This window comes from Vicia villosa, linkage group LG1 (genome assembly GCF_029867415.1).
Source record: "Vicia villosa cultivar HV-30 ecotype Madison, WI linkage group LG1, Vvil1.0, whole genome shotgun sequence".
NCBI classification, from domain to species: Eukaryota; Viridiplantae; Streptophyta; class Magnoliopsida; order Fabales; family Fabaceae; genus Vicia; species Vicia villosa.
The window spans coordinates 115,583,464-115,655,552 of NC_081180.1; the positions used below are offsets into that span (position 1 = coordinate 115,583,464).

Below are 72,089 nucleotides of genomic sequence, written 5' to 3' on the forward strand. Positions count from 1 at the left end.
GTATTATTTTTTACTTTAATGATAGGCAACTGTTTTTTTGTTTGTTTGTTGCAGTGGTTTGGTGAAGGAGAAAAATATGTCAAAGCAGTCTTTTCTCTTGCCAGCAAAATTGCTCCAAGCGTTATTTTTGTTGATGAGGTTGGTTTAACTTGTTATTTATACCTGATTTTTTTCTATCCTTACATTTTTATTTCCTTACTTTTTGACCATTTTTCCAGATGAATTATTTTTAATCTCGTTAGTTTTTTTTTTTTTTATATCAGTTTAATCATTCAGTGGTAGTGTATGCTTATGTAACTAGTGGTTATTAACATGGCATACTTATGTCGCATGTGACACGGAAGCATTCAATAGCTGAGGTGGATCAGGATGTACATGATACCATTTTCACAATTTTCCTTAATTTGATTATCTTCTTTGTGCCTCTAAAAAGGGTATATTACCATACAATATCTTATTTTTACTACAGAAATCGATCTTGAGTTCCTGATCAAGAACTCGCAACCAAGAATATTAGCGATGTTGGTTAACAAATATAACTGCTTGAAGTTCATACTTGTTTAAAAAATATTTTACCAAAATCCAGTGAAGTTCAACTGTTTTTTGCATGATTTACAAATACCTCAATTTCTCGAAATCACGTGTAGTTTCCTTGACCATCCAAAAGTAATAACTGTTTTAAGGGCTATTAGACTAGGCTGAATTCACACAAGAGTTTCCACTTCTCTCATCTACCTCACCTACAAGATCTGTTCATTAGTTTCAGTTATCTGTTTTTCATTGTTGTGGTACTTGTGGCAGGTTGATAGTATGTTAGGGAGACGTGAAAATCCTAGTGAGCATGAGGCTATGCGTAAAATGAAGAATGAGTTTATGGTAAATTGGGATGGTCTGCGTACAAAAGATAGAGAGCGTGTGCTTGTTCTTGCTGCCACAAACAGACCTTTTGATCTAGATGAGGCTGTTATTAGGAGGCTTCCACGAAGGTAAACAACATGATATGTTTGATTTCTATTTCATGCATTTTATATTTTATATGAGATTTATTCTAACTCATGGTCTTGCTGCTTAATTTCTTTTTGTAGATTGATGGTTAATTTGCCAGATGCAACAAACAGAGCGAAAATTATGAGAGTCATTTTAGCAAAAGAAGATTTGGCGCCCGATGTTGATTTAGAGGCATTAGCAAGTATGACTGATGGATACTCCGGAAGTGACCTAAAGGTTGTATTTCAATATATCTTAATCATCCATTCTTGCTTGTTTGAGAAGGTTGCATATGATTCTAAATAAAATATTGTTATATTTTGGTTGCAGAATCTGTGTGTCACAGCAGCACACTGTCCGATAAGAGAGATCTTGGTGAAGGAAAAGAAGGTTAGTTCATTTATTACTTTTTTGCTTGAAGTCAATGATTTCTCGTCATTATTGTTCAGTTTCATACATGTACGACCCGTCTCTTTAAATCTTTCAAAATAGCCTGTGCTTGAGGTTGGAAACCTTAGTTAGTTAAAAGGTGATCAAATCATTATGTAAGATGCAATGAAAGTTAACATTACATCTCTTTAATTGCAAGTGAAGTGTTGTTTTTTTGGAGTGATTTGTTCTTCCTAGCAAATGTATACCCAATTATCCACGAATGGCATTGATATATGAATCTGTGCACTTTGATGCGTTTGCATGATAGTTCAGGGCTCAGTGATCTCTTCCTCACCATTACATGAAATTTTTTCAGGATAGAAGCTTTGCATTGGCTGAGAACAAACCTTTACCTGGTCTGTGTAGCAGTGCCGACATTCGTCCCTTGAAGATGGAAGATTTTAAATATGCACACGAGCAGGTATGTTTGTTTTATGTTGTTGTTTGTCTTTATGTATTACACGATTGAGTCCTTTTTGTAGCATGTAAAGAATAACATGTAATGTTTCCATGTATATACACAGGTGTGTGCAAGCGTGTCATCAGATTCGTCAAATATGAACGAACTACTCCAATGGAATGACCTCTACGGAGAAGGTGGATCAAGGAAAAAGACATCTTTGAGCTATTTCATGTAAAGCTAGCTATGTAGAATATATAGCTTAGGCTGTTATTCTACCACCTAAACTGTGCTGCCTTCATTGTATCATACCATCGGTGTCCCTTTTTTCCCCTTCCCCCAACCATCATCTTTCTCTCTTATGCCTCCAAAAAATGTCCAGAAGAGAGAAAAGATGAGTGAATGACTGAGATTAGTACAGTACGAAAGAAAACATGAGAGAATGAACAAATGAATGAGGATTAGTGCAGTGCGAAGCAGTACGAACAAAACATTGGAGAATGAACAAGAGAGGATTTAAATCCTAAATTTAGTTACCCTTATCCAACTCTTTCCTTCTCCCCTGGCATTGTGGGATGTCCTATTATGAGTTTCCTCCTTGTAAATACTAAATTAGTGCATGTCCTTTTTTTCGTAAACAGAATAAGATATTTCTTTTCTTGATGGAAAATAAAATATTTACTGTTTTTCTAGTTTCATACATATATTATATGGTATTGTATTTGTGATTTGCATTGATTGTAGCATCTTACCATGCATGCATTTATTTTTTTATTAACTGTCCATTACAGAAATTAATTATACTGATATGTCATTGTTCAATAACTTATGCAACTATATTGTGGAGTGTTTGTGGTCTAGTACTGGCTTTTTATTTGTCACAAGTTTGTATTTGTCTAATCTGTCCCTGAGATTGTTTCTTAAATTGAATTTCTTTGCCCTGTTGAGATGTGTGTTGAGGTTTTTTTTGGTGTGAATTTGAACTTCATGATGTTGCTAGACATTTGATTCTTGTGTGCGTGGGTTTTGGGTGGCTGAATTGGAATTTAGCTTACATGTTGTCATGTAATGAAACAAATATGAGAAATATTTTAGAATTAAAAAAAGATGTTTCCTAAGATGGATCGTAGTGGTGAAGTTGTTAACTTAAATTTTGACATGGTGATTTTGTTTATGATGGAAGAAAGTATTTAATTGCCTTGAGTTGTGAACAATGTGGTGAGTAAAACAAGAGAATTTTTTAATGCATCTTTATAGGGGTGAAATAAATGTCTGAAAATTTTAAAATGTTCTTTGGAAATGCATATTTGAATACATTCAAAATCAATTTTTAATGTGTTTTCGTAATACATCTTTGAAACATTATTTGAAAATGCATATTCGAATACATTCAAAATCAATTTTTAATGTGTTTCCGTAATGCATCTTTGAAACATTATTTGAACCTTGGATTTAATTCAAAATCAATTTTTAATGTGTTTCCGTAATGCATCTTTGAAACAACTTTGGATTTAAATATTTTGTGGTATTTTTTAATATGTATTTCTAAAAATATTGTTGCTATATTAGTTTGCTGCATGATCACCTCTACCACTATTTCATTCTCTCTTCTCCTATAACCAAACCTACCAAAAAAGTTCAACCATTCTCAATCAATTTTACGTCTCCAAACTAAGTTTCAAGTGTTTTATTATGTCAAATGGAGCATAAAAAGTTGCAATTTAAGGTAAACTTTTCTTAAATCATCACTAATTTCCTTGCAATGATGTTGAGTTTTGGATGAAAAAATGGCGTCACTTCGAATATGCATATCCGAAACAAATCTACTATATTTTGGATGTGCATATTCGAAACATATGCCCTGTTGCAAAAATAGAATTTACCAGATTTTTTTTGTTTTTTTCCGTTTTAGATATGGTGCACCCCGACATGTTTTTCAAAGTTGTTGTAAGGGTTTCAGACAAGGTGAATGACGATGCTAAGCTGGATGAGGTGAAGGACGGCGTTAAAACGATAGATGTTCGGTAATAATTTACAAATGACCAAATTTTTTGTGCTTGTCAACATATGCTTGAATGAGTCCGAGTAGTAGCTAGCAAACTCGGGTTTGGTGTTGTGATTAGAAGGTCTGACAATGATACTAGTTGAAGGTAAGCATTTGTAACAATGAGATGCAAGAGAAGTGGAAAATATGTTCTAAAAATTCGGAAGCTAAAACATGATGACACTGGATCGAGAAAATGTGAGTGTCCGTTTAAATTTCGTGGATACTGTAGGATGGATGATTTTAATGTCATTTATGGTATACATAATAATGCGTTGGAATCCAAGCGACAAGGTCATCCAATTGTATGACAACTTAAGCCGAATGGGAAGGAAATTATTTTGAAAATATCGATAATCAAAGTTATGCCGAAAAACATACTTGTCAATTTGAAATAAAAAAGACCCCAAAGTGTTTCAAATATCATGCAGGTTTACAATGAATGTTATCAACAAAATATGGTGAATAGATGTACGAGATCTGAAATGCAATAAATTTTAAAATTTTTGGACGATAACCACTATGTTTCAAGGTAGAGAGTGTGTGAGAATAAAGTCAATGTCCGAGAAATTTTTTGGACTCACCTAGAAAGTATCAAGTTGTTCAGTACATTTTCAATCGTCCTTATAATTGATTCAACGTACAAGACCAATACATATAAGTTTTCGCTTTTAGAATTTGTTGATGTCACTTCGAAGGAGAAGACATTTTCGGTGGAATTTGCATTTTTGGAATATGAGAAAGAAGATAACGTCACATGGGCGTTGGATATATGCAAGAGTTTGTTGAAGGATCTACAAAATATGCTTAGTGTCATTATAACTAGCCGAGATAACGCCCTTATGAATGCGACTGGAAGTGTGTTTCCTACATCATATGCATTACTTTGTCGGTATCATATAACAAAAAATGCGAATGTTCGGCTCAAACCTGTGGTTGGCACAAAAAAATCAATGATGGAGACGAAAATATGGTCAAATCTAGTGTCATGTTCGAGAAGATAATGGATGCATAGACGAATATATTAAATTCTTCTACATAAGAGTTATATGCTGAGAATGTGGTACATTTCAGGAGTATGTGTGCAAATATCCAGATTTTCTAAAATACGTTGAATATACTATTCTTGATCAGGTGAAAGAGAAAGTTGTGTGTGCATGAACGGACCAAATTAGACATTTGGGAAACACAAAAACTAATAGATTCGAATATGCTCATTCAGTGTTGAAGAAATGGTTGGGTGATAGCAAGGGAGATCTTTGTAGGGAATGAAATACATTGAACCAAATGCTCTTAAAATAACATAATGAAATTCAAACAACTTTTGGTCGGGACATTATTGTGCTAGAATACCGATTCAAAGACAACACTCTCTACTCGCAGTTGGTTCTCAACATATCCCGGACGGGATTGAATTTCATTTTTCATGAAGCGAATCGAGCATATACGACGGGGCCGGATAGTTTGAAGTGCGGATGTACAATTAGGAAAACTTACGGGCTTCCATGTGCTTGTCTCATTTCAAAAAAGATGAAGCTAAATTCACCCATACGTATGGACAAGGTCTACACTCGGAAAAGATTCCATTTTGATGACTACGGTGCAGCGAAGGACGGTACATCGCAAATAACCATCGCAACCGACTTGGAAGTGATCATGGATAAAATTTCTAAAGCGGGTGACACTATGAAATTGCATATTAAAGAGCAGTTGAGGAAAATCGCCTATCCAGAAACCACTGATTTGAAACCTCCTTCACAATCGGTAAAAAACCAAAGGTGCCCCAAAAAAGGTGAAAAGTACACAAGATGACAATTCAACAAATTGGATACCATCTTACCATGAAGTTGTTGATTCACATTTTCCAGATTCTATAACCCCAGAATCACAAAAATGTATTTTCAAGGGAGCTCGCATTTTCAAACCACCTCGTACACCGCCTATTAAAAAATAACCACTTATTATACACATTGATGAGATGTCGCTTTTTATGCACAAACATATTGAAGGAACTGTAAATGTGGGGTGATGATAATGGTGGGTTTTAGGCCATGTCCGATTTACTTGGTAAAGGAGAGAAGAATCACACTCTTGGTAATGGTGAGTTAGGATAGCTAGGGAGTGTGGAGGCGGTGACCAGTATGACCAACCTGATTGTCCTCGTTAGTGTTAATTTTATTTTTCGTATGTAAAAGTAAATTAAATATTAATATTTATTATTTAATTTTTATATAATTTATTTTTTATAAAAGAAAAGCACAATACAAACTAGTGCCAATTAGATTGGCTCCACCATTTAAAGCTTTTGCACATTGGCGCAAATTGGACTGACAACACCATACGCAAGCGCCAATCCAATAGGCGCCACCATTCGAAAAACTAAGTGCAGTCGCCAATTCGCCTGAGCCACCATTGCGTTTCAATTTTTTTTGTTTGAAAGTGGGGTAGATTTGAGAATTTATTTGAAAGGTGGGTTATTTTGAGAATGTTTTTGAAAAACTAGGTTATTTGGATAAAAAAACTCACTTCCATTATGCAAACAATTTCAAACTTGCAACTTCTTTTATCGATGATCAAATTAATTATCAAATCCGTCTCAAACTAGTCTGAGTATCCCCTGTCTCGTTCCACCCAGCATCATAATCAATTTTTTAAATATTGAAATAGTTATTTTTTTCAATCTAATAATTTGTCTCGAACTCTAACAAACATTATAAATAATAAATTAAATAATCGTGAAAATTTTCTAATATACATTATAAATATTTCAATATCTATATTCTAGTAATCGTGAAAATATCGATATTCTAGTAAAATAATTAGGATTATAAATTATCAAAATTGGGGAAAATTCAAAATCAGTCAAAGTTAATTTTTCCTCTTAAACTCTGATGTTGAACATATCATTGAGAAGAGATTTAATTGAATCATTTATTCTTTACATTTTTTCGTCCCTTAGGTAATGTAAAACTTAGTCACAAGAAAATTTACTCACAAGAAAAGGCAATTTAGATAATTTATTTGTATGTTTTTGTATTAGTTAACTTATATAGTAAAAGGCGAAAGAATAGTTCGCTATGTCACCATCACACGACTCCGTTAGTGGAGGACGTTGTCATAGATCGCTTGGTGTGGAAGGAAGAAAAAGATGGTCAATATAGTGTTCATTCAGATTATCGTGTTTGGAAGAGTAATCAAAAGCTTTATATTCAGGAGTCTATCGAGGATAACTGGATTGGATTGTGGTCTATTCTTGCTCCCCCACGAGTGAAACACCTTTTTTGGCGGATTTGCTCGGGTTGTTTGCCTTCCCGGGTTCGGCTAAGACAACACCATGTCCCTTGTCCTATTACGTGTCAGTTTTGCGGGGATGTGGAGGAGGTTGATTGTCATGTTTTTTTGGATGTCCGGAGACTAACGCGTGCTGGAGGGCAGCAGGTTTGTACGATATTGTAGCACCTCTCCTTCTTCTTTCTAATGACATTCGATCTCTTATTTTGAACTTGTGTAGTAGGGAGGATGGGAAGGTGGCGGGGCGCTTTGCTATGATGATTGAGATGATATGGCACAACAGGAATAATTTTATTTGGAACAATGAGAAGGAGGAGGCGTCAAGGCTTGGGTGGTTAGCTTTTCACAAATGGCAAGAGTGGTGGTTGGCTCAAACTTCTCGGGATAGCGAGGCTGCCCCACTCTCCACTCATTCTTGGATCCCCCCTCTGGTTGGGTCAAGTATAATGTTGATGCGGTTTTAATCGTCACCAAGGAATTACTAATAGAGGTTGGTGTATTCGGGATAATTTGGGGAACTTTGTTAAAGTCGGTGTTGTTTGGGATGTTGGTTCGTTTTCTATCCTAGAAGCGGAGGCGTTGGCTTTGAAGGAAGCTATCCAAGGTGCTTTAGCCCTTCATCTTGATCATGTTATTTTCGAGAGTGACTCACAACAAGTGGTTCTAGCTTTTCATTCCAATACCATATGAGGCTCTGAATTTAATTTTATTATTCGTTCTATTAACTTTTACTTTGTGATTTTCCGAACTTTGAGGTAGAGTTTGTTAAGCGTCAAACGAATATGATTGTTCATTGTCTTACAAAGGCGGTCAATTTTTGACCTCGACGTAGATATGTTAACAGTATACCTCGTTGTATTGATTCTATTGTAATGAATGAAAGAAGTTAAATTTGTTTTGGTAAAAAAAAAACTTATATAGTTGAAAGGATTAATTTAAAAAATCTTTTTTTTACCATTAGTAAAACTATACGGGATATGATAAAGAGCTAAACACTCTTTAATTCCCTTTTTTTTTTTTTTTCTTCACACTCTAGTTTCGTTCCCGCTCCTGTTTTGGCGGCAAAATTTTGCAGGTTTTCTTCATAATTCGTATGAACAGTAACTGACTCGGTTAATCGAGTGAGAGAAGCAGCAATGCCGACCGAATCGAAAATCATCAAACCCATCGCTAAGGGAATCGTCCACAGAATATGTTCCGGTCAAGTCATCCTTGACCTATCCTCCGCGGTTAAAGAACTCGTCGAAAATAGCTTAGACGCCGGCGCCACCAGCATCGAAATCTCTCTCAAAGACTTCGGCGAAGAATGGTTTCAAGTCATCGATAACGGTTTCGGCATTTCACCAAACAGTTTCAAGGTACTATTATACGATCATCATCATTATTATCATCATTTCGCTGAAACGTTAAAACCTAGTTTTAGGGTTTTGAGGCTATTATCGTTATTGCAGGTTCTTGCACTCAAGCATCATACTTCAAAATTATCGGAATTTCATGATCTTCAGTCTCTTACTACTTTTGGCTTTAGAGGAGAGGCACTGAGTTCTCTTTGTGCTCTTGGAAACTTGACAATTGAAACCAGAACTGCGAACGAACAGGTTGCTACGCTCTTGACATTTAACCATTCTGGTGCTCTGGCGGCTGAAAAGAAAACAGCGCGGCAAGTTGGAACGACTGTCACTGTTAAAAAGCTCTTCTCCAATCTTCCGGTGCGAAGCAAAGAGTTTAAGCGGAATATTCGTAAGGAATATGGGAAGTTGGTTTCTCTATTGAATGTGAGTGATTGTATGCTTTTGGAGTTTCTCTATTGTCTCTATTGCTGCAATTTTTTTTCCTGTTTTAACGAGTTTGTTAATGTGATATATTGTTTCTGTTGAGTGTTCTTTAGGCATATGCCGTTATTGCAAAAGGTGTTCGATTCGGCTGTACTAATACTACTGGCAAAAATGCAAAGTCTGTGGTACTTAAAACACAAGGAAATGATTCTCTAAAAGATAACATCATAACAGTGCTTGGCATGAACACGTTCAACTGCTTGGAACCGATGACATTATGTATATCTGAGAGTTGCAAAGTTGATGGTTTTCTTTCCAAGCCTGGACTGGGTAATGGAAGGAACTTGGGGGATAGGCAGTATTTTTTTGTAAATGGTAGACCCGTGGATATGCCAAAAGTTGGTAAACTTGTGAATGAGTTGTATAGAAGTGCAAACTCGAAACAGTATCCCATTGCCATCTTGAATTTTTCAGTTCCGACAAAAGTGTATGATGTCAATGTGACTCCTGATAAGAGGAAAATATTTTTTTCTGAAGAAACTTCTTTGTTGCAAGCCCTTAGAGAGGGCTTACAACAGATATATTCTCCCGATAACGCCTCTTATGCCGTCAATGAATTTATGCAGCCTGTAGTAAAAGAAAACTGCTTTGAATCGTGTTCCTCTCAAAAGAAGTCTCCTGTTGTAACAAAACCATCATCCCTAAATGACACTATTCCTTGCGAAGAGCGTTCTACTGAGTGCGAAACTGGTAGTATTTCTCGGGATAAAAATAATGCTGACTGCAACGATGATAGTAAATCTCACTACGAGCAAAAGGAGAAACACATCACTGATTCTAAAGATGCTTCTGAATCTGATGACGACGATCTATTCTCAGAAGAAAGATTGATTCGAGAGAATGTTGGGGGTTCAATAGGCCAGGAGTTCACACTCAGAGTGCACAAATCTTTAAAGGGTGATACCAGTGGAAGAAAGCCAGCATCTGCGCACAGTGCTTGGCGCAATCAAGCTACCCGGGTCTCAAAGACTTATGAGAGTGGGGGCTCTATCAGTCAATATTCATCTGATTCATCAAGACATGTTCAGTCAACTCTTAACAATTTTGTTTCTGTGAGTAAAAGAAAACATGGTGACATCATTACAGCCTTATCTGAAGTGCCTGTCCTTAGAAATCAAGCTCCACATCATCAGTTGAAGACTGCGGATACTGAAACTAATGACTTGATAACAAGATCATATCTTCATTTGGACCAAATCAATGAAACTTCTAAGCCGAGTCAGACTGAAATTTCGCAGCAACTTAATCCTGATAGCATCAACCACAAAAGTGTGAATTCTCCATCTTTTAGAGATGGTTCTACTGACGGAGAAACCGGCATGGTATGTTTGTTTGCAGTAAGCATTCCACAGCTTGGTTTGAGTTGCTAAAGTTTCATATATCTACACTTATAGTTCTCAAAGCATGGTTTTAAATGGTACTATGCATTGATTTATAAAATTATTTGACATTCTATCCTTAAAATTGTTTTTTTTTTTTTTTTAATTTGTGTTTGAGATAATTTAAATTGAAATTCCTGAGTAGCAAGAGCAGAAAATGATATTAATGTCTTGACCTTGTATTCATTGAGCATTTTTATAATGCTTTGTCAAAAATAAGAGACTCATCCTCCTTTCCTTTATACTGCCTCTTTCTTTCCAACAAAGTTTATTCCTTATCCAAAAAAAAAAAGGACTAAAAAGTAGAAGTAAAAATTGCCACTGTCTTAGTTTCATATTTACATATTATGTTTTGCAGAAACTGTATCAAGAGAATACAACACAGCTAGCTGATACAGCAACAATTACACCATCTAGCAACGATCTGATCAGTACTAAAGAGCATGTTTTGGTCTCAGACTCTCCAATTCGTCCATCGCCTCTACGATTAGATTCTCCCAAGTCTTCTGGTCAGAAGATATTCTCGAACATGCAATTTTCTTTTCAGGACCTTAAGAGTAGGAGAGAGAAGACTTTTTCTTTGATGCAACCCAGAAATAACAGAAACGGAAAATATAATGGCATAAGGTTTTTATTGCAGTAGTCTCTTTATAAAATTGGAAAATCATACATATATGCTTACTCTTTCTCATAATTATATTTAGTCACTATACGGCTGCAACTCTGGAGCTTTCACAGCCAGAAATTGAACAGCAGAAAGAAAGGTATTTGGCAGCAGCAGCTACCGAACTGGAAAGATTGTTCAAGAAGGAAGACTTCAGCAGAATGAAGGTTGTTAGTATGATTCATGTTGTTTATTATTTATAATAAAATTGGATGTCACTGTGCTGATTAGTTGTCCAAATATCAATACTCAATGCTATTTAATTACTAGTTAAGTGCAACTAAATTGTTAGGCTTTTCTAAGTTTTTTTTATCCACTGTAAAGCCTAATCAATTTTTTGGAATACAAAATCTGCATATTTAATCTATCATACTAAAATCATATTTGAATCTTTAACTGGTCCATTATTCCTACATTTTCAGAGTAAATGTATAATTTATTTATTTGCTATTGCTTTAATATTAAGTTTTAACAGGTGATTGGACAATTCAATCTTGGATTTATCATTGGTAAATTGGATCAAGATTTATTCATTGTGGATCAGGTAACTTCCACTATGTTTTCGGAATTACATATTCTGCAGTTTCTTACATCAACCTGCTGAATGATTCCATATTAATGCATTATTTTGCTTAATTTCATATCCCTTTCTATGAAAACATAAATTGTGATAGAGAGTAATCTATTTTCAGCATGCTGCTGACGAGAAATACAATTTTGAGTGTCTGTCCCAATCAACCATATTGAACCAACAGCCTCTACTTAGGTGAGGAATTTACATTATTATTCTGTTACAATCATTATAAGTAAGTAGTATTCGTTTTTCCCACTCTGAACTTGAGGGGACTGTCATTAAAAACATGGTAAAGCTGTAAAAGGAAATAACTTATTATGCTGCAAATATATGGCGAAGATAAAGGACTTGTCGGGTTCAAGTTACAAAGGATGCTTAGAGTATAAGTTTTGACTGTAAAAGCACAATCATTTGATGCAAACAGACACTATATTTAGATGACACTTAAAGTAATTTTTTTCTCCTCTATTTGTTCATGATCTAAATTTTACTAATAAAAATTCCATATGTAGGCCAATAAAATTAGAGTTATCCCCTGAGGAAGAAATAGTTGCTTCGATTCACATGGACATAATCAGGTATAACTAGAGCCGTATTTATTCAGTGGTGATATGTTGATTTTCCTTTTATGGATTATTGTCAGAAACTAGATTTCATTAACAGGAATCCAATATCAATCCTGCATCATCAGTCAGACTGTTTGTATTTCTTGTATACTATAGCCAGTAACAGAAATGATGTTGCGCCATGTTCTCTTATTCACTTTCTTGTTTAATTAGAATGATTGTCATAATGAGTTGTTTCAGATGATCAGCTTTGACCTGTGCTGCCTTAATTGATAATGAATAGATAATTTTAATAATAATTCAAAGATATACTGAATTAAAATATAATCAGACATGTGTATATTGGATTTATTATATATTTGATATCATTACTCAGATCCTTAATCATGTGAAGATGCAGATACAAAATTTTATATATTTAAACCATCAAATAACTTATTGAATTTGACTTCGTATGACATATTTGGAAAGTATGATGCCCGGTAATCTTAAGATGCACTTGTGATGTGCTAACTGCTGAGAAAAGAGAATGTCTTTCCAAAACTTCTCAAGTTGGCAAAGTTTTCCGACTGGCATGTAGAAACAAAGATCAGAGCTGTGGACTTTGAACTTGAGAACCCCCAAATGGTTCAACTAGTAGTTGTTTGCTGTAAGCAAATGTCTTTAAAAATGGTTGTGTGGTGTGTCACCTATAAATGCCACACGTTAGAAATTAAAACTTTTGCACAATTTGTGAAAGGTTGTTGGAAATGCTATTAAATTTGATTCAGTATCTCTTACAGTAAGATGTGTATTTTCTGTCGAGGGTATACATGAAATTGAGTTCAATTTTCTAGATGCAATATTTTATGCTTTACTTTTGTCTTCTTTTTTGCATCTTTAAGGGTCTATATAGCTAATAACATGTATTTGCATTATATCTGTTTTTCAGGAAGAATGGGTTTACTCTGGAAGAGGATCTAAATGAACCACCTGGATGCCGTTATAAATTAAAATCTGTCCCCTACAGTAAAAACACTATGTTTGGAGTTGAAGGTAGAATCTTTAAATTTTGTAGATTTTATCTTTGATTAATTTAAGGATTCTGTCAGTTAAGGATTCTCCATGCATGATACTCTTATTAGTTTTAAAACTTTGCATTAATTTTGGATGATGGTCCAGGCCAAGCTGAAAAGTCTAGCTGACTTACTAGAGGATGATAGAAACTGGTATCTTTATTGATAAATTTAGAAGACCAACTACTAATTTATTGCACTGAAATATTGGAAATTCTGTTCCCGGAACAGAGGACCATAGATGTTACAAGAAACTCCAGAATTGAAAACAAAATTTGAGATAAGAAAATGAAGGTTTTCGGTTACAAAGTGGTTCCCTTCCAAGAATTGGAGAGTTTGGTCTCTCTCCCTCCCGAAACCAGTTCCAGAAATAACTGCCTAGCCTCCATTACTTTTCCTTTCCCTATATATTTGAATGACAGACAGTTACAAGTAACATAATTCAAATTACAAACTAACAACATTTATTCAGCTCATTGGCCTAGGCCTCCTCCTATTTTATTTATTAATGAGGTCTAACAGAGGATATTTAAGGATCTTAACAATTATGGACGTCCTTTAGGAAGTTATGTGACTCTCACATTATGGTTAAACTTGAGTTAAGCTCTCTCCCCCTTAATGGTTTTTGGTTTCTAACTTGCTCCATTCTAGAAATCATTGTGATGCTTGTACTAGTGTCCTTTGAATTGGGTTTTTGGCCATTCTATGACACCAATGTTTTATTTTATTTTTTCAAATAAGACCTTGGTCCTAAGCATGGATCTAAAGATTTACATGTGCATATTTGAATATTGTGAATGGCAGGGGCACTTTTGTTGCTTAAACATTATCTTTTGCTATCCAAATCATTAATTTGTAGTTGATCATGTCATAGAGGTTCTATGGTGTAGTGGTTAGCACTCTGGACTTTGAATCCAGCGACCTGGGTTCGACTCCCGGTAGGACCTTTCTTTTAAATCCTGCATTTGGTAGTTTTGCTATGCATAAGCGGTCCCAAGCCCGGATAAAAGGATTTTGTCGAATCTCTATGACATGAATAAACTACGAATTAATGATTTGGATAGAAGTGTGGTTCTAGATAGAACATTATGGCGAAAGTTACCTTTCTTTTAAATCCTGCATTTGGTAGTTTTGCCATGCATAGCCGGTCCCAAGCCCGGATAAAAGGATTTTGTCGAATCTCTATGACATGAATAAACTACGAATTAACGATTTGGATAGAAGTGTGGTTCTAGATAGAACATTATGGCGAAAGTTACCTTTATTTTAAATCCTGCATTTGGTAGTTTTGCTATGCATAGCCGGTCCCAAGCCCGGATAAAAGGATTTTGTCGAATCTCTATGACATGAATAAACTACGAATTAATGATTTGGATAGAAGTGTGGTTCTAGATAGAACATTATGGCGAAAGTTACCTTTCTTTTAAATCCTGCATTTGGTAGTTTTGCCATGCATAGCCGGTCCCAAGCCCGGATAAAAGGATTTTGTCGAATCTCTATGACATGAATAAACTACGAATTAACGATTTGGATAGAAGTGTGGTTCTAGATAGAACATTATGGCGAAAGTTACCTTTATTTTAAATCCTGCATTTGGTAGTTTTGCTATGCATAGCCGGTCCCAAGCCCGGATAAAAGGATTTTGTCGAATCTCTATGACATGAGTAAACTACGAATTAATGATTTGGATAGAAGTGTGGTTCTAGATAGAACATTATGGCGAAAGTTGATCCATGTATCGAATTGAAGGTTATTATTAAGAAATAAAAAATGTATTCAGTGATTAATGATAACCATTTTTGTCCCAACAGATGTTAAGGATCTGATCTCAACCCTATCTGATGGTGATGGTCATGGCGAATGTTCCATAATTGGTAGTTATAAACAAGATTCCACAGATTCAGTTTGCCCTCCAAGAGTTCGTGCAATGTTGGCATCTCGAGCATGTCGTTCATCAATTATGATTGGTGATGCACTTGGAAGAAATGAAATGCAGAAGGTAGTAAAACACATTACTTTTAGCATAGCCCCTTGCCTTAATTAAAAACACATACTACCTTCACTAGCTACTGGTTTAATGAAACAGTAAACGTAAGGAAATTGAATTTTTAAATTTCACCCCTGCATACTGAGTTTTTAGCCTTCTCAATTGTTTCAGATACTTGAGCATTTGGCGGAGCTGAAATCCCCATGGAATTGTCCCCATGGCAGGCCGACCATGCGCCATTTAGTTGACTTGACCAAAGTTCACAAGAGGTCAGAGTTAACAATGCAGATGTAATTAATTTGGGCCTTTTGGTCCAAGTTTCTTTATTTATTGGAAGTTAAGAGATCATGTAAATTATTTTGTACCAATTCAATGTATATAACATTTGCTCTCAAATTTTTAAATTTAATAGAGGGATGTCTTGAGTGTCTTTGCATAAGCATGCCTGACATGGTGGGTTTTTATTTGACAGTCTTTCAGCTTGACGTTGTGTTACTTTGCTAATGATCTCTACAAAATTCTATGGGCCCTGATTCATTCTTGCTGTTTCATTATTGGACTTTCTGTTTTCATTTTAATGTTTGCATCTGGCCTTGCTGCCATTGTACCCATTATTTTATTTTTTCTCTTATTTAATTACTGGTGTGTTTATGATTAGAGCTATTTTTATTAATAATTGCCATGAAGAAAATCAGTGGATTAGTTGTTAGTTATATGGGAATGCATGTAAATGATGTGAAATTCACCATCTTGCTTAAAAGTGTTGTGAAATTCACAGGTATCAGTTTTCACCTGTGAGGCTGTGTGTGCTTACTGATGCATAACCATTAGTAGCCATAGGACTTGAGTAGTACTCATCCATTTCAATTGTTTTTTGTTGAAGCTAAATGAAGCATTTGTTTGCCTTGAAATTTGGTGCTAATAACTTGATATTGTGAAATTTGGTGCTAATTCATAATAGCCTTAGGGTCTGTTTGGTTGGGGGGTTTCAGAGGGGAGGGGAGGGGAGGGAATATTTTAAGTTAAGTATGTTTGGTTCAATTTTTTATGAGGGGAGGGGAGGGGATCGGAGGTAATCAGATTCCCTCCTGAAGCAACTTTTCGTTCCCCCCAAATCGGAGGGATTCGGAAGGGAGGGGAGGGAGAGGAGTTATGATAAAATCTATTTTTTCTATATTGACAAAATTACCATCACTTTTTAATTAAAATCTTAAATTGTTTTTAATACATATTATACGTTAATTTTTATCGTCTAATTAGAATTTCTCTATTTTTTACGGTAACTCCATTATTTTATATTAATATAGTGACTCAACTTTCTTCATTTTTTCATGTGTTTTATTATATTCATTTTGATTTATTATTTTGTAAAAACTTAATTGTTTTATAAGTTATTGTGTTGTATTGCATATTTATATATAATATAATTATAGTATATGAGCTATATATATTATCTAAAATTTAATTTTATAAATATTTTATGGAATTAGATGGATCATCAAGATGATAAAATAATTCATCTGATCATGGATCATATGATTATTGTATGGAATTTGTCAATATTTTATTTACGCTTTAATATATTTTAAAGTATTTGAAATAGTAAATATTTTGTTTTGATTATCTATATTGTTTTTGAATTGACAAAAAAAATTAAGAATATCACATTGTTTTTATTTGATTTAGCATGAGTGTTATACTATTTTAAGGGTTAAAAGGTAAATTAGTTTTAAATCCCTCCCCTCCTGAACCAAACATATCTTTAATTAAAAATTCTCCCTCCCCTTCCCTCCCCTCGTTTGAACCAAACATACTTTTAATTAAAATACCTCCCTTTCCCTCCCCTCCCTTCCCCTCCCCTTTATTAAATTCCCTCCCCTCCCCTCCGTTGAACCAAACAGACCCTTAGTGTGTGAGGCGCTCCTACCAATGAGTGAGTAAAATTAATAGTGACGGTGTATTAAGTGACCATGGTGGTCGTGCGATCTGTGGTGATGCAGTTACTCCTAACGTATATGTGAGTTTCATTTTGAGATTTTTTTCTAATATTAATGTGTGATCCGTTGTTTTATCTTAACTAGTTTTTTTTTTAAACGGGTATTCTTTGCGTGCAACTGCAGAGACTAATCTTTAGAGTTGATAGAACTATATAGGCGGTAAAACCCTCCCTCAAGAAATTTAACACTCTTGCGTGTATAGGACATAGAATCGAATCCAAAACCTCTTATTAAGTTGGAAGAGACCTTTGCCATTTCATAACTTTTAATTATGATTTAAAGAGTGATTTTTGAATTAAATCCACATGAAACTTAAAGAGTTATCATTTAAGGGTGTGATAGAAGGCATCTTTGTTCTTATATTATTTCTCACATTTATGGGTTGCTTGTTATCTTATTAAGTTACAAGTATCAACACCTCTATAATAAAATCAATAAAGTTGTTGAACAGGTCCAATAGCTTTTATATCATATAGTTTCTTTAGATAAAATTTGCAGTTTATAATTAAAATATTTATGGAATTTATTAAATTTAATATAATCAAAGTTATATAAAAAGAGTAGGCAAATAGGCAAAATCTTAAAAACCATATTCAGGAAGACACAATATTATTATACATGAATTTTTGTATTTTATGTAAAAGATCAACGACTTCTAATGCTAGAAAATCAAAAGTGTCATAGACAAATGATATAAAAACAAGTTGATTGTCGGAACACACTTTTTCATGCTTGGCCATTTTAATTGAAACGACTTTAAAAGCTAACTGCCCCATAGTAAAATCTTTGGTCCTTAGTCCCACCAGTGGGGAAACTCCAATCAAGTCTATAAAGGGATTTAAGAGGGTTTTTCAAATTTTTTTTATCCTCTTAACGAAACAATTCCGATAAACGGATCTTGGTTAAATCATTAATCACAAATCAAACACAATAAGGACTCAAGAATTACCTCTTGAAGTGTGCTTTATCTTTTGATCACGAACGACAGAAGATACCGACGTCTATATGTAGTCCACGCGAGTGCAAAGTGAAAGGCGGTGCTAGCCGTTATTGCTCCGAAAAAATTGACAATTAGCTATTGGTAGGTGAAAGATCTCCTCTATTTATAGAGCTTCTAAAACCCTAATGCTCTTATTACCCAATCTCATTTAATAAACTATTTTAATTAAATAAATATTATTTGTTTTAACTAAACTCTTTAATTTAAATAAAATAAATATTAAGTAAATTAAATCATATTTAATTTAATCACATGTCAATCCTCATTTATTTAATTAAATCATATTTAATTAGATAAATTATGTGTTAGTAAATTAAATAATTTAAATACTATTAACACATAATTAGATTAAACCACATTTAATTTAATAATTCATTCCGCACTAAGTACCCTATACGTGTGACCCTGTAGGTTCTCGTTACGTTGACAATAATATTAAATTACTTATTTAATGTTATAAAGAGTGAGCGGTATCTAGCAACACATCAGTGCTACCAAGTTACGAGAATGTCGTGTGATCTGACATAATCTTTGATAATGATTATGTGTACAATAACCCTTTTGCCCTTATATCTATATTGAACACAAAGCATAGAATGTGTCACCCTTATATAGTCCATTATTTTATTTCTTGATCCCCGAGTATACTTGATAACAACAAATAAATCCAACATCTAATATCGAATTTTTGAACACAATCATGCATTTTTACAGTCATACTCTATCAAGGGGCCCACAAATATTACTCCCGTATATGTAGGAGAGACAAATCTCATATAGGTCACTCATGTCCATCAACATGATTTATAAAGTACCCATCAACCATCTTTATGATCATGCTGTTACAGACAACAATTGATTGACAATAAAGTACTCGACTCCACATCTATGGTCCATAGTGGTTTCAGGTCGAAGGGTGGTATACACCACTATCACTATGAGAATAACTTATGACACTTACATAACAAACTATGTAGTATTATCATGGTGGGTCAATCCAGCATAAATATTAGTCCTAATATTTATTCCTATGTGAAGATTTGATATCTCATATCCATGACTCGTGAGATACTCTCATCAATCTACTCACATAGTAGTCTTTATGCATTAATATTGTCCTATTTGACAGTAAAACTTGACTACGAATACTTTAAGAATAACGTCCTTATGTTTAATAAGGTCTCACAATTAAGTCACACTTAATAGGTCATTAATAGACTAATTATTCCAAGGACTTTATTATGTCATACATGTTTCCCTTATATCCATTTGTATACCAGAACATCTGTTGGCTTAAGTGTCAATCTCCCCTCTTATGCGTTAGTCAATAAATTCACAAGTGTTTCTTTCTTCACAAATACCCCGACACACCTAAATATATCAAACAAGACATCCCTAACAAAGTCATGTCGGTATTTGTATCTTGGAAGCTCCTTATAATAAATGACGTGTTCTCCAAAATAGGGTAAACCTCATCAACAAGAAATAAGGGGGTTATAAACTGATATTTAAGGATGATACAATATTCGACTAGAGGCATATGTTAGCCTAGACCATCAATAGATGTGAGTGCAAACCTCAAGTAGTTTGTTTTGAGTGATGTCAAAACTAGGTCCTTAGAAGTAGAATGTATTGGATGGTATCCTCTTAGCCTAAGGTGCACTCTTGCATGAAAATGTTTCAATAACCATTCTAAACTTGTTCATATGTGTGTGGATCTGTTTCACAAGTCAAAAATATGGCTTTGGGTGAATATGCATACCATAGGTCGTCACATAGCTCTTGGAGGTCGACCTCCACTAAGCAAGAAAAGGAAAATTTCTTGAAAAACACTTCTGCCACCCAGAGGTCGTCGCACTGAAGTTGTAGGTCGACACATAGCATGATGTAGGTCGGCGCATGGCATGCTAGAGGTCGACGTATGTTGTGCATTTTACCTCCAGACCTCACTGCCTTGTGTAGGTCGACGCATAGGGTCCTAGAAGTCGACGCATGTTGTGTATTTTACCTCCAAACCTCACTGCCTTGTAGAGGTTGACGCATAAGGTCCTGGAGGTCGACGCATCGCTCTTTTTTGGGCATTTTTGTGTAAGAATTTTTCAAATTTTGCTCTCATTCACACACACACACACATAAATACATTCATGCATCCATTTCAACATAACTTTGAAACTTGAAAGAGAAAAAAATTCTTCTCTCTTCATTCTTACTCTTGTTCATTCATCAATTACACATAATCACTTTTGTTTGAGTGTCATAGATTGAGAGTGATAACGTCAAAGTTAGGGATTTGTATATTCCAATTAGGTGAAAATTTTGGGGTTTTTCTGAATAAAACCACTGGGGTTTTGTCCTTCAAGATCAGATTGATTTTGGGGTTTTCGACAAGAGGCTTTGGATTCGATTCAACCGAGTGAAAGTCTTGAAGAACGGTGGGTTCGATCATAGGAGTAACGGTGGACGGAGGATCAGTCAAAGTTTTTGGGTGACAATAGTTCGCGATTGCAATTCAGCCGAGTAAAAGCCTTTAAGGACACGGATTCGGTAAAGGGAGTAGCGGTAATCAGAGGATTGATTCGACATTGTTGGGCGACTTGATCTTGTTTAAGATCAAGGGGAGAGAAGATAAAGAATCAACATCAAAATTGAGTTTGCTTGTTTATTGCTTTAACTTCTCTTGTAAAAATATTTGCAAAGAAATAAAAACTATCTCAATTCCCGTTTGGAATTGGGGGCAGATGTAACCGTAGCAAGGAAGATCGGTGAACTGCCTAAACAAATCTTTGTGTTTCTCTCTCCTTATTTCTCCTTACTTGCTATTGACATTGGTATATAATTGCTAAATTGCTAATAATTTTAAGTGTTTAAATGATACAAAAATATTTTTGTATAGAGAATTGCATTTGTAAATTGTAATTGTATTTCACAATCTACAACACTTAGATAAAATTGGCTTGCAATCAATTGCATACCAACTGTTTGTGCATAATAATACTTGCACAACAAGTGTTCGACAAATTGACAAAGTCAATTTTATCACTTTCATTATCATTGGAAGTAGGTTACTTGAGTGATCAATTGTTCAAACGACTAATTTCAAAACCTATTGATTCAAGCTCTTTCTCATCTTTAGTATCTCTCACAATTATCAAAGGTTTAGATGCATATTCGATTCTACCAATAGCGGTTCAAAGTAGACGAAAGTCGATCCTGAAACGCTTCTGTTAGCCCTTTTTTAAAACAAGTTAAAAACACTTAAAAAAAATTTTGGGATCTATTCACCCCCTTCTAGATCGTAGCCTATTGTCTAACAAAGAGAAAATCTTGAACATATGCTGCTTACAAACAATCAAAAACTGTTTTCTCTCTTGTACTCATTTCAAACTTTACATTCATGTCCTGAACACTTTAATTAAAAAGGACATTCGTCAAAACATGTTGTGTTTTAGAATGTGTTTTAGAAGAAACATTATTCTTTCTATTAAAACAAATTTTTACGTATAAGTGTTAATAGTTATTTTCATTAACTTGAAGAATTTATAAAAATAAATTTGAAAAATATAATAAATTGTCACATTGTCATAAAAATTATGTTATTAAATAAGTTTAAATAAACTAATTTAAAGATAGCACTCGTAGTCTCGTACTGATATTTAGGATTTTATAAAGGAGAAAATTTATACAACTGTGATTTATATTTTTTTCAATGGAAATATAATAAGTGTATAATTTTCTCCTACACATATGTAATTTTTTCCTATTATATTTAAGTACGCTCGTTATATTTTCATTGAAAAAAATATAATCTACATCTAAAGAATTATATCTATTTGTTTTATTTCTTCCGTTTTTCTGAGAGTAGCCTTTTTGCTAAAAAAAATAAAATTATTTGAGCAAACATTTTCTTAAATAAAAAAGGTATATGAATTTATTTATTTATTTTTTTAAGCAAAGAAAAATATATTAAAATAAAAGAAATACAGAAAGAAAGCTGATGGGGCATGACTCAGCAACTACAAAAGTGATAAAATAGAACACACAAAAGTGTAATCTAACAAAATACTTAACGACGATACACACGAAGCACAAACCAGTGAACCCAACGCATGAAACGAAATTAAATTGAAAAAAAATGTGTGTACACGTCTCAAGGCATCATAATAAACCATAAACTAACGAATTCATCTCTTTGAAGAACTTAAAAATGAAATTTTATACCTAGGTATAGGGGTGTGCATGGATCAATAACCAAACCAAATTGAATCATATATATGGTTTGGTTTGGATCTTAAAACTATTTTATGAAAACTGGTTTATTTTTTTAAAACCGGTTTACATATGGTTTGGTTTGGTTCTAAACCGGTTTTTCACAAAAACCAGTTTTAACAAAAAAACCAGTTTTAAACCGGTTCTTTCAAAACCAGTTTTTATTTTCTTTTAAAAAACCAGTTTTATAAAAAAAACAGTTTTATAAAAAAACCAGTTTAAAACCAGTAATATGAACCTATTCAACCCTGCATCTGCTGAAACTATTGCTGGTTCACCAAACAATTTTGACTTATAAATTTTACCATACCTGTGCACAATTAACTAGTTAGATTAGAATTTCAGAATCATTAAAAGGGTCATTTTTGTTTCTCTAAAAAAATGTTTTTTTTTTGTTTTTGATTTTGTTTACCTTGCTATGTGTTGTTCCATGAATTCACCTATTGTGGTAGCAGAAATTCTGACTTTAGTGCCAACAAATGGCTACTTCATAAAACAGTAGACCCGTTAAAAGAAATACGATATTAGGGATACAATACACAAACGGATCCTCAATTATGTGAACAACACTTCACATGCGTATATTTAGTTATACAACTCAACTCATAGGAAGTATTTGATAGTGAATCTGCAACATATTAGGATACGAACCTACTTCAAGGAGCGGAAGAACAGTTGTGCGGCTGAGAGAGACAATTGAAATTGAAATAAAATGTGGTACCCATAAACTGATCCACTTTAAAAATATGAGTACCGTTTTTTTTTTTTAAATTTATTAAATGGGCCACCAATTTTAAAATATAGAATTGGATTGGGTTTTAAATTTTGGTTTTATTTGGATAGTAAATTGGTTTATGGGTATTGGTTTTTTTTCACACCCTACCTAGGTAGCGCGGGAGTGTAATTTCCCCTTCTGAAAAATAAATAAATAAACAGGAAAAAACACTTATTCAAACCCAAACCCTTCACAAATACATAATTGACTCTCTCAAAAGTGTACTCGTAGTCGCATTACTTTAAACAAACCCAAACACTCTCGCAGACATTAATCGCTCCTTCTTCCCTTTCTTTCATCAAATCAACCACCGATTCACGTCATGGTAAGTCACCGCTTCTCTCCCTCTCTCTTCCACCACCGATTAGGTTTCATGAATACCTATATCTTATCAATTTCATTATTAAATTATTCAATTTTTTACCCTAAACCTCATTATCATTAGGGTTAGGGTTATAATTCCATTCAATGTTAATTTTGCTTCACTTTCTCTTTGCAGCTCCCACTTTCCCTTCTCAAGACCGCTCAAGGCCACCCCATGGTGAGCAAATCCTTTTGCTTTATTTCATCTTTTTTGTTTCAATATATAATATAACTCAACTTCCGTTACTACTGCGTCTCTTTGATTTGTAACTTGTAGGTTTTTCTCTGTCTGTCACATGTTGTAACAGTTGGTTGAACTCAAAAATGGGGAGACTTATAACGGCCATTTGGTTAATTGTGATACATGGATGAACATCCATCTCCGAGAAGTCATTTGTACCTCTAAAGTAAACTTTTTTCGACTGCCTTTCTTGTTTTTTTTCCGTAGTTTCATTCGTTTTTTCAATCTATTTATCATTATGTTATTTGTTGTTTGTAGGATGGAGATAGATTTTGGCGTATGCCTGAATGCTATATTCGGGGGAATACCATTAAGTACCTTCGAGTTCCTGATGAGGTGTGTACTGGTGGTTCGGTTTATTTTTTACTCTGTTAGTGTATAGATTGTTTGCTTTGTAAATTGTAATGGACAACGTAATCTTTAGACTGATTTGTATTTGTATTCTGTCTGCTAATCTAGCTTTGGTGCGTGTTGATTTAGGTTATTGACAAAGTCCAGGAAGAAACTAAGAGTCGCACTGGTAAGTTGTTTCAATGTTTAGCTGGTTATTCATATTGATTTTGATATTTATATGGACTTTTTACTTTTCTGAATCAGCGAGTAAATGAGAAGCAATTCCACTCATGTATTATTTTCTGTTTATATAAAACTTGAATGCAATTTGGTTACCCTTTTCAGATCGAAAGCCACCTGGTGTGGGACGTGGAAGGGGAAGAGGTAGGGAGGATGGTGCTCCTGGACGTCAAGTAAAAGGAGTTGGACGAGGCTTTGAAGAAGGTGGTGCTAGGGGGGCTGGAGGAGGCCGAGGAAGGGGTGGCCCAGGTGGAAGGCCTGGTGGAAACAGAGGTAAATGATAAATCATCTCTTTTATCATTTCAACTTCCAAAATGCAAGTTTTGCATGTGTACCATTTGTTCATATGTTTCAAATTTTCTCTAGAAGTGTTTACTGCTGTTGTGCTTTTATTTTCACCTTGGGGACAAAAATTTTCAATTAAGAATTTACTAATTATAATTGAGGGAGGGGTGATCCTTACACTTTTTTGGAAGTTTAAGGAAAAGAAAAATTTGTAGGTTCAAGTTATATTAACATAAGTAATATAACTTAAGTAACATAAGTCATGCCAATATAATAAGTTCAAGTAACATAAGTTTTGAAATTGAATTGCCAATATAATTCTGTAATTCATGTTGTGAGTGCTCTTGAAAGGAGGTAAATGTAAATCATTTTATGAGTACTCTTTGAGTTTTAACTTTTAAGGTCTCTCCTGCATTGGAGTGACGCATCATGCCCCCTCTTTAAAATTTTGTAACCAAACAAATGCCGTAGGAAATTAGACATTCAGATATTCCATCTAGTTTGAGCATAGATATGTGATTGAATCATATCAATATCCTTCTTCCTCATTTTTACTTGGTGACTAACTTACTATGTAGCATAGATGTTGTGATTGAATCATATCATTATTTCAACATTTGTTCTTCTTGTGGTAGGTGCAGGGCGAGGTAGAGGTTGATTTGACCGAGTGATGTGGAACTAAATCAAATGGGCCAGTTGCTGTTTTTTGAGGCATTAATGCCCGTTCAGAATATTTATCAATGGAGTTTAGGTTTCCAGTTGTTTTTTTTATACAGTCACCAAGATGGTGATATCATCATAGTTTTTATGAAACACCATTTTACAGTTCTTTATCTATCTGCATTTCTTTTCCTCACTGAAAAGCAATCCTGGTGGTACATAATGTTTTTGTTTAATATATTTTGTCAGAAATCAAATCGTTAGTTGTATGTTGGATTACACACACCTTGAAGTGATTTTGTTGCCTCATTCCATTACTTCATTCCAGCATTAGTAATTAAATTGACCCTTATGTACTTATTCCTCCAAGTCTAAGCATGACAAGCCAACAAGTGCCCTTCCTCTTGATATGGTAAGCATTAAGTTGAGAAACCCACTCTTGTATGTTCTCCCAAGTCCCTAGCGAAAAGTGAAAAATACTCTGTTTTTGTTGAATGGACCCTTTTCTCTTTTTACTTGATATTAGTATGGAGATGCATTTTCAAATTTATATCTGATATGCTTTGGAGATATATATTCAACAATATGTCTGGTGAAAAACAGAAATAGAGATGGTATGGAGAAATTTATAATAGATGATCACATTATATAGAGAATTGATAACTGAAAAATTAACATCACACATTATTATAAACGGGTAGTTTTGGACGTTGGAACATGTTGATAATATTTTCAATGGATTTTCAAATCTTCGCATCCACATCAATCACATCTTTTGTTTCATATCGGCGAAGAGTACTCACATAACCTTTAAATCTGCACTTATCTTTAGTTTAAAAATAAATCTGCACTTATCTTTAGTTTAAAAATGGTGAACTAAATCTGCACTTATCTTTAGTTTAAAAATGGCGAACTGTATCTTTTTGTTGTCAAACGAGGGTGAACAATACTTTTTGACAACGCGTCAATTTTTTTGGATATTGCAGAAGCGTGTTCAATTTGGATTTGATTTTTTTTGGATATTGCAGAAGCGTGTTCAATTTGGATATCAGGTCGGCGTGAGTTATGTCATAGCAAACCCTAAACTGAAGTAACAGCTTCTCACCATTGGAATATACAAATACAAGGTGGAAATATGTATTTATTTTCTGATATTGGGTATTTTGTAGAAAAAATGGTATGAGAAACACATTTTTTTTACAAAGCTTGGATCACTTTGGACCTTAGAAACTGTATCCTGTCATTAAAGAATTTTTTTCACAGATGCTTATCCAGATAAACCCTATCATTTTATAAAATAAGGTTTATTCGAATTTACACATCCGAAAATATCCTTGAGTTTTTTTATAAAAAAAAAAAAATCAAATTGGGGTTTATTTGGATATGCATATCTGAAATATACCATAAACCAGAATTAAACGAAAAACTTAGAAAATATGAGTAGAAGTTGCAAACCATAAAATGAGTAAACAAAAACGATCGACATTTGCGCCATAATTACTGAATATATATTACTTAGATAACACTTAGGTATCCAAACTATGGTACCATTAAAAACTTTGACATTCTTAACGTGGCAAAGAGGCCTAATGCCTAATGTGACATTTGTCACCACAATAATGACATGTTGCTTTAGATAAAAAAACTATTTCTATTTCGTCTTGTAAAGCGAGGGTTTTTCTCAAAACTGGTCCTTTTTTTCCTGGAAGAAGTAGAACTAGTAGTAGATAGAGAAATAACTTATGCTAATTGTCCTTTTAGATTTTCAATTTTTAAAATTGGACAAGTAACGCAATTCATTTTTACTATCCTTTCAGCTAAAGTATCAGAAAAATTAAAATGCTCATCAACTAGATATGTATGCTATTTCTTTAAGGAATTTAAAGCACTATTAAGATTATTAATCTCCTTTTTAAGTTTTGAAATAAGTTTTCTTTGGAGAATTATTTTTCTTAAAAGCACTTAATGCGTCTGTATACATTTCATTAAACACTTTCGACAATTGTTTTTAAGAAGGTTTTACTTCAGGGTCAAAACTATATACCTCTGAGTCCTCACTTTTTTTGTGTGTCATCATGCACAGGTTGACACATTCATTATCTGAACTTGAACTAGAATATAAAGAGGGACCTTTGTCTTCTTCTTCTTCTTAACAAATACAGACTTTACGACCTTTGGCATGTTTGCCCTTCTTGTTGTATAATTATTTATCCTTCTTCTTATGATGTTTGTTGAAACTCTGACACCTCATTTGATAATAACCCGACTTTCTGCATTCAAAGCATGTGATATCTTCTTGCTTTCTATTATGTTCCTTATTGTGCAGATGATGTGGAACCTTGTTTTGCTGGTAATATGTTTTTTTTATGATGACAATTATAAAGATACTCAGCATGATGATGACAACAATAAAAGATCACAAAAGAAAGATAACATCAATATGATGATAACTTATGGAAGATAAAATTGTAAACCTTGACATATAGCAAGTGAAAAATAGTTATCTCACATATTCACTAAAGATTTAGATGCAACTCGATATAAAAAGCTAAGGGGAGCCCTTGGTATTTGCATATGTGAGAATTTATAGCAATAAATGCGGGGGAGGCGTGCAAGAATAGAAGGATAATTTCTTCTCTTATGATCATTGATGCACGTGAAACAAGACTAATTGTTTTTATTTCAAAATTTCTCATAACTGTCCCATTTGTATAATAAATAAAAGTATTCTTCTCTCTACTATTCTTACAAAAGTGTTCTTTCACTTCTCTCTCAAGTTCTTCTATCTCTTACGAATAAGAGTCAAACATAAGAAGAAATTAAGCTTACAGAATCTGTTACAATTACTAATGGGATCATAATAGGGAAGAAAGAAACAACAAAGAAATCTAGGGTTCCTGAGTTAAGCAGCAAGCTTGATGAACAAGATGTTGTCTCAATTGATGTCTCAAAGAACAAAACAAAGAAGGTTAACTCAGAAGAATGAAACAAAGGTTGAACCACATGTTAAATCATCTGTTGGAACATCTGTGATTGGAAAAAAGTCTGTGACAAAGATGAAATCCTTGAAGTGAAAGGTTGTACAATCAAGTGATTTTGATTCAGATGCTGATGAAGACTGAGGTAGTTGGATATTGTCAGGTGGTTGGTCTGGACAGTGGATTTTGACGTTTTGTTTGATTTCAGTTTTCATTGTTTTTAACCCCTGTGTATGTGCATGTTCTAATTTATGTGTTATATGGTCTGTAATGGCACCTTATCAATGACAATGGTCATACTCTTTGACAATGATTCTAATTATTCCAGATTTGATTCTACGTTCCGATCCTAGTATGCTAGTATTTCTCTGATTTTCATTTTCAACCCTTTGCAAAATTGTGGCAAAAAGGGGGAGTAATATTGTGTTCATGCCTGTATGCTTGTGTGCCTGTCTATGTGGTTTGAATGCTTGTGAGTCTGTCTGTGTGGTATGATGTGAGCTTCTGTTAGGTGTTTGATTTGATCACTTGATGGATAGCAATCACCTTCACTTTGCATGTTCTCTCTGAGATTATCTTTCGTTGTTGTGTATGTTCTAGTGAGATTATCTTTAGGTGTTGTGTATGTTCTGATGCATGCTCTAGGGTGTGCTACTTTTGTGATTATTATTGCGAATTCTTATGAAGATTTACTCCTGCACATCTTGTCAGCATTATAAGAGTTGTTCTAGCCTAAAAAAGGTTCAAAGGATGAGATTGTTGTTTCTTTGATTGGCTGCTTTAGGTAATTTGTGAGTAAATATTTGTGATATTCTACGTGTTTTCTTATGTATCTTTTGACAATATGTTATTTAGTAAGATTTGCTAAAAAGATTGTTCATGATCAAATAAAATTAAATGAAGATTTAAATTGAAAAATAATCAAATCTTAAAAGTATGATTTACTTATTATTTTACTAATTCTGTTTTTATGTTTGATTACTCTATGAGTACCTAAACTCCCACCTATTAGAGATGAGTTCATTTAGTTAGATAACCTTGTACCCTTGTATAATGTTGTCATGTTAATGATTTTTATTTTGTTATTTATCTAATACATATTTTATCTTGTTTATTTATTTTTTGATTATCTATGAATTGTTTTGTGGTTTACCTTGTAAAATTAGTTATGGAATTGATAACAACTTTGAATTAGATATTCTAATTAACCACTACCTAAAATTACATGGTAAACTATGTAACTCCATTGATAACAACTTTGAATTAGAAATTCTAATGATAACAACTTTGAATTAAATATTCTAATTGACCACTACCTAAAATTACATGTGAAACTATGAAACTCTTATATTCCTAATAATTAATGTTGTTCAAGCACTAAAGAAGTGAGAAGTTTGCAATGATTGATTTAACAGAATCAAATGCTAAAAAGCAACGTCAAAAAACATATTTATATGCCAAAAGCTCGCAATGTGTTACCCTTAATGTACTAAGATAAAAAAATATTTTCAAGAACATTATCTTAAAAAATCATTTAACCAAAACACCACTTCTCAAAACTAAGCACCGTCCAAAATAGATACTCAAGATCCGGCCTCTCCAATAAATAAAGTTCTCAATTTTACAATATCCTACTTCAACTTGAAGGAGCTTTTGCTGCAACATAACACAAACTAATGCTACCAAACACAAGTATAGTAATTTCATTATCTCTACTTAGACAATTACCATTTGATAGTACAGCCAAACAGAAATTTCACAACACATCCAAACGCATTTTTCCGAGTATTAAGTTCACGAACCGCAATGACATTATGTGCTCGGAGTAGCTTCTTCAACAGTGCTCTTGCCAGCTTCTTTTCCAACAGCAGAACCTCCCTCCTTATCACCATCCTCTTCTTTTCCAGGATTTGATACTTCTTGCCCTACACAATTTGCAAGCAATATGAACATAATATTCTAGAGGATTACAACTTGAGGTGCTAAATAACAAGAGAAATGTCAAATTCTTAATTTTGGATAGTGTTTAATTTTGATGCATTATCACCGTAAAATCTTGTACTATTACTTAATCATGCATTGCTGCGTCACACAGTTTGTACAGCATACTTACCTTCATCATCACTGTAATCAAAATCATCACCCACAGCATCGTCACCCCCACCAAATTGCTGCAGCACAAAAAATAATTAGGATAAGCAAATTTAATAAGAGAGATGGTTAAAACTGAGAATCACATGAGCACGTTACATACCGAGAAATCCATCCCTCCCAAGTCTAGGTCACCGGGACCTAATGAACAAACAGACAATCAGTTGATTCATCAAACAAAAATACCCTTTATAACTTGAAAATCTAAGTATAACATGATGGTTTCATCGTGTGCATACCCGCATCTTCATCTTCATCCACCCATTTATCCCAATCTACTTTCACGTAATGTGGAGGCTTCCCTTCTGCTTTCAGTAACCTTTTCCACCATTCTTCTTCAGCCTTCTGCACAACACAGAATATGCTTCTCACCCCTACATTAATTTTGCTCTCCTGAAAACACAACAGAGAAGGATAAATAAAATACATGTAAAAATCTCAAAGAAAAACACCACAAAAAGCAGTTACTTAGAGAAAAACATTAAACAATTAACAAGAAAATTAAGCAGAGACTACTCAAAACTAGAATGAATATGATGTGATGGAAAAAGAAGATAAGCATTCTTAACTATGTGACAGTGTTACAACCATGAATTGGGAATGCTTTCTCCTTACCTCTACATTAACCTTATCAAAGAGTGGCAAATTGAGCTCATACAAATGGTCTCCAGCACCAGCAGTGGCAGAAAAAGTAAAAACACCATCCGGAGTAAGGTCCACTTTCGCATTTTTGGAATCCGGCAACTGAACCGTGATATAAACTTTGTCAACCCTTTGAGCCCACTTGATCTCCGGATGGCGACTGCATTCAAGAACATGAAAATCAGATAGTAGTAAACAACTTCACCCACCAAATCTTTCATCATAAATATGATACAGAATTTTCATGTCCTACCGAGACCTAAATCGAATTTAACACCGTCACTATTAAAACCAGACTGATCATCAACTCTCATCCAATCATACACTGTAATAGAGATCATACTCATACAACAGATGTATTAATACACTGTTTTCATTTCCACCATATAAAAAACTTTATAAAACAACCCGATACCGATACCGTTATTCACCATTTTTAACCCTGATACTGTTATTCACCGTTTTTATGTTAACAAACAAATTATACTTAATTATGCACAACCGCAATCAGTGCCACACCTGTACTAACCGAAATCGCGAAAGCCTTTACTAGAAGTGACCGTTATATAAAATTTTGCCTATTAGTACAACTAATCAACATGTGAAAACAAAAAATTAAGAAAAATATAATAATTGCATGCATTACTAGGAAAATGTTATCAGAAGCCAAAATCGTGAAAGTGCAGAAAATAATGGAAAATGCAGAATCAGAGGATTATAAAAAAAACACGAAATGAAAATGAAAATATGATCACATTTGAAAAACAAAATGAGAGGAATGAACGATGTGTTACCTCATATTTGTTTGGGAGAAGAAGAAGCTGTAAAACCCTAGATTCTTTGGTAACTGAGTATCAGACAATTGTAACCTCGTTTTCGGATTTTGATGATGATGATGATGCAATGCAAAAGCTGTTGTTTCTAGATTGTTCTTCTTTTTACTAGATTGCGTAACAGTGAAAGTGGATGGAAGAACACTGATCTTAAGATTTTGTGACCTTTGGCCCATTTAGTTATCAAGGATAAATATATGCTCTCTACACCTCCCCTCTTTACTTCATACTATACCCATTCTTTTTTATTTTGAGCAAAACACCACAGATTTTTTTTTTATTTCAAACATTCCTTTGGAAAAGATAATTTTTTTAGGCAAACACTAGTTGTTTGTTTGATGTATAATTCAAATTTAAAACATTTAACATAATGTAATTTTTTTTGTAGGTACTAAAATCCAACTTAACTAAATTATTTCTTTTTATTTTATGAGGAAAAAAATACATTTGATTTTTACACTGTCAATCAATAAAAAATATGTATTATATTAAATTATATTTTTAATTTTAAAATATTAATATGACTTAATAGTTTTAAAAAACGTGTAGAACCAAAAGAAAGCAAATTTAACCATTACAACTACACTCGGTTACCTGATCCTTTAACAATGAAACCAAAAAGTCATATCAAAAACTTATTTTGATTTATGTTATTTTAGCTTAAATCTTTATTTTATCTTTATTTCTTATTTTAATAAATATTCCTATAAGATTTCTTTATATATATATATATATATATATATATATATATATATATATATATATATATATATATATATATATATATATATATATATATAATTTTAAATTTTGAAAATAAAAATTAACATTATTTGATGGCTCATACTAACAATGATTATTTTTATTATTATTTGCTGACTAGGTACGTGACATTCTCTTAGATGACTCCTAGTGACTCACTGGTGGATATGTAAACTTTCTTCCATCAACATTCGTATTTTCTTATTTTTAAGATTCATCGTAATTTTTGCAAATTTGTTCATCTTTTTCCTTAGTTCCATTTCACTTCCACCCAAACTTTGTTGCTCATCTTCTTCCCCATGTCCTTACCCAAACTTCATTGTTCATTTTCTTTCATAAGTATAACGATTTTATACATGTTCATCCTCATCTCTTTTCTAATCTATGAAATCACATGTCTAGTACGTGTTCATCTCCATGTCCAACTCGTCCTAGAATCTGAGATTCAATTGTGGCTCGCAAGCAACCAACTAAAGCTTTGATTTTGTTTGATCAGTACTAAGAATGCATAAGAAAAGAGAATGTTACTATAAAGAGGAGAGAATGTTACTACCAAGAGGGTTGTGAAGACTAAGTGAAGCAAGCCATTTGGGAGTGATAATTTCAAAAGTATTGGGATAGATGGAGTTAATTTTGGTTTTATGAATGAGTTGTAAGGTGGCCTTAAAAGGAATTTCATGAGAATTTTTATTAATTTTCATACTAATGGCAAGTTAGTAAAGGGTCAAATTGCACGTTTATTGTCTTGATTCCCAAAGTTGTCAATATGCAGTGTCTTTCAGAATTCAAACTCATTTCTTTGTTGAGATTTTTGTATAAAGTTGTGGCAAAGGTTTTTGCCAATAGGTTGAATGTAGTTATAGGAAATGACATATTATGGATTCAATTCACTTTTGTGAAGGGGTTAAACGTTAAATGACATTCTAATCACCCATAAGGTGGTGGATAAAGAAAATAAGTTAAAGAAAAGGCTCATTATTTTAAATCAAACATTAAAATAACCCATGATTTTGTTAAGAAGAAGTTTATGGACTTAGTAGAGATTAAGAAGGATTTTAAAGTCAAATGGGAAAATTAGATGATGAAATACATTTGTTTTGTTTCTCCATCAATTCTTGTTAAAGATTGTCCAATTAATGAATTCAATCTAGAGAGGGACATAAGGCAACATTATCCGTTTTCATTGTTCTTGTTCTTGATAGTTGTAGAAAGGCTTAATGCAATGATTTTTGCATTTATTAGTGCAAACTTGTTTAGAGGTTATCACATTGGAGACTATCCATTATTTAGGGTCTTTCATTTGTAAATCACTGATGAAACTCTTATTTTTACAAACAAAAGTTTTACAAATGTTAGAGCAATTAAGGAAAATATTTTACTTATATAGCTCATACCAAGTCTAAAGGTGGATTTTCATAAAGGCTTACTTGTTATCATAAATGTGTATTGTTATTGGTTAAATGAAGCATTACAAGTGCTAAATTGCAAAGTGGGTATACTTGCAAAAAGCACAATAGGGATTACTCTACTCACGAGGAAGATCACCAAAGGGGATTATGTATTATGATTTTGTAAGATTAGTGAGCAGTTCCCTTTTTCCAAACCCTGGGCAGAAATATATATAGGAGGCTTCATGTGCTGGATAGTGGGAGTAGTTGAAGACTAGTTCTTCCTTCATCATAAGGGAGATGACTTCCTCCTTTATGAATGGTATTTAACGATTGTTACCTCTTGGACACCTCACCAACCATGTATCTTAAGTGAATGGGTCATAGATACCAATTATGGTGGTCACGCTCAATTTGGGTTACCAGTCCCTTTTCAAGTGACTAAATCTAATTTGAGCATGCTCTCTAATGTTCTTTCATTTGGGTTGGATCGATTTATCATGCACCGTCCCTTCTTGGGTCCAATAAAGTTATCCAAGTCCGTATTTCCTCAAGCAAGAGACCTAGAAAGGGGGAAGTGATTAACTCAAATGGGTAACAACCTTATTAACGTCTTCGTTAATGAATCCTCTAAGAAATTATTTGGACAATCTCCTCAATAGTTTTTTGGGGTGAGTCCCCTCAGGAAACACTTAGATATTTGATTCCCTTAGGCGATACTTAGATAGTCGATTTCCTCAGGCGAGCCTTAGATAGTCGAGTCCATCATGAAAGACTTAGACAGTCGAGTTTGTCTAAATCTTAGGCCTTTGTTTTTGTACTATTTGTTTCATTGCACCGTTAGAGGAAATTTGTAACATCGCCCATTAGGGTCTTATGAAAATGTTTGAACCTTGTGGAGATTTGCCTTAGTTTTAAGGCATATGCATTTATGTTGCGCTGAATGAGAGAATTTCCCTCAATGGGCAGGTCTTTCATGCTCGGATGGGTGAGTTGAGTCTTCTTTGGTGAGGATTCCAATAGTAAGTTGCCTTATAAGGCGGCAAGGATCCTTCATTAAAGGTCTAACAAATAATTGTCTCACAGGGTAGAAAGGTTTCTTTAGTGAAGGTCTAGCGTATATTTTCCTCATAGGACAAAAAGAATCTTTTAGTGAAAATCCAACATATAATTATCTCATAGAGCCACAATGATGCTTCAATGAAGGTCCAATATATAATTTCCTCAAAAGGAAACAAGGATCCTTTAACGAAGGTCCAACATATAATTTCCTCGTAGGGCAGAGAGGATCCTTCAATGAAGGTCCAACATATAATTGCCTCGTAGAATGACAAGGATTCTTCAGTGAAGGTCTAGTGTATAATTGCCTCGTATGGCGGTAAGGATCTTTTAGAGAAGGTCTGTCATATTAATTGTCTCGTATGATGGTAATGATCCTTTAGTGAAGGTTCAACATATAATTGCATTGTGGTGACAAGGATCCTTAAATAAAGGTCTAGTGTATAATTGATTCATGATGCTTTCAAGATGATTTCAGTCAACTTGTATATCGATGCTCATGAGGTATTTTGACATGTTTCAATTCTTTATGGGCGACTTGTAGCCTTTTGCGTGACAACTTGAATGATGTTTTAAGGTGTTGACTCGAAAGTTAGTTAGCCGGCCCAAGCCAATTCATGAAAACATAAGCCCGACTAATATCTTTTTTCATGCTTTTTTTACGGCCTAACACATACTAAAATATAATAGTTAGTGAGTCTGGTCCATTTTTAACAATTCTAACTAGGGTATATTCATTCAAATAGAATATAAACGTCATCAATTATTTATAAAATTAAGCTTATTTTTAGTGGTGGTTACTGTAATGTGAACTGACTTTTTATCGAAATGTCGCGGTAAGCAAGAGTCGCCACCGACTTTTATTTTATCCAATTTAATAGAAAGGCTAAAAGAACAGAAAGAGACCTTTTAAAAAGATTTTGAGTTCGGGGGGTAAGTTATACAAAGGGAAGGTGTAAGGCACACTTTGCATTCATGGTTATCCATGGGCTCTTAATTGCTTAGCTCACTTTGTTTTCAAAAATGTTTGTAATGTTTGAAAAAATGGGGTGCGAATAGAAATTTGAATAAGAACTTTATCTTGTAAATAAGCGTAGTCTTTTTGAAAAGTTTCTTTGAAAAGAAGTGGGAAAAGATTTTGAATTTGAAAAAGAGCGAGCAACTAATAGCAACTACCCTAAGTTTTGAAGTTTTGTTCTTTTAGTCTTTCGGGCGAAAGGGTCTATCCATACCATGAGAGGGCAGGAAGTCTTTCAATTGGATATTGAAGGGTCATCGAGTTATCATCCGCCATAAGACTGTCCCTACCATAAAGAGGGCAGGTAGTCTAAGGGAAGGATAAAATAGTCATTAATATTTTTAGGCATCATGCGAGGATACCTTAGAAATTGGGACAGTCATCATGTTTTACCGAGGCAGCTTCGAGGGACAAAATTGATGATATCATTGAATAAGGCAACCTTTGCTTTCGGCATCCTCGGAATCGAGGGATTTGACTATTTAGTACAATTAAAGGCAACAGGAAACAGATAAGGCAGCAAGGCAACCAGAGGAATTACCCTAAAGGTGTGTGGGTGCACAATCACGTGGTTAACTTCGATGATATTTATCTTGTAAGTTAGTGATCTATATTCAGTTAATAGTCTTGCACTCCCTAGAGTTACTAACCACGCAGTTTAAAATTGCAGAAATTAAAGGCAGAAAAATAAAAGTTCCTACGCTATTACAATAAACACCTGCGGGGATGGGGGAATTAAAGCAGAAAATAAGAACTATGAATAATTAATTTAATTATCTTTATCTTGAGCCTTGATCTTCCTCGAACCTTCGATTGACTCTGAACATCTGAGAATTAAACAGAAAATAATAGGGGTGAGTGTATTACAAATTCGTTGGCGGTTTGGAACAAACCCTATTTTTAAAAAATTAAAATTAAAATGATATTTAAACAGGAAAAGAGAGTTAGAACTTAGCTTATTGATTGATGGCGCGTGGCTCAAGAATCTTTGATCTGGAAAAAATTAAGAATGAAGAAAAGAAAGGTTAGTGTATTAATTGATCTAAACCCTAATTGATTACTAACCCTAAAAAGTTTAAAACCCTAAACCTGAACCTAAAAGGGTTATTTAAGAAAACTTATTGTGACCCAAAAGGTTTATAAGGCTTAAAAATGCGTTAGTGGACAACACCTACCAGAAGATTCTAGGGTTTATAAATGAATCGAGGTTAACAAACCTAAAAATTAATTTTTAATTTTCAATTAATTAATTAATTAAAAGTATATACAAAAATAACAATTTTTATTGTTTAAAAATAATTATTGATAAAATTATGGGGAAATCGAGTTTTTGATTAAAAACAAATAAATATAAAATTATTATAAAAAACCAATTTATCAAATAAGTAAAGAATAAAAAATAAAAAAAGAATTATAATAGAAGAAAAAGGAAAAAAGAAATAAACAAAAGTGTTTATGTAATTAATAAAAAAATAAAAGATTTAGAAAACTTAGCTTCGAATCCGGTGTGATTGGCAGAGAGAGGTCCATGGTGGACTGCATTTTCTGAGCGTCAGATCTGCGCTTAGGTTGAATCTGATGGGTGATGATGAGAGGGCGCATCACAAGCTCGCGTGGACCGGATGCATGGGATTTGTACGTGAGTGTTTATTAAAAATAAATGGCCCAGGTCGTACTCGAACCCAGGTCACTAGAGGTACCTTCCACTTTCCTTTACCAATTGTTCTGCAAATGATACATGTTACTCTATTAACTTAAAAACAATTAATATGAAACAATGAAAATGATTAGATAAGTCAAAAGAGAAAGTCAAGTGGGCCCCCCTGTGTTCACGTTCGGCCAGTAGTTATTGGAGAGAGGAAGTTGAAATTTTTGACCAACAAAAGGAAGGACGACACGCGCGCGGAGGGAAGTTGGGTGGTTGACTGGCCATTGATTCAGCGCCACTTGTACGAGACTGGTCCAAGAAGACTATTCATCATCTTCTACATAGATACCTACGAATTTTCTTACGAAAATCCCTGCAGTTTTACTTGCGGAATTTTCCGCAGCCAACGCCATATGTTTCAATCACCTGCAAACACGATCAAACAAAACGCAAAAGGGACCCAGACCTACTAATTCATATGCTGAAAATCCAATAGCGTGATCAGTTTGTGCTGAAAACCCCTGTATGCACAAAAACGAAACACACAAGTACCTTTGCCCTAACCATGGTAGTTTTTGATTTAGGCATTAAAGCTTTGGTTTAATGGTCCAAATCCTCTCTTGGGAATATGACTGAATGATTTAGATGCTTCAGATGTGGCTACAACAAGGAACCCGAAACTCACTTTTTTTTGATATTTTTGCAAGCTTTAGGGTTGCCTCTTCAGCTAGGTTTTTCGTCCCCTTGTGGTCTGATGTTGTTGTGTTTATATAGAGGAGAGAATTAGGGTTGGAAATATAGATTTGAGTCATAAGATTGGTGAGAGAAAGATTGAAGAAAATTTGATTGAAAAATCAACATGAAACCTTTCTATAATTGATCCAATCTTCTTTAAATCAAAATATCTGATTTACTTGAACCCCAAGAGTGGCTTTGTGATTGAGGAAATCAAATAATTCATTGGTTTGAATTTATCTTATTTTTCTTTGATTTAAATTGAATAAAAATAAAAAATAAATAAAATAAAATTCCAAATTCTACATCAACGAAATTCAATGTCTCTCATGGTGTTTCTTGGGCTTTCATATGATCCAAAATAAAATCCCATGATTTAATTCTTTATTTTTGGTTTTTTACTTGATTTATTTGTCATTTAAATGAATTAAATTCAAATAAATAGAAATAAAAATGCCAAAAATATAAAGATGTATTTATAGGCCCTTTTATGGATCATATGTGTGATTATAACCCAAAACTTAGGCCCATTAGTTCAAAAGTTGGAATTTTGTCTATTAGGGTTTCATCCATTCTCCAAATTTTGCCCAACGTCTGACAATCATAACTCACTCAATTTTTGTCATATGAAGGTGTTCTAGAATTTTTTGGAAATCTCAAGATGTCCTCTACAAGCCACTTTGGAAGCTTTTTTGCATTTGAGGATTTTATCTTGAAGATATGGCTTCTGGAAGAAAATAGCTTTTTGCGAGTTTCTAGAAGGACCTGTAATGTTTTGGCTCATATCTCTCAAATGAAACATTTCTGGCCTTGGCTTGTGAGAGACAAAGTTGTATATAATTCAATTTCCTTCAAATTTGAGCTTTGAATGAGAAATTTTTGATGTTCCATGTGAAAGTTATGGCTGATCAAAGTTGGGTTGACTTTCTCCTTAAAAACCCTAATTTAGAAACTTAGGTTTTTGATGATTTTGGAGATTTTATTGATGAATCATGATCAATCCTTGATCACATGCTGAATGATACTTCAAAATGAGGATATTGACCAAAAATCAGGAACTTTGACTGTGTTTTGACCACAGTTGACTTTTAGGTCAAACCAGTCGCCTATTGATCATTTGAGCAGTTGACTGAGCAATCCTATGAATCAGAGCTTGAACTTGGCATGAGGATCCTTTGAAGCATATGAGAGGCCATGGATCCATTTGAGGTCCTAGAACTTGATTTTACTTTGAGAAATACAAAATCCTAGTTTAGAGGTTGTTTTTTAGGAGAGAGACTGCATGCTTCCTTCTTGTGTATCTTTGAGCATTTGAAAGTCAGGTGAGTAAAAATATATGAAAATATTATGGGCAAATTTTGGGGTATGACAGTTACAAACAAGGAACACCAACATAATAATCCATCTTGAGCTTTGGTGGCACAATCTTTTGATGTGGCTTGACTTGTGTTAGCGGTTATGAGCAAGTTTGATGTCTTGATCTTGTTTTTGTAGAATCTCTCTATTTTGAGTTTTGAGGCCTATTGTCTTCATCACCACCCACCACTGTACATTGAATGTTTTATATATTTTTTACTTATTGTACTAGTTCTTATTATGCAATATGCTTTTAACTTATTCAAAAAAAAAAAAATTATACAAGTATATAATAATATATACTTCTTCCATTTCAAAATAATAAATTAATTTACAAGATATTTATTTTAAATTATAAAGCACTTGAATACGGTTCTATACCAAAAAAAAAAGTGTAATATTAATTTGAAGCCTTTAAACAATCACACCCTTTCTAAGTCAATACAATTAATAGTTCTTCATAAATGTTGGAGTCTACAACATTTTGGATGAGATTTTATACTATAAGTACTATTAAACTTCTAAATAAAGAAAGACATTTAATTTAAAAATAGGATATTCTGATTCCGTCACTTTCAATATTTACGAATGGTTCGAAGTATTCAAACACTCCCTTTTCAAGGTCTCAATTCCAAGTACTATGGACCCCATGTCCTTTGTTTTCATATTGAAGTGAATCTTATAAAGTATAAACTGGTCCACATATGCTAGAAATAGTGATTCTTATATAATTGCCAATGAATGTACACCAAAAAGCATCGTAAATGCAACGGTAATGATCAACATAGTACTACTATCATTTCCATTATGACATAAATAAATAAAAGTCGCTAACGTTCTAGAAACTATTTATTAAGAAATTTAAAAGTAAAATATTTGTATTCAAAACTATAGTATTTAAAATTTTCAATAATTAAAATTTATGAGTTCTATATAAAAATAGGATATACATTTAATGTAAATTAATTTTATAGGACAATTTCTCAATGCACTCCATGATTTTTTAACCACCGCATGAATTTCCAATTTTGCCCTTGTTTTTGTATATGCACATTCGGAAGCACATTTATTTTATAAAAAAATTGACTCCTTCCGTAGATGCATCTACGGAAGCGTTAAAAACATAGTGAAATTTGAGATTATCCTAAGTTCCGTAAATGCATCTACGGAAGAGTTTGAAAATAGAGTATTTCGTAGATGTACCTACGAAATATTTTGTTATCTTATGGATTTTCCCAATTAATTGAAAAAAATCTCAAATTTCACTATGTTTTAACACTTCCGTTGCATCTAGTTAATTAATTTGAAATTTTCTTAATTAATTGAGAAATTAATTTGAGATTTTTCCTATTAACTGGGAAAATCCCAAATTTCACTGTGTTTTAAGGCTTATGTTGCATCTAGTTAATTAATTTGGAATTTTTTTAATTAATTGAGAAATTAATTTGAGATTTTCCCAATTAATTTGATATTTTCTCAATTAATTGGAAAAATCTCATGTTTTAACACTTCCGTAGATGCATCTACAGAACAAAACAACGTTAAACAAAAAAATGAGTGCTTCAGGAGATGCATCTACGGAAGCACAAAGACATTTTTGCGAATTCAATGGTGCGTAAGTAGGGGTGGAAATAGGTTGGGCCGAGCTAGACTTTGCCTGAGTCTGGCCTATCAAAAAAACGGAAGCCTAAGTCTGGCCTTTAGCCTGTCGTAGGTTTATTTAGGCCCGAGCCTGGCCTTTTCGAAGGCCTGGTTAGCCTACATAAAAGCCTATTTGTTTTAGACATATATAAATAAGCATTGAAAATATTATTTAATTAGACTAACTAACTAAAAAAGCCAGAGACAAAAAATTTATTTGCATTGACTTATTTTAACTTACCTATTAACATTAATTCTATGAGACTATTTGTTTAAGAGAACTTATGAAAACAATGTTCATCACGTGTTTTCCTCTTATTTTTACAAAGTCTTCAAGTTAATCAGATTTTATTTATGTGTTTTAATTCAAAGTACAAAACATAACATAATGATAATAAAAATATGAGTGAAGGCCCATTTTGGTCCCTCGCAAATATTACACGAGTCAAATTAGTCCCTCACAAAAAAATTGACCCAACTTAATCCCTTATAAAATTTAACCGGATCATATTAGTCCTTCAGCTAATATTTTTTCAAATCGGTTTTTTTCTACTTCTAAACCGGTTCTATTCATACTTTTAAACCGTGACTAGACTGACACGTTGGATTTTTTTATTTTTTATTTTTTATTTTTTAAACACTAAATTAATTTTTATTTTTAATTTCATTTTTAAACAGTTATCAATGAATAATATCAAAAAAGCCAAAATTATTTCTTATAAACTAATTTTTAAATAAGTAATTTTCATGATTTATACTAATATTAACAAATTTTATACATAAATTTTTATCTATGAGGTCTCAAATCCAAGTCCCTTCAAGTTAAATGATTTTCACTTTACAACTAGACAAATCAATTTCTATCGTTAATAAAGTGACTATCATTTACAACTAGAAAAATCAATTTCTATTGTTAGAAAAGTGACTATTATCTACAACAAGACAAACCAATCAATTTCTATTGTTAGTAAAGTGACTATCATTTACAACTAGATAAATCAATTTCTATTGTTAATAAAGTGATTATCATTTACAACTAGACATATCAGTTTCTACGGTTAGTAAAGTGACTATCAATAACAACTAGACAAATCAATTTCTATTGTTAGTAAAGTGACTATCATTTACAAATAGACAAATCAATTTCTATTTTATTAAATTGACTGTCATTTAATCTGAAGAGACTTAAGTTCGAGACCATATTGATACAAATTTTGTATTTTTTATTTTAAAATTAGAATTGTTTAAGATTAACCACATGAGCCTGAGTTCAACTCCTTATAAGAAACAATTTTGGCTTTTTTATATTATTAATTTATAATTGTTTAAAAAAATGAAAATAAAATAAAATCCAATGTGGCAATCCAGTCATGGTTTAAAACTAGGAAAAATCCGATTTGAAAAAAATATTAACATAAGGACTTATATGTTCCAGTTAAATTTTATAAGGGATTAAATTGAGTCTATTTTATTGTGAAGGACTAATTTGACTCGTGTAATATTTGTGAGGGACCAAAATGGGTCTTCACTTTAAAAATATATTCATATTTATTTAAATAGGCTGACCTGGTAGGCTTAAAAGGCTTTGTTTAGAGCCTGGGGCCTAACCTTTTTAACTATATAGACTTATAAAAAAATCTAGACCTTCTCTATTTAAAAAAATGAATGGTCTGACCTTAGCCTATATAGACTAGCCTGTAGGCCTATGTTATTAATGAGGCCTATTTCCACCCCTATGCATAAGAGAGCCATGGGACCTAATGAGAAACCTTCTTTTATATTAATCAGTCATATTGGAAATTTTAAATTAACAATATTATATGATAGAGTATAAATTTCTATGGTAAACAATGTAAAACTATTTTATACTGTCAATGCATTTTTATTAATTTAAAAAGTAATTTAATGTTTAAAATAATATTTCAAAAACATTTGTTAGCATCTTTTATAAGTAAATACTAGTGGTATAAAAGCAACTTGTTGGAAGAATAATAGCATTAGTAGTACTAATGAATACGATTTACACGTTTGAACAAAATATAGGGTATCTTAGGGGGCAAGGATTTAAGTATTGCTTTCTATCTAAAGGAAACATTTTTAGTAGTATTCATTTTGTTATTGATTTAATAGTCAAATAAAACTGACATCTTAATGTCCACATTAACATTGCGTGATTTGAAAAAATATTGACTATTTGAGTCTCTTAAAATATTTTGTTATTATTTTTGTTTTTTATTATAAGTTGTTTTGAATTTTTTATCATGTTAAAAAAAAAATTAATTGTAGTATGAAAATGAGAAATTATAAAAAAAATTATAAAATTATCCTTCATTAATAACATGTGGAAGATAAATTTACATAATTGAAAGAAGAGAGAATAATAAATATTTAAGGATATAATAGAAAAATTTTCATTAATTAGTCATTGAAATTGTAAAACGACTTATAAATAAATATAATTTTTTTTCCAAACAACTTATAATAAAAAACGAAGGGAGTAGATCTAATAAGCATTAACTAACCAACTAAATATTTAGTTTTTTTGTCAATAACAAACTATATATTTGTTATTTATTTATGTAAATGCATTTTAAGTACGGTTTAAACATGTGTTTGACCATTGGTTGATGGAAGAGAATTGCATCTTTAAATAGATAATTTCTTAGAATCTGGATAGACCCACAATAAATGGTCTATACCTGGATTAGTAGGAATTATAATATGTTAGATCACTTGTTTTTCGAGTGTAACTATTTTTCAGATATTTGACAATCCATTTGCAAGTGGCTTCGGATATTTACTGCTCTCCATAGAGAAAGTAGGGATCATTTTGCTTAATTTGAAGGTCTGATCGGAGGTGATAAGGAAATTGCGTCGAAAGTCGGAGTCATTTGGTTTGCGTGTGTCTGGAGTATCTGGAAAGTTAGGAACGCCAAAATTTTCTGCAACAAAGAAGTGGTAACTTAAAAGTTGTTCGACGACACTATTGAATTCTCATGGAGGTGGCTGTCCTCAATCAACATGGACGTACAATTCAACTATGCTCAATGGAGGTCAAATCCTAGGCCATATCTCGGCCTTTGATTTCACAGTTGTTTGCAGCTTCGGAACTGATTTGGAACAGGTCTTTTCTTTTGGTTCAGCGGATCATATAGTTTATCTCTTCTATTGTCGTTCTTGTCGCGACACTGTGGTGCAATTGAAAGATCAATTGATGTTTGATTTCTCACATTTGTTACTTATGGTTTAATATTGGATGAATGGTTATACCATTGTATTCTGTTTCCAGCTCGACCCTTGTTGTCTTTTGTGCAGTATGGAAATTGTTTCCGTTGCAGTGCCGGTATTCTTTCTGTTAGTTGTTGGAGCCGAGTGTAGCAGCCTTTTTATGTTTGGAATATTTAGCTTTTTATAATCTGATGTGTCGTTGCTGGAGTCTATGGTTGGTGGTCTTCCTTATTGTCGGTGCTACGTTTTGGCTTCTTCGTCAAGGCTCTGGAATGCTGGAAGTTTTTTCTGTATGGATAATCAAGTAGCAATTGTTGAGTTTGGATAGTTTCTGGAACAAGGGAGTTTAGGTGCATCTAACTTCAGTGTGAGCTTTCTATGATTGAATGGTAGTTGGTGTGCAATATTGGTGTAGTGGAGTATTTATCTAATTTAGTTGGACAGGTTTTGTTTATATGCTATCTTGTTAGCATTCTGTAATATAGTTGTCGATACTGACCATGGCTCATGCCTTGTGCTTATTAATAAAATTCTTAGCTATTTAAAAAAAAAAACTAGTTATGAGCGGAAAAGGAATTAAATAAAGCAAGAGTGACACATGTAATAACATCCCTTTTCTAAACCTCAAATATTATTGTTCCACACCATTGCACATAACACAAATTTTCAATTATCACATAAACACACATTAACCCAAACATCACATAGCAAATCAATGTGACTCCAAATGCAATTTATGCAACTCATGCATGTGGTACCATGTGAACATCAAGCTCACCGCTCCCGATTCCATATTCAAGAATTAGAGTCACGCTTCCGATTCGGACAAGACCAAAACCCTCAAATATGAACATTTAGTCCACCGCTTCTGATCCATATAGGAACAAAGCCACGCTTATATTTCCACATAAGGATCAAAGCCCAAATCCGGAGTATTATCTCCCCATGAATGCATGTGCAACAAGATTCACATTATATGCAATTAAGATTATCACATAACCTTAATTATCCAAGCATATCCCAATACTTTGCACAATTCAAATTATCCACCAAAACGTCACACAACACACATCCAACATCAATAAGGCATACATATAATATTTATTGATCACACATAACATTTAGCAGTCAAGCCAATTCATGTTATTCACACAATTCATCAAAACATATCATCTACATATACCAAAATCATGTATCATGTACATATGTAAATCCGATTAAAAACCTATCTAAACATCATTGAATAAATTATTAAAACACATGGAAATCTACCTTAAATCATAAGCATACAAGATCCCAAGTCCAAGAATAAAAAATCACAAAATTACATAACATGCCGCACTAAGCACCACCAGTACTGCGCTAAGCGTGATACCTCCTATAAGTTGGTTCACTTGATTTTCAAGAGCGCGCTAAGCGGCCTACCCGCGCTAAGCGCCCTCTGCGATTTTTAGAAAAATCCATTTTTTTGACAACACTTTCAAAAATCATTTTAATCCAAACAAAACCCACCAAACAGCCAACAAGCATACACATATGGGTTTCTAATTATGTTTCTATTCATGGGTTATTATTATAGCAACACATAACATGATTAATCACACAATTTCATCGATTTTACACAAACCCTAACATATAAAATTGTGAGAAATTAAGAGATGGAAAACCTAAGCATACCACTACCCATTGCATATATATATATATATATATATATATATATATATATATATATATATATATATATATATATATATATATATATATATATATATATATATATATATATATATATATATATATATATATATACCCATAATAATGAGGATTCTCCCCCTTACCTCTTGAAGATCATCTTCTTCTAGGTTTTGCCTATTTTCTCTTTTCTCCTCTTTCTTCCTCTTTCTCTTCTCTCCGAATGAAAAAGTTATGAGACTAAACCTAACTCTTCTTACTATCTTTCTCTAATCAAATGGACTTAGTCACACATTCCTCCTATTATTTCTATTTCTAATAATTAGGCCTAATAGCTATTATCTCATTATTCTACCAATAATTCTAATAACCCAATTAGTATAATAGCACATGGTTAAATAATTATCACACCAAATAATGATTAAATAATTGAATAATTATACTAATAATAAAATAGCTATTTAAACCAATAAAATAGAAAAATCGGGATGTTACAACACGCCATTTATCATCGAGGATGAAGTCCTTTAGTGTAACTCAAAGAAGATGATGACAATTGAAAAAAAAGGTTTAGAGAAGAAATTAGGAAATCTCCATGACAAGTATCAGATCAAAAGTTGATAGAAGCACCATCTGAATGGGGGCCAAGTAGACTTTTCAAGAATGGTTTGAAACTCATATTATATACCTGACCAAATAGAAGAGAAAATGCGATAAGAGAATGACTTGTTATTTCTTATGGCGTAGCTTTTGAGGAAAATGACCCATTATTTGGTGGAGTTCATCATTTCCCAACACAACTTGAGACTAACAACGTCATTAATTTTAAATAATGCTCTAAATTTCAAACATCCTTTTGTAGTAGATTTGCATAACTTATGCCATGCCGCATTTATTACCTTAATTCGATGAATGCATGTTCTTCAAATGAAATTTATCACCTAATTTTTCAAGTATTTAATCATGGTTTTTGTCTAGTATTGAACAAGTATACCTTACGCCATAATCTTGATGAGTTGCACCCTACTATAAATGGATAAGAGGGAAACTTTCAAAACAAGAAGTTTAGCCTTAGCTTTGTTAGCAATAGTTCTTAAATCATTTGCTTTGGGACTACCTTTGAGAATATGAACACCTAACTAGGTGAGTAGCAAAGATCTTATGTTGGAACCAATGACAACTCCTAGTTTAGCTAATATTTGACAGGGTAAGGAACCAAAAAAGATAGTTGATTTGTAGGGACTATTAATTTGATAGGATAAGCAACCAAAAATGATAATATCTGCATAGAGGGTATAAGAAGAGACTATAATGCCTTGAGGACCTTTTATTAGATCATATCAGTCATTTTCCACCATTATTTTAAGACATCTACTTAGAACAACTTTTGCAAGGTAAAAAGATAAATGGGATAAAGGAACCCCTTTCCCAACTTCTCTTTTTAAAGAGAAAAAGTAGGCATGATTACCATTTAGTGAGCAAATAACTTGGATAAGCAAAGGATAAATATGATCCAATGACAAAAGGTGGGATTTAAAACAAATGGCTTAAGAACTTTCATCAATAAATTCCAATCTAAGGTATCAAATATGGGATTTCAATCTTCAAAGTAGTTTTGCATCTAAATGATTTTTTGTGAAACATGTTGACTTCTTTTGAGGCCATGAAGATATAGAGAACTAAGGTTGGGAACGAAACAAAGCAAAGGAGGACATGATTCAAGATACTGTGGAAAAGCTCAATTCAATTCAAATTTTCTCTAACGAAACAATTTCTATGTTGTTTCCAGGGTGAAATTCATAGGGACAAGAATTGGACCAAGACTTAAACACAAAAGTTGAAGAAAATAAGAATTAAGAAAAAAATCAACAATCTCACGTAGCAATTCTTAAAGCCAAATGATAATGAATGCTACTGGAAATATTTTGATGTGTATAAATTTTACATTAATTGATGGTGCGATGCAATTGCATGATTCAAAAAATTAATTTAAAAGGAAAAACTATTGCAAATATGAGGGATATGAATTTTGGCTGAAGAAAAGATGCTTTGGAATATTATAGGTCTCACATTGATGATCAATCATTGTTGGGGGAAAATACTTCAATTTTAATGTCATTTATTTTATCTTTTATCTCTTTTGCTATGAATATTTATAATACGACTGGCTAGTTTCATTTGATTATGCCTTTTAAATGAATTTGTTTGATCAATGTAGTTTGTTGAGTATTATTTTGTATAATTGTGAATCTTTCTATCATTCATTAACTATGTCTTGTCCAATGCTATCCTACTTTATTGTCCAACCTGTAATACTAACAAACACAAGGGTATTAGTTTCTTGTGATATAGTAATTTACATCTCATCAAACTTTCTTCGATTGCAAACTCACATGATACATTAGGACGTTGTAATTGAAGAATAGGGTTACACATAAAGAAATTAGGTGTAACTATTTTGTTAAATTAACTATAATAATTAGGAAAGAAATTAGGGGTGTTTGCAGGTTGAGTTGGGTCTAATTTGATTAAATCTAATACCCAACTTAATCTATAGTCTTTGGTTTGGTTGAGTGTTCAACCCGTACTTCTAAAACTAAATCCGAACCAAACCAACTTGCTCATCAATGGGTTGGGTTGGATTGAGTTTGTAGGTTATCCCACTAAATATAATTTTTTCAGATTCTAAATGAAATATCAATTTAATTAACACATTTATTTTACAAAAAAAAATTTAAAAAATCATAAAATTTTAGTATTTAATTTGAATAAAATTTATCGTTTAATACCTAAAAACTCTTTTACGATTCATATCAAGTAAAAAAATATATAAATGATGTAAAATATAATTTAAAGGGTAAGTTATATCTATTTTTGAATAAATAAATTTGATCTCTCAAATTCGATATAGACTTAGGTTTTTACAATTAATAAAAAATGTAATTATATTTTTAAAAAAATATGCATTGTAAGAATTATGCGAGGTAATTTATAAATAAAATAAAATAAAAATAGCATGATATGTCAATTGGTTGGGTTCACAGGTTCGTAGATTTAAAACTTCAAACCCATTACCCGAACCAACTATCAATAGGTTTGAACGAGTTGGTTCGGGTTGGACTCGTACATGATTGGATTGGGTAAAACTAAGGGTTGGGTTGGGTTGGGTGAGTGGATTTGCATATTGGCATGTACCCATGAACACCCCTAGAAGAAATTATATGTTCAAACGAAATTATCAAATAATGTTAGATAAAGGATTCGAAAGGGGGTCTAATCACATTCATTAATCTCATTCATACACCAGAACATCCCGTCAAATCTACACATGCCAGAACATCCCGTCAAATCGACACCAGAACATCCCGAAAATCTACACATGCATTATTCCCTCCTACCCATCCATACACCAGAACATCTGCTGTCCTAAGAGTCTATCTCCCCTTCAGTGGGTCAATCGAGAAATTCACAAGTGCCTCTTTTTTCGCATATACCCCTGAACGCCTATATATATATCAAATAGGACATCGCTAACAAAGTCATGTCAATATTTGAATCCTGGAAGCTCTTTGCAATGAATAGTGTGTTCCCCAAATGTGTCCAAGCACGCCTTGCGGCAAATAGGGCAAACCTCATCAACGGGAAATAAAGGAATCATAAGTCGGTATTTAAGGATGGTACGGTATTCTACCGAGGACATATGTTGGCCTAGACCGTCAATAAGGATAGCAAGGATAAAATTTTGAGCATTGTGGTAAATAAGCCACCCTTCATTGAAGGTCCCCGTAAAAAGGATATCCACAAACCCCAATGTCTTCAACCTCCCTTATTAACTCTTTATACAACCAAATAGCTGCTTTCTCCATATGATTTAGGTTGACACGTTCTAAGGACAAAAAAGATTTTGGCGATACCCATGCAAGAACGAAGTAGAATAAGTTCACTATGAGGATCCCTTAGTTTTGGCAGGAGATGTATGAGCTCAACAACCATGTCCGCTCTCTTCATGGAGAACCCTCAATTGTAAGTATCAGATATGCCTAAGAGGGGGGGTGAATTAGGTTTTCAAAAATTAATCGGTTTTATGAGAATGTCTTTACTAATTTTTGGTTAAGTGTTTGAAGGCTTTTGATGGTTTTTATCTTTTTCTTGGTAATGGTGATGAAAGCGGTAAAAGCGAAAAGATAAAGAACACAACGATATATACTGGTTCCCCTCACAATCCGAGAGTACTCCAGTCCCCTTTTAAACACGAAAGAGATTTCACTATAGTTAGAATTATTGTACAAGCCTATGCCTACTATCTAACCTATAGGGTGATCAAAGGTTCTTAACACCTTTAAGATCAATCAACACTAATGTGGATGAAGAACAATCCTCTTCAAACACACCACTTACTTCCAACAATCCTAGATAGTAAGGAAACAATATTCTTTGAATTTTTACAAGAGTTTTTGTATGAAGTTTGTAGAGCAATATCAATCTTGGATTGATCTTCTTCTTCAAATAAACAATTCTCAAAATGAATATAAGTGTTCACAATATATGCATGAAACTTTGAATGAATTTTCAATGAAAATGTGTATAGAAAGTTTCACTTGAAAAAGAGTATTTGATGAACACTTGGAAATATTGAAAGATGAAGAATATATAGTTTATGAATTGTTAATGAAGAAGGTGATTAATGATTATGAAAGATGTAGTATTTATAATGTGTTAAACACCTCTTTGAATGGTTATTTTTCCATGAAGCAATGCAATGATTAAATGGTATGAAAACAAATTCGTTTGAATGAAATCATGCAATGGAAAAACACACTGGTTCAGTAGGAACCGGTTCCTTCCTGGGACAACCCGGTTCCTGCTGAACGTTACAGCAGAAATATTTGAAATTTGAACTGAGGAACCGGTTCCCACCTAAGGACAACCCGGTTCCTAGTAGTAAAACACAGAGATGATGAAACAGAGAATGCTGGGAACCGGTTCCCCCATAGGGACAACCCGGTTCCTAAAACCTTTATTTTGAATTTTACATATGAAAAAGGTTTTAAATGAACTCTTTAAAATATGAAACTTGTAGATGATTATGATATGCATGAAAATATATTTTGTGAACAATTATATGTCAAAGTGAGTATTGTTTATACCTTTGACGTTTTAGCTCGATTCTTGAATCTTCACAATTTCTTCAAGACTTTGAAATGATGTATTTTTGCTTAATACTTGAAGTTCTTTTTGCACATCCTTTATGAAAGCTTGATGTCCATATTGTCTTCATCAAAATCAATTATGCTTGAGAAGCTTTCAATTACATCAATAAAGCCTTCATCTCGACTAACATCCCCTCCAAGCAAATTCATCCCAAACATCGACCTCACAATGTCTAAAGGAAACAACTCCCCAAAAAGTTTACTATCATCACACGAAGTCCAAAAGATCTTAGTTTTATGAATATTCAATACGAGCCCTAATCATGGACCAAACTTCTGAATGATGTCAAGGGCTTTAGCCACCTCTTTAGAATCCCCTATGATGGTCCCATCATCGAGGTATTAGGCACGAAGAATAAGCTTACAGTTGTCACCGATCTGATGCATAAATGGGTGTAACACAAGGGCAATAAGTATTTCATGCAGAAAACATCTTAGCTTGAAAAAGGTTTTGTGAAAACATCTTAGGAAGGATAAAAACCTCTTAGAATGCATTTAGAAAAGGTTTTGTGCATTAATAAAATATTTCATGCAGTAAAAATCAATTTTTTACGTGAAAAACGGGTTTATGTGTCGACACGTACATGCTATGAGTCGACTCTTGTGGATCAATATTAAAGCCAGTAGCTTTTGTTTGGATGTATCAACACATGGGTGCCTTCTGGTCGACACATAATTTTTTCTATGAGTCGACACATATGACTTACGTGTCGACACATGCTACTCATTTTTAAAGCATGTAGCTTTTGTTTCTCATGTGTCGACACATGACCTAATATAGGTTGGCACATGCACTAACATGAATAACCACATGGCTCGTATGTGCGGACACATGTTTAAACTTGAAATTCTGCATAATTTTTTTGAACATATTGTTTCCCTTTGCCTCCAACTTGCACACATATAAATACCTCATACACACATCTTTCAAAAGATGATGAAACTATAAACACATACAAAAATTTCTCTTCATCTTCAACCTCACATCAATACATACACACAAACAAACTACACACAATCATTTTTTGTTTGGGTGTCATCTTGATTAGGTTGATAAAGTTCAATTTAGGTTGGTGTACTGGTAAATTGGGTTAAAAATATTTGAGGGTTTCATTGAAAAAACTATGAGGGTTTATCCTCCAAGATCATGGTGTTGATTTGGGATTTTGACAAGGTATTGCAATTTGTATTTGGTCGAGTGAAAGCTTTGAAGAACGTGAGGTTCTTACAAAGGAGTAGCGTGAGACGGTGAATTGATAGGAAATCTTGAGTGACAACAATTCACAATTTGGATTCGACCGAGTGAAATATTTGAAGAACGAGGGTTTCTTGCAAAGGATTAGTGTGAGACGGTGAATCATATTGGTATTGTTGGGCGACTTGATCAAACTCGGATCAAGGGAAGAGAAATTGTTAGGATCAACATCAAACATAAGGTTTGTAAGGTTAGGTTGTTAATTTCTCTTGTAAACAAATTTTGCAAAGTAAGATAAATTATCTCAATTCCTTTAGAATTAGGGGCAGACGTAGTCATAGCAAGGACGATTGGTGAACTGCCTAAATAAATCCTTGTGTCCTTTCTCTATCTCTCTCATTTACTTTCCATAAGCAAATTATCAAATTCTGAAATTGTGCAATCTATACTATAAGTTTAATTCGTTGTTATTTCAAAATTGTTTTGTTGTGTTGATTACAATATTTGTGATTGTAATTAGATTTCATAACAACAAAACCATAAGAAAATTCTGGTCAAAATTGACTGCACATTAAGTGTTCGATAAATTGCTTCACCGTGTTTTCTTTAAAATCATTTCATTGGAAATTAACTAATCGTGTGTTTTTATTCAAACGGATTATGGTGATCATTGAAATATATTGATTTGATAACTTTTCATTATCAGTTCGGATAAGACAATTTGACCCAAGCGTATTTCGCTGTCCATAGTTGAAAACATTTTTTAAAACAATATTTTCACGAAAACTTTTAATTGGGGATATATTCATCCCCTCTAGATAAGTCGCCTTCGTCTAACACATCTCACCCTCACCTCTTGTAGAATGGATGATCGATCTACCAGATTAGAAGCATCTGTGAAATTTACCGTGAGCATAGTCAAAGAGCCATTTCCATGGCGCTTGCTCCACACCATGTTGGCACTATGAAAAATGAGCTTAGCACCGCCCAATACCCGGATCCCAAATTAGAAGTCACTGAGATATCGTGACACATCCTTACTGACCCCTTTCATCGCAACGTTGGGTACCAACCGCCTCTAAATGGAACCCATAACAGTTGATTGTATCCCACCATCAGGCTTCAATAACAATGTCAAAGGTGATGAGGCAACAAACTCTACCAAACTCATCAAACATATCTCTCCCAACCATAAATTAACAACTTGAGTGATTGCACATTTATTGTAATACTTTGATATATATTAAACATCAAAGTAATTGTTGTGAAAACGATGCTAAGAACAGAGTATAATAGAGAACACAACGGAAAGCAAGAAGAACAACAAGGATTGGTTATAATTGCTATTATTTACTTTCTCTTTGAAACAAGATTACAAGTGTTACAAGAATAACAAATAACCCTCTCACCCTAAATTAGGATTTGTAGTATGCAATGATGAGAGACTAGTATGCTATTTATAATAAACCCAACATACTAAATTAATGGGCTTTTTCACAAATACCCATTACAAGCCAACGTAGGGTACAAGCTAACTTAAACAATCAGACATAACAAACAGGCTCAATTAGTCATTCTAACAAACCTAGAATTTTTGACAACTCCATGCTTGACCACACTTCGACTACAACATACACTACTTCGACACCAGCATGTGAGCGACCTTCGACTGCATGCGAAACCTTTGTCGAACCACGAAGCTACCCTTTGACCCAATAAAGTTTGATCCAATATCTCATAAATCTCTATCTTGGAACAAACTCTAATATCAAAGAACAAACTAGCTTTCGTCATGCAACTTTATCAACTGCATACAGTGGAAAAACTTGCAACCCGACAATGTATTGGTAATCATATCAGCAGTATTATAATCTGTCGAAACCTTCAACACTTGGACTTCCCCATGCTCGATTACTACTCTGATGAAATACAACCTCACATCTATGTGTTTGGTTCGCTCATGATATGTTGAGTTCTTCAACAGGTGTGTAGCACTTTGACTATCACATTTAACAATGATACTTCGACCTTGAAGTTTCAGCTCCTTCGCAAAAAAATTCAAGCCACAATGCTTTTTCACAACTTTAGTTAGGGAAATATATTCCGCTTCAGTGGTTGGTAAAGCAACAACCTTCTGAAGTGTTTCTTTCCAACTAATTGTTGTGCCAAACATAGTGAAAACATATCCAAAAATAAATTTTATGGAATCCATACAACCTGCATAATTAGAGTCAACATATCCTTTTATTACTGTTTCAGTATCTTTACCCAAGGATCAACCATAAATTAGGACTTTGTTCAGAGACCCATTTATGTACCTTAGAATCCACTTTAACACTTTCCAGTGAGCCTTTTCAGGATTCTCCATGTACCTGCTTACAAGACTTACCGCGTATGCTATGTCGGGTCTAGTACATACCATAACATACATCAAAGAACCTACTATATTAGCATATGAGATTCTATTCATACAAGCTCTTTCGACATCGGTACTGAGACACTGATCTATACTCAACTTGAATTGAGGGTTTGTCAGAGTCACAACAGGATTTGAATTCGACATACAATACATTTCGAGAATCTTCCGTAGGTATGCCTCTTGAGATAACCATAATTTCGATTGTTTTCTATCTCTTCGAATGCGAATCCCAAGAATCCTAGATGCAACTCCCAGATACTTCATATCGAACTCCTTATTGAGTTCATCCTTCACCCTCATTCCATCTTTGACATTGTTGCTTGCTATGAGAATATCATTCACATAAAGCAACAAAACAACAAATGAATTACTAGGTCGAAATCGGACGTAAACACAATGGTCGAACTAGCTTCTAACGAAACTTATGTGTGCCATGAACTTGTCAAATATCATATTCCACCTTCGAGGAGATTGTTTCAGTCCATATAACGATCTTTTTAGCTTGCATATATAATCTTCATTCCGCTTTTTGACATACCCTTCTGATTGCCTCATCAGGAATTTTTCATCTAGATCACCATACAAGAACGTAGTATTCACATCTATCTGTTCCAGTTCAAGATCGAACTGTGCCCCTATGGAAATTAACATGCGAATGAACCTATGCTTCACAACAAGAGAAAACACACCATTGAAGTTGACATCTTCTTTTTGAGCGAAACCCCTTACGAACAACCTTGCCTTGTATCTTTTTGATGTCACTCCTTTGATTCCTTCCTTAGCTTTGAAAATCCATTTACAATTGACTAACCTTGCTCCAGCAGGTTTCTTGATCAGTTCTCAAGTGTGATTATCATAAAGATATTTTATCTCATCATTCATGGCCTTCAACCATTCAGTCTTATTTCAACTCCTCATAACTTCCTTATAGTCTATAGGTTCTTCGTCTAGAACCTCACTTGCAGAGATTAAGGCATACACTATAAGATATGCATACCCAAGTCTCTGAGGTGGTTTGATGACTCTTCTCGACCTATCTCTTGACAATAGGTAGTCATCGGCAGTTTCCTCAACTTCCTCAGCATCTTCTGCTTCTTCTTCGACTTCTTCTGGGATATGCAATTCAGCATCAACATGCTTCACCTCAACTGGAATCTCTACCTGTTCCAGCTCTTCGTTAGATATTTCTACACTTCGACCAATATCATCAGTTTTCTTAAAAGTCATTTCAGCTTTATTGAAAACTACATTTCGACTGGTGATACTCCTCTTGTGACCTAGCTCTAGGCACCATAGCCTATAAGATTTGACTCCTTCAGGGTATCCCATGAACATGCATTTTAGAGCTTTAGGTTTGACCTTGTCTAGCCTAATGTGAGCATAGGCTACGCAGCCAAATACTCTCAGTTTTTTGTGATCTGGTGGATGTCCCGACCAAACTTCTTCAAGTGTCTTCATATCTAACGTAGTCGAAGGACATCTGTTTATTAGATATGTTGCTGTCGAAACAGGCTCAGCCCAAAACACCTTCTTTAACCCAACACTAATCAACATGTATCTAGCTCTCACCAAAATAGTTCGATTAAACCTTTCATCCAAACCATTTTGTTATGGAGTATCTATAGTAGTTCTATGCCTTGCAATAGCTAAGGCAGCACAAAAGTTGTCGAACGCCTCATTGCAAAATTCTAGGCCATTATCGGTTCTCAACCTCTTGACCTTTTTGCCAATTTGATTTTCGACCAGATTCTTCCAACTTTTGAAATTCTCAAAAGTTTCATCCTTAGTGATCTGTATGAATACCCATAATTTTCTAGAATAAATATCTACTATGGATAGAAAATACCTTTCTCCTGAATGTGATGGACACCTTGCAGGCCCCCAAAGATCGGCATGGATGTAGTCTAGGGTGTCATACCCCAAAATTGCCTTCCATATTCCATTCACAATGGTTCAAAGTTCAAGAGATTCATCCAGTCATTCTCCTGAGCAAGAGTCTCCTAAAGATAGGGTTTGGTACTCTCCTGAAGGAATTAGCAAAACAAGGCCTCTAATGAAGTTCTCCATGACCCATTATGATCCAAGGTATCTCTATGTCAAAAGTCAAGGCCCAAATCCAAAGGTTACTGATTCAAACAACTCAAAGATTCACAGTCAACTGGTTTGACCTAAAAGTCAACCATAGCCAAAGCACAGTCAAAAGCTCTCAATTTTGGGTCAACACCAAGTGAATTAAAGTATATCCATCATTTGATCAAAGATTGATCATGATTCCATTAATAGAAACTCAGAAATGAACAAATGCAAAAAGGTTCAAATTAGGGTTTCTTTAGGAGAAAGTCAACCCAACTTTGACTGGGCATAACTTTCACATGGAATATCAAAAATTCCCCACTCAAAGCCTATTTTAAAGGAAATTGGATTCTCTACAACTTTGTATCTCACAAGCCAAGGCCAAAAATGCTTCATTTGAGAGGTATGATGCAAAATATTACAGGTCATTTTCAGGCATCCTTCAAAAGCAGTTTTTTGTCAAAGAAGATATGATCAAGATAAAAGCTCCAAATGAAAAATATGTTCCAAAGTGGCTTATAGAGGACATCTTGAGGTTTCGAAAAAGTCCTAGAACTCCCTCATAGCTTAAAAATTGAGTGAGATATGCTTGATCAAAGTTGAGCAATTTTTGGAGGCAAAATGTGAAATAAGAATGTTCAAATTGGAAATTTTTGCAAATGGGCCTATGGTATTATGATTAAATCTTGGTCCACAAGTCATTAGCATGTCCAAAACCATGTGCCACAAAATTTAACTTATTATTTGATTTAATATGATTTTTATTTCATTTTTAATGATTTAATTAAGTAGAAAATCAAATATTTTGTTAAAAAGGTGCATATGGATTGATTCCAATCAACATTAATGACTAAATATAATCTAATTTTCGTGCATAAATCAAATGGAAAAGATTGATACAATATTTGTCAAATATAGTAACTTATGAATCAAGAATAAATCAAATTTGTGAGAATTGGCAAGGATGGATTTAATGATCATTGGGCCTCCAATTCTTGACCTAATGGAAGCCTATAAGTAGGTGAAGAGGGGCACACGAATAGGGGTTGGGAATTCTGGAGAGAAAACCATATTCAAGAGCAAGAAAACTCACTCAAAATCAAGATTCGGTTTGGAAGAATCAAAGACTTCCAAGAGCTTTTAAGGATTGCAAAAGGTTCCTTAGAGGTTTCTGAATCGATTAGGATCACTACGCTACAACAACAACCCCAGATTATTCTCCAATAGGCCAAGGTATGTCACTCTGAATTCTGGTTCGATTAGCATAATCTATGCATCCTCATGGTGTTTGATTTGTATATTCTGCTTTGCTTGGTTGCCGTGAACAATTCTGGAACGTTAATTGAATTTCTGGGCGTGTTTGGCATGATTCACAATTGTTAATCATTTAGGGTTCTACAAGTTTTAAATTGGGGCTTTCGGTTAGGGTAAAAATTAGGTCAAATTAAATGCATGGTTGAGTTTGTATGAGGTAGACGAAGAAGGGGAGGGAGTCGCGCCGTATTTATGAGCACCTATGCTCTATTCGTTATTATTCAAGTTTCTTGCTACGAAAAGAACCTTAGCTGGTTCGTAGTTAATTTTGCAGGTTTTGTTACATGTTGTTGGGGACGATGATGATTTGTCACCATGGGATTTGCTAGTTTGAATTGCGCGCGCGTTTTGTTCACTCATGGTTACTATTTTTTTATATTTTGTAATAGACGCGTTTGTATTTCAGATGGGTTGTTTGGTTGAGTTGGTAATCAAAAGGGACGATTGAGCTAAGGGACGAGGGTTCGATCCCTCGCTCCCAATATTTTTTTATGAATTACCTGTTTAGAGTTCCAGTGCATGCACCCAGCGTGAGGCTACTCTGGTCCCTCAGATCTGAGCCTTAGAAACACTAACAACCTAGATCCAACGTCCCAGGACCTGATGGCCTATGCCATGTACCCTCAAACTAACCACACTAAATCCTAACCCTAATAAACTAAATAATTTTAATTATTTATTTGTTTAAATTAAAATACTTTTAAATATATTTATTAATATAATAATAATTGTTTTTTTAAATAAATTAGTATATGATATTTATATCAAAAACTCTAATTTGTTGTTCGTTCCGATTAAATCAATTAATCGCTATGGTCAATAATAAATTTTAATTAAAATGTTATTTAATTAAAATATAATTAATTTCTATTTGGTTAAATGGTTTCGACTATCTTATTAGTCGCGATGATTAATCTTTCTATTTTCCTTATTCTAATTCGTTGTTCTTTTTAATCGAATCAATCGATTACGAGGGGTAACGATATAAACTAATTCATAAAATTGTTAAAAAAATATTCTTATTCGTTATTAGTAATAATTGAATCTATCAATTAAAATTGGTAACGATACAACTACTAATCTTTTAACTATGGTAATTGAATCAATCGATTATTGCGGTTAATAGTGCAAATTAAAACCAGGGTTGTGCGCCCAAATCTAAAACATTCAAAACACTTCAAATCAAACTATGGATTTTCATCCTTATTCAAAACTACAATAGGCCATTCAAAAAGCCTTCAAACCATATCAAATCAAATTCTAATCCTAAGGGCGTACAACCCTTCCCCGAACTACGTAGACTCTGATCCTCCCTAAGGAGGTACAAAGGCATTTGACAACAAGGCGAGTCCCCTCCCCCATAAATCTCATTTTTTCCGGTTTAAATTATAAACCTTTAATTATGATAATTATTTGCTTTAACCCTGTTTGTCACCTTTCTTTATCTTTTTGCCACAAACCTTGACTCTACAATGCAAACCTTAGGAAAGGGTTTAGGGTGCCTAACACCTTCCCTCGACCTGAAATAGTATCTTACCCCGAATCTTTATAACTGCGCGAGGTTTCCTATTCGCCTTGGTAGAATAGGTGGCGACTCTAATCTTTAAATTTTTAGGCAGGTTGCTACATAGGGATCCATGTGTTCCTTGTTTGCCTTTGTTGAACTTCACTCTGCAAGATTTTCTAAGTACACATGGTTCACAAAATTCCATCTTTTTCGACTTTTTCTTCACCAAGCAGATTTGTTTCCCCAATTCGACCAGACCCCTTTCATTAACATGGCCCAATCTCATGTGCCAAATTTCTGTCTTCGACAAAGGTTTCGTGGATGTAACATCTGCCGAACCACTTACAACTTCAGCATCAAGGGTATACAAGCCTTGTTTCTTCAGGCTACTCAAGACTTCTTTCGACCCCTTCATGACTCTAAGGATACTTTTCTCTCCTCAAAAAACATATCCTTTCTTGTCGAATTCATCAAGAGAAATCAAATTTCTATTTAAATCAGGAACATACATGACTTCAGTCAACATCCTTATTAACTAATCATGGAGCTTGAATCTCACAGATCCAACACCTGCAATCTTGCAAGATTTGTTGTTTCCCAACAATACAGATCCACCATCTTGATCACACCATTCCGTGAACAAGTCTTTTTTTAGAGTCATGTGCCAAGTGCAACCTTAATCCATAATCCACTCCTTACTCGAGTCACTGCTTGAAACCACAAGAACATCATATGATTCGAAATCATCTTGAACAATGGGTGTGTTGCCATCATCCTTACCTCCACGATATTTCAGGTGTTAAGGGCACACCTTTCTTGTGTGACACTCCTTTTTACAATGATAGCGTCGAATACCAGATGCTTCGCAACTGTGAGGCTTTTGCTGACTTTTACCTTTCTTCTTGTCGAACTTACCATCTATTCACAAGAATTTTTCCTTAACGGCCAAACCTTCACCGACCGTCGAAGGTTTATGCTCCTTTCGTTTGTTCAAGTTCTTATAATACAAGGTTGATTGAACTTCTTCGAAGGTCAGGGACTCCCTTCCATACAAGAGGGTTTATTTGAAGTGAGCATATGATCTAGGCAAAACACACAACAAGGCTTGATCTTCATCATCGATCTTCACATCAATATTTTAAAGATCAAGAATCAGCTTGTTGAACATATCCAACTGCTCAGCCAACACTTGTCTTCAATCATCTTGAATGAATACAAAGCTTGCTTCAGGTAGAGTCGAATTACCAGCGATTTGGTCATGTACGTACAAACTTTCAATTTTCATCCATAACCCTGATGTCGTCGTCTCCTTTGATACCTGTCGATGAACCTTATCACCAAGGCTCAACCGAATTGCGTCGTGGGCTTTCTCTATCATGGTCGTCTTTTCTTTTTTCGTTAACGCAGCGTCCGTAGCTTCCGCTCCCTTCAACGCTTCCAAACAACCTTACTAGACCAGTAGGGATTTCATCTTCAAACGCCACGGACCGAAATCGTTCACTCCGGTGAAGTTTTCAATCTCATACTTTGTTGAAGGCATCTTCTCCACGCTCACCGCACCAATTTTTTGTAAAACGATGCTAAGAACATAGTATAATAGGAACACAATGAGAAGCAAGAAGAATAACAAAGATTGGTTATAACTCCTATATATTCTTTACTTTCTCTTTGAAACAAGATTACAAGTGTTTCAAGAATAATAAATAATCATGTCACCCTAAATTAGGATTTGCAATATGCAATGATGAGAGACTAGTATGCTATTTATAATAAACCTAACATACTAAACTAATGGACTTTTTCAGAAATACCCATGACAAACTAACTTAGGGTACAAGTTAACTTAGACAATTGAACATAACAAACAGACCCAATTAGTCATGCTAACAAACTTAGCATTTTCGACAACTGCATGCTTGACCACATTTCGACTACAACATACACTACTTCGACACCAGCATGTGAGCCACCTTCGACTGCATGCGAAACCTCTGTCAAACTTATCGAACCACAAAGCTACCCTTCGACCCAATAGAGTTCGATTCAATATCTCCCAGTAACTGTAATATAAAAAAATTATCTTAATATATTTGAATACTACAATGTATTCTAATATATTAATTATAGTATTCAAAATATTTTAAATTATTGTTTTTTATATTATGATTATGTTGATGCTTAATATAAACTATAATTTATAAATATTAGAATATATTTTAAAAATATTTTTTATTAATTTAAAAATTTAACTAAATTTTTTAAATATTACAAAAAAATATTATCTATAAATTTACTTATAATTTTTTATTTCTTATATTTTTTCTATGATTTCTTTTGTTTCATAAATACAGTTCGTGTGTGTATATATATATATATATATATATATATATATATATATATATATATATATATATAAATATATATATATATATATATATATATATATATATATATATATATATATATATATATATATATATATATATATATATATATTCTTACAAACAAAACCAAAATGAAAGTTTTTGAAAATCATTGATAATTTCCCATAATAAAATGTCTCAATCCTAAGGACTAGTGGGAGTATTCTTATCTAACCTAATCTTGTAGTATCTGACCCGTTCACGGCACAATGCGAAACTTCTTTGGCTTGAAAAAGTGATCGTTTCATAATTGTTAATGAATGTGCACGAAAATCATCATAGTAAATGCAATGGTAAGGATCAAGGTAATACTTTAGTATCATCATTCCATCATTCCAGCGTGACATAATAAATACATAGTCATACTTAAAATTATTCTCTCCATTTTTTAATTATAAATCACTTTAGAACAAAAATTCAGTAAAAAATATATGTATATAGCTAACACCATTTAATGACAGTATCCTTAATATATTAAAACAAAATATAAGTTTTCCTCCTAATCCTTAATAAATTTCCCTCCTAACTTCTTATTAAATCTATTCTTATTAAATCTATAGTTGCATTTAATTATTCAAATCTTTTTATTTTTTATACAACTCTTTTCAAATTACCAATTCCAAGAATTCCAATTTCACTAATTAATTGTAATTTTTATATTCATAACATATGAAATATAATTTTTTTTTTTTTACATTTATAAAAATATGATATATCTTCCTAATAGTCATGTGCATCGCATAGGTAAAAGTACTAGTTTAAAAGAGAAGTGATAACTTGACGCATTTTTCTACCGCCAACATGTATTTACGTACAAACAATACACAAATTCTATTTTTTAGTAATATATTTTATTTTGAATTTTGTGCAAAAATATTTTCTTTTGTTAAAATCTAATATGAGAGAGAATGATAAATAAAGATTATTGTATTATTGAATGGTTAGTAAAATTTATATATATATATATATATATATATATATATATATATATATATATATATATATATATATATATATATATAATTATGTTACTTGTATACTAAGTAACTAATATAATAAACTCTAATTAATTTGGATTTGATTTACAACTTGAATTATATCACAACATATCCCCTTATAATTCAAGTTGTCAAACAAACTAATCATAGTCGATCTGAACTATTTCTAATTTTTTTCTCAAAGTTAGGAATCTGTCGATCTTCAGTCCTTTGGTAAAAATATCGGTCAACTGTGCTTCACTCGAACAATGTCTCACTTCAAGTTCACCCCAGTTTACCTTCTTCCTCAGGAAATGAAACCTAGTCTCAATGTGCTTACTCCTTCCATGCTAATGATTAATGACTGACTTGTTGTCGATCTGCAGCACCAAAGGTTTCTTCACTTCGACTTCCATCTCTTCCAGCACAGATCTGATCCCAATTGCTTGACCCGCATCATAGGATCCAGTTATATATTCGGCTTCACACGATGATAATGCCACCACATGTTTCTTTCTCGAGAACCATGAGATTGGAGAAGCAAATACTTGAAAGAAGTAACTGTCATACCCCAAAATTTGCCCCATCTACTTCACTTATAAAGATTCAAAGACTAGGGATCCATTCAAGCAACACCCCTAGTCAAGAGCCTCCTAAGGTTAGGGTTTGAAGTTCCCCTAAGAGGGATCAATGAGATAAGGCTCCTAATCAAGGATATATGGTTTATAGTGATCTAATCTAAATCCGTGGCAAAAGTCAAGGCACTACTCCAAAGGTCACCTGCTCAAACAATCTCAAGATCTACAATCAACTGATTCAAATCCAAAGTCAAGGCATGATCCAAACTTCTAACCATTGGTCACACAATAAGTGTGGGGATGTATATCCATCATTTGATCAAAGCTTGATCATGATTCCACTAATAGAAACTCAGAGATGAACAAATATAGAAAGGTTCAAATTAGGGTTTCTTAGGAGAAAGTCAACCCAACTTTGACTGGGCATAACTTTCGCATGGAACATCAGAAATTCTCCACTCAAAGCCTATTTTGAAGGAAATTGAGTTCTCTACAACTTTGTGTCTCACAAGCCAAGGCTAAAAATGCTTCATTTAAGAGATACAAAGCAAAAGATTACAGGTAATTTTCAGGCATCCTTCAAAAGTAGTTTTTTCCCAAAAGAGGTATGGTCAAGATAAAAGCTTCAAATGAGAAATATGTTCCAAAGTGGCTTGTAGAGGACCTCTTGAGGTTTCTAAAAAGTATTAGAACTCCCTCATAGCTTAAAAATTGAAGGAGATATGCTTGATCAAAGTCAGGTGATTTTAAGGGACCAAATGTGAAAAAGGAGGGTTCAAAATTGAGATTCTTGCAAATAGGCCTACATTCTATGACCCAAACTTGGTCCACAAGCTATCCAAAACATATGCCATGAATTATATCATTTTATTTGGTTTTGCATGTTTTTATTTCATTTAAAATTTATTTTTAATGATTTTAATTAAATGGAGAATCAAATATTTGGTAAAAAATATGTTTTGATTATTTTTTTTAATCAACAATAATGGCAAAATACACTTCAATTTTCGTGGCAAATCAATTAGGAAAAGATTGATATAAATTGGGCCAAGAATAGTAGCTTAAAGTGCAAGAAATAAAATCAATTTCTCAAATTAGGAAGATTGGATTTAAGTGAGGTTTTGGACAAAGATTTACCCTAATTCTATTCTCCTATAAGTAGTAAACACTAGCCAAGAGACTAGGGGACGAAAATCTGGGCAGAAGAGAGCTTGCAGGAACGTAAAATTCCTTCAAGAAAGTCCAAATCGGTTTCAGAGAATTAAGGCGTTTCAACCCAATTTAAACGTTGCAAAAGCTTCTTTGGAGGATTTAGAACGTGTCTGGATACTCGCACGACTTCAACACCCCCAGAATTACCTCATATTTGCCAAGGTAAGTCACTTCAAAAACCTCTTCGATCTGGACAATATAAGCATCCATATTAAAATCTAATTGCATATTGTCGTTTGGTTCAATGCATCGATCGTTTCTGGGCTTGTTTTGTGAAGTTTGTATGTCTTAATCGCATTTCGCCATGAATGACCGATTTAAGCTTTTTAGGGTTTAATTGGGGGTTTTCGGTTAGGGCAAAATTAGACCATAAAGTTTGTATGATTAGATTCGCATGGTGAGGACGAAGAGAATCATAGGGTTGCGCCACATTTATTCACGGGTAGGAGCTATTCGCTATTTCTGGTAGTTTGGTTTGCTACGAAAAATCCGCAGCTAGGTCGTAGCAAAATTTTTGCAGGTTCTTGTGTCTTCTTGGGGAAGACGAGGATGTGGCACCACACTATTGGGTCATTCAAATCCTCGCGCGCGTTTTGCCATGATGTGTCTCAGATCTCCTATGTATTGAACCAGGCGCATATGTTAAACAAATAGCTTGCTTAGTTGAGTTGGTGGGATGCGCGTGCGTATGAGGGCAGGGTCACAGGTTCGAGCCCTCCCTCCAACATATATTTTTTTCTGAAATTAACAACTCTGGATCCTGTGTATGCCACACCATAGCCTGTTTCGTAGACCCTCAGATCTGGACCCTTAATCCAACCACCTCTTAGATCTAGCGCCCCAGATTTGATCCCCATACCATAGACCTTACCAATAATCACACTGAATCATAACCTTAATAAAAACTTAATAAAAATCTAATTAATTTGTTTTTTCTTGTAATTAAAATATTAGTTGGTAATTAATAATTTATATTAAAATTATTTTATTTATAGAATAAAAATATGACGTTTATATAAAATATTTTTTTAATTTGTTATTTGCGCCGATTAAATCGATTAATCGCTGTGGTTAACAATAAAAATAATTAAAGTACTTTTTTTTTTATTTTTAATTAAAATAAAATTCAACCAAATTCGATTAAATGGCTGCAACTATCTTATTGGTTGTGGTGATTAATCTTGCCTTATTATTTAATTTAATTTGTTATTATTTGTAGTCGTGTTAATCGATTATGAGAGGTAACAATATAAAACGCCAATTAATAAATAATAAAATACAATAAGTTGTTATTAATGATGATCGAATTAATCGATTTGAATTGGTAACAACGCAAATCCTTAATCTTTTAGCTATGATGATCAAACCTATTGATCATTGCGGTTAATTGTGCCAAATCAGGGTTGTACGCCCAAACCCTAAAAAAAAAATCATTCTAAAATCCATTCAAATTACAAAGACAAAACAAACTGCGATAGGCTAACTAAAAAGCCTCTAAAAAACCATATCAAATCAAATTCCAACTCTAAATGGCGTACAACCCTTCCCGAACTACGTAGACTCTGATCCTCCCTAAGGAGGTACGTAGGCACTTGGCAACAAGGCGAGTCCCCCTCTTCAAAATTCTTAATCAGGTCCTTATAATTCTGTTTGCCATATTTCTTTATAAACCCTGCCATGCAACCCCAATCTTTGAACATTAGCCTTTAGGAAAGGGCTGAGGGTGCCTAACACCTTCCCTCAGCCTGATTATAATAACTTACCCTCAATCTCTTATCTGCGTAGGGTTTCCTATTCGCCCTTCAGAATAGGTGGCGACTCGAAAGCTGAATTTTAGGCAGGTTGCTACAGCTGGCGACTCTGCTGGGGATACACTTTTAGTGAATTATTATGCTCCTAAGGCCTAAGGCTTGAGTGGGTTTAGGTTTATGGTTCGTGGTTTGTGGTTTAGGGTTTGTGGCGCATTTTAGGGTTGGCAAATTGCCACATTTAGGGTTTGGGGGAGGTTTATCTTTTAATAAACATTAAATTATTTGTTTGTTTATTTGTTTTATGTTTTTTATCTGCCTGAAAATATCTGCTTTTATTATTATATTTTTGCTCTATTTTTATGTCGGTTAAACCTTAAATGTGGGAGTTAACTTTGAGACCAAAAGGGGACATGAATCGCCTTACGAATCTCACTGATAACTCCACTCGGAGTGGGTTAGGTATTTGGAAAGGTCCGAAACGAAGCTAGACTTTGTGGAGGGCTGGACTGGATATTTAGCTGATCTCTCCGGGAACCTACCCAAAAATTCGAACCTCATGGATAAAATGAGTTGTTCCAAAATCCGAAGAGACGAAAAGTCTCGGAGGCTACGAACGACCCCATGAGACCTTTTAGAACCCCCATATAAAGGTTGGCTCCCGAGAGCCCCCTACGTCGAACCTATGAACCTGGGTTTCTTGAATTTTCATGATAATTGTTTTTTTGTTGTTTGGTTTTTCTACGTTTGCATTATTTTTATTATGTTTTGTTTGCCGTTGTGTGTTTGCATGCATCATCTAACCATTTGCATTCTCATCATATCTTATCCACAAAAAAAAAAAACATAATAATACACATATATATATATATATATTTTATTTTTTCGTAAAATGTATTCTGGTGGTGAATATGTAGGAAGGATGAGTACGAAGAAGACAATTGTCCACTTTACTGTTTCTACTCCAGACATCAAGAAATTGAAGATCATCAAAGAAAAATTTCCATCAGGCGCTTTGGATAGGTTTGAGATTTGCTATGGTAATATCTTGGATTTGCTAAGGGTAAAAGTGCAAGAAGAAGCTATCACTGCTTTGGTACAATTCTATGATCCGCCTTTGAGATGCTTTACCTTCCAAGACTTTCAGTTAGCACCTACCATAGAAGAGATGGATGCTATGTTGGGTTTCTCAAAAATAAAAAAGGAATTCTATACTGGTGTGGGTAAAGAAGTTGACTTTTCAGATTTAGAGAAAGCTTTGGGAATGTCCGCTGCAGAATTAAAAGCTCATTATAAAACTGAAGGAGAAGTGCATGGGTTCAAAAGATCTTATTTAGAAAGTCAAGCATTAATGTTTGCTCAAAGGAAACAATGGGACATTTGTGGACATGTGTTAGCTCTCTTGATTTTTGGTGTCATTTTATTACCAAAAAATATTGATTATGTGGATCCTTCTGCTATTCATGCCTTCACTTCTTTTAGACTTTTTGACAAAGATCCAACTCCGACTATCCTCGCAAACATTTACTATGCTATTCATATGAGGTATGAAAAGAAAAGAGGAGTGCTAGTTTGTTGTGTTCATTTGCTCTATTCTTGGTTGACTTCCCATCTCTACAAAGCTAGTTGTTTTATCAAAGAATTAACTAGGAATGATTGGTCTCAAAAGTTAAGGGCTCTTAAGGAAGATTCTGTCTTATGGTATGCAAGAAAATTGAATTCAGACAAGATTATTTATAAATGTGGAGAATTCAACAATGTGCCATTAATAGGAACTCTTGGTTGTATTAATTATAATCCTAATTTAGCACTACGTCAATTGGGTCATTCCATGGATAAAGAACCTTCCGAGCAACGTACAAAAGAGTTAATTTTGCATGATAATGGGAAAGGTGAGCCAAGGACATGGAAGAAGGTAATTCAAGCTTGGAGTAGTGTTCATAGAAGAGATTTTGGGCCAAAGAATGTGATTGCAAAGGAACCTTACACCACATGGGTTCGAGAAAGAGTTAAGAAAGTGTTGCTTCCTTTTGTTGTGGATCCCGCCTACAAGCCTGATTCTCCTGATCCTGTTCCTTTATCCATCGAAGAGATAGAAGGAATCAGGGCTGCCCTAGAGGCGTCCCGAAAGGAGAAAGAGAAATTAGAACTTGATTTGCATCAACTTACTAACGAAAGGAGTCAACTACGCTTTGACCTCAAGGAGAAAAATCAAGAACTTCAAGCAATGAAGGAAGAGAATGATAGGCAAAGAAGTAAAAGAAAGCGTGCAACTGAAGGGTATTTAAGTGCTAATTTTAATTTAGAGGCTCATGATGAGAGGTTGGAGCAAGCTAATACGGAAATTGCAAGGTGGAGAAGGCGGTATGAGAAGGCTTCCCATGACAAAGCAGAATCTGAGAAAAATCTGGAAGCTGTAATCTTTGAATTAACTGATAGGACTAAAGATCAAGAGGATGAAATAAGGAACCTCAAATATGATCTTCAAGAAGCCCTCAACGTTGGGCAACAAGAGCACGCAAGAAGATTAACCACGGAAGAAGAACTTTTACAGCGCACTGGTGAGTACGAAAGGGCATTTCAAGCTATGGTATCACTTCGGGAAGTGTTCATGAGAGAAAAAGAGATACACGAGGCAGCCTTGAACGAAAGAGACTATTGGAAAAGACAATACACAATTGTTTCTACAGCTTACGAGCATGTGAGCATGGTCCCTAAGATGCTTGAAGACTATGAGAAATGTCGCGATGATTATGATAAGCTAGTCTTCCTATGTAATGATTTAATTCAAGATATTCCAAAGAGTTTGGAAAAAGCAGAATCATCTCCCATCATCCTTCCGAAAGTCGTCAAAGAGTTTATGGAGCTTTGTAGGAGCATGGTAGACAAGTTCAAAGAAGACATCCAAAGGCGTTCTTAGCTTTATGTTATTTCCTTGTTGCTTTTGTTTCAAGTACTTTTAACTTAATTTATTTTGAGTACTTTTGTTTAATTTCAATTTCCTCTTTGTGAACCAACAATGGATTAGTATTTTCCTTTCAATAAAGTGTGTTTCTTTTTTTCGTTACTCATCGTTTCTATAAATATTCACCAATCTTATTTACCTCTCTAAAAAAAAAAAAGAAGAAAGAAAAAGAAAACATATGTGTATATACATGTACAAAAAGAAAAAATAATAGTAAATACACATGCAAAAAATATATACATAATACATATGCAAAAAAAAAAAGAGAGAAAAATGTACATGTATATAAAAAAAAAAGAGAGAAGAACAAATAATATATAAATATATATGTGTGTATTATAATAATATGGATAAGACATAAACATTGCATAACCATATCATTCATAGCATGCATATCATATTTATTTTTCAAAACATTAAAGCAAAAAAAAAAACTATCTTCATCTCCAGTCACACCATTGCAACTCGATCACTCATCCAGACCAGAGCTCAGAAGAAGAAAGCAATGGAACAGCTAGAGCAGAACCAAGCCGCCCTTCGTGAAGAAATGACCCAGTTGAAAGGTACTGTTGAAGACCTCCAGGGAGGAATGGCCCAAGTGCTGAGCTTCATGAAAGAACTCAAAGATAAGCAAGACAAAGCTAAGGAAGTTCATGATCAGTATGAAGAGATACCTAAAGATGGCAACCCATTGTTAGGATATGTTCGAGGCTATGACCCTCACAAAACGAATGCTCACGCATCTAAAAGGGTCACCACGACCCATGAACAGGGAGAGGCCTCTCAAGAAGGATTTATCCCTACTACTCAGAAAGAAGGGACGTCTCGCACAGTTCGCATTCCAATCAACAATCCGCTTAGGGATGAGGACTACCTGGACCTACAGTATGGGGACACTAATGACACAGATCAAGTCCCTCAACCAAAGCTGACCTCTGCTGATTCTGGGGAGAATTCCAAGGAGAGTGGACAAATCAAGGCGCTGGAAGAAAGGATGAAAGCAATGGAAGGATATGATGCCTTCGATGTGGATACCTATGAAATGAGCTTGGTGCCGGATTTGACTATTCCTCATAAATTCAAGATACCCGACTTTGAAAAGTACAAGGGACTCTCTTGTCCGAGGAGTCACTTGCGCATGTATGTGCGAAAAATGGCTGCTTATGCTCATGATCAAAAGCTGATGATGCATTTTTTCCAAGATAGCTTGAGTGGAGCATCGGTTGACTGGTACATGCAATTAGAGAAGTCTCACATCCGAAGCTGGACCGACCTTGCTAATACGTTCCTAAAACAATATAAATACAATTTGGACATGGCACCCGATCGGATGCAACTCCAAAATTTGTCACAAAAGAAAGAGGAATCGTTTAAGGAGTATGCACAGAGATGGAGGGAAATGGCCTCCCGAGTCCAACCTCCCCTGTTGGAAAAAGAACTCGTAAAAATGTTTATGGCTACATTACAAGGGCCGTACTACGATAAAATGGTAGGGAGTGTGTCCTCAGGGTTTTCAGATTTAGTGGTTATTGGTGAAAGGATAGAAGACGGAATTAAGAGCGGGAAAATACAAGGGGTATCATCTAACTCTTTTCACTCAAAGAGGCCCACCTCAACCTTCGCTAAAAAGAAGGAAGGGGAGACCAACGCAGTAGTGCATCAAGAGTTTAGACCTCCTATGACATACTCCCTCAACCAAGATTCCAAGGCCCTCCGAGGAAGTTCGACCCTTTGCCCACTTCTAAAAGCGAGATACTGAAGCATCTATTAAACGAGCAGTTAGTGGAACTCAGGCCTATGCCACCTCCGATTCCCGGAAAGACTATGCCCAATTTCAAAGCTAATGAGAGGTGTGAATTTCACGCCAATTCTCCGGGGCATACATTGGAAAAATGTTGGGCCTTTAGGCACAAGGTTCAGGACCTGATAGAGTCAGGAGCAATTGCTTTTGACAAACCTAATG

General features: G+C 33.8%; 4 protein-coding genes and 1 non-coding gene across 7 annotated transcripts in view; 4 read left to right on the forward strand and 1 right to left on the reverse strand.

The window, feature by feature from the left end:
* The window catches only part of LOC131643920 (uncharacterized), an 11,553-nt gene extending 9,042 nt beyond the window's left edge, over positions 1 to 2,511 (forward strand). For both annotated transcript variants that reach the window (XM_058914288.1, XM_058914286.1), the window contains exons 22-27: positions 55 to 138; positions 802 to 986; positions 1,086 to 1,224; positions 1,318 to 1,377; positions 1,736 to 1,840; positions 1,944 to 2,511. In XM_058914288.1, coding sequence (XP_058770271.1) covers positions 55 to 138; positions 802 to 986; positions 1,086 to 1,224; positions 1,318 to 1,377; positions 1,736 to 1,840; positions 1,944 to 2,057 — 687 coding nt within the window. In that variant the 3' untranslated portion in view covers positions 2,058 to 2,511. The remainder of the gene's footprint in view (positions 1 to 54; positions 139 to 801; positions 987 to 1,085; positions 1,225 to 1,317; positions 1,378 to 1,735; positions 1,841 to 1,943) is intronic.
* Positions 2,512 to 8,194: 5,683 nt separating this feature from the next.
* LOC131643921 (DNA mismatch repair protein PMS1) lies at positions 8,195 to 15,773 on the forward strand. The gene is made up of 11 exons (XM_058914289.1): positions 8,195 to 8,512; positions 8,606 to 8,929; positions 9,043 to 10,311; positions 10,727 to 10,995; positions 11,073 to 11,199; positions 11,508 to 11,576; positions 11,725 to 11,798; positions 12,119 to 12,184; positions 13,104 to 13,207; positions 15,039 to 15,226; positions 15,386 to 15,773. The coding sequence occupies exons 1-11, from the start codon at positions 8,291 to 8,293 to the stop codon at positions 15,506 to 15,508; spliced, it is 2,835 nt and encodes a 944-aa protein (XP_058770272.1). The 5' UTR covers positions 8,195 to 8,290; the 3' UTR covers positions 15,509 to 15,773.
* On the forward strand, positions 14,103 to 14,174 carry TRNAQ-UUG (transfer RNA glutamine (anticodon UUG)). Its single transcript has one exon. It is a non-coding gene; the product is annotated as a tRNA-Gln (tRNA).
* A 7,655-nt stretch (positions 15,774 to 23,428) lies between the features above and the next one.
* Positions 23,429 to 25,691, forward strand: LOC131614980 (sm-like protein LSM4). 2 transcript variants are annotated; one of them, XM_058886504.1, is made up of 7 exons: positions 23,429 to 23,577; positions 23,752 to 23,793; positions 23,924 to 24,022; positions 24,115 to 24,192; positions 24,337 to 24,376; positions 24,535 to 24,702; positions 25,350 to 25,691. In XM_058886504.1, the coding sequence occupies exons 1-7, from the start codon at positions 23,575 to 23,577 to the stop codon at positions 25,370 to 25,372; spliced, it is 453 nt and encodes a 150-aa protein (XP_058742487.1). In that variant the 5' UTR covers positions 23,429 to 23,574; the 3' UTR covers positions 25,373 to 25,691. The 2 variants fall into 2 exon arrangements, with proteins under 2 accessions (XP_058742487.1, XP_058742493.1); XM_058886510.1 differs by having other exon boundaries at positions 25,356 to 25,691.
* Positions 25,692 to 29,885: 4,194 nt separating this feature from the next.
* LOC131614991 (co-chaperone protein p23-1-like) lies at positions 29,886 to 32,156 on the reverse strand. Its single transcript, XM_058886517.1, has 6 exons — positions 31,940 to 32,156; positions 31,119 to 31,305; positions 30,743 to 30,896; positions 30,607 to 30,644; positions 30,466 to 30,523; positions 29,886 to 30,277 (listed from the first exon to the last, which is right to left on the reverse strand). The coding sequence occupies exons 1-6, from the start codon at positions 32,152 to 32,154 to the stop codon at positions 30,165 to 30,167; spliced, it is 765 nt and encodes a 254-aa protein (XP_058742500.1). The 5' UTR covers positions 32,155 to 32,156; the 3' UTR covers positions 29,886 to 30,164.
* Positions 32,157 to 72,089: the final 39,933 nt, after the last annotated feature.

Excerpts from the sequence above, each read along its gene's own strand:
- LOC131643921 (XM_058914289.1), top strand. The coding sequence starts at position 8,291 with ATGCCGACCGAATCGAAAATCATCAAACCCATCGCTAAGGGAATCGTC. Across the intron at positions 8,930-9,042 it reads AGTTGGTTTCTCTATTGAAT|GCATATGCCGTTATTGCAAA; the intron begins GTGAGTGATTGT and ends AGTGTTCTTTAG. Across the intron at positions 11,799-12,118 it reads AACCAACAGCCTCTACTTAG|GCCAATAAAATTAGAGTTAT; the intron begins GTGAGGAATTTA and ends TTCCATATGTAG.
- LOC131614980 (XM_058886504.1), top strand. Across the intron at positions 24,193-24,336 it reads ACCTTCGAGTTCCTGATGAG|GTTATTGACAAAGTCCAGGA; the intron begins GTGTGTACTGGT and ends GTGTTGATTTAG. Across the intron at positions 24,703-25,349 it reads AAGGCCTGGTGGAAACAGAG|GTGCAGGGCGAGGTAGAGGT; the intron begins GTAAATGATAAA and ends TTCTTGTGGTAG.
- LOC131614991 (XM_058886517.1), bottom strand. The coding sequence starts at position 32,154 with ATGGGCCAAAGGTCACAAAATCTTAAGATCAGTGTTCTTCCATCCACT. Across the intron at positions 30,897-31,118 it reads TTGATAAGGTTAATGTAGAG|GAGAGCAAAATTAATGTAGG; the intron begins GTAAGGAGAAAG and ends TTGTGTTTTCAG. Across the intron at positions 30,278-30,465 it reads TGATTACAGTGATGATGAAG|GGCAAGAAGTATCAAATCCT; the intron begins GTAAGTATGCTG and ends CAAATTGTGTAG.